The sequence below is a fragment of the Suncus etruscus genome, chromosome 3, assembly GCF_024139225.1.
Source record: "Suncus etruscus isolate mSunEtr1 chromosome 3, mSunEtr1.pri.cur, whole genome shotgun sequence".
In the NCBI taxonomy this organism is placed as follows: Eukaryota; Metazoa; Chordata; class Mammalia; order Eulipotyphla; family Soricidae; genus Suncus; species Suncus etruscus.
In genome coordinates this window covers 65,903,079-65,974,376 of record NC_064850.1, presented here as the reverse complement: position 1 = coordinate 65,974,376, position 71,298 = coordinate 65,903,079, and the positions used below count along the sequence as shown (strand labels likewise).

At 42.7% G+C, this 71,298-nt stretch overlaps 2 protein-coding genes and 2 non-coding genes across 4 annotated transcripts; all 4 read left to right on the top strand.

The window, feature by feature from the left end:
• Positions 1-13,045: 13,045 nt before the first annotated feature.
• ZC3H11A (zinc finger CCCH-type containing 11A) lies at positions 13,046-45,580 on the top strand. The gene is given in 18 exon segments (XM_049770791.1): positions 13,046-13,322; positions 18,801-18,987; positions 20,693-20,812; positions 25,501-25,624; positions 26,269-26,472; positions 26,595-26,711; positions 27,295-27,378; positions 29,276-29,358; positions 29,360-29,384; positions 34,169-34,180; positions 34,183-34,266; positions 36,128-36,193; positions 38,577-39,029; positions 39,421-39,500; positions 42,579-42,906; positions 44,279-44,439; positions 44,959-45,026; positions 45,315-45,580. Coding segments are annotated over 17 exon segments (2,328 nt in total). The 5' UTR covers positions 13,046-13,322; positions 18,801-18,933; the 3' UTR covers position 45,580.
• On the top strand, positions 34,904-35,010 carry LOC126005617 (U6 spliceosomal RNA). Its single transcript, XR_007494662.1, has one exon. It is a non-coding gene; the product is annotated as a U6 spliceosomal RNA (small nuclear RNA).
• Positions 36,583-36,690, top strand: LOC126004887 (U6 spliceosomal RNA). The gene has a single exon (XR_007494112.1). It is a non-coding gene; the product is annotated as a U6 spliceosomal RNA (small nuclear RNA).
• An 8,434-nt stretch (positions 45,581-54,014) lies between the features above and the next one.
• Positions 54,015-64,546, top strand: SNRPE (small nuclear ribonucleoprotein polypeptide E). The gene is made up of 5 exons (XM_049770697.1): positions 54,015-54,121; positions 55,320-55,346; positions 56,840-56,902; positions 59,291-59,369; positions 64,347-64,546. The coding sequence occupies exons 1-5, from the start codon at positions 54,068-54,070 to the stop codon at positions 64,400-64,402; spliced, it is 279 nt and encodes a 92-aa protein (XP_049626654.1). The 5' UTR covers positions 54,015-54,067; the 3' UTR covers positions 64,403-64,546.
• The last annotated feature ends 6,752 nt before the right edge of the window (positions 64,547-71,298 follow it).

The following is a 71,298-nucleotide window of genomic DNA, read 5'->3' as shown; positions in this document are numbered from 1 at the left end:
GTGCGTTTTCTACCCACCGCTATCACCTCAGAACTGCCGTCTGAATGGGGTGGCAGGTGCATGGTCTGAGCTGGAAGAGAAAGACCTCATCCTCCATCCCACCATCATCTAGCCCCATCAAGGGCTGATTTGCAACACCCAAGTTTTATGGTATAGTAGACCAGTGATAAATTAATAAAATATGTATTTTAGAAAAAATGTCAGGACCAAGGAGATATCTCAAAGAGTACATGCTTTACATTTGAGAGGTATGGATTCAATTCTTGGTAACTCATGATCTTATAAGCAACGCTAGGCATATCCGCCCCCTGCCCTACAAAAGCAAAAAAGAAGATTGATATATCTTTTTTATTGTCTTTATAAAAAGATCACAAAATTACTATGTGAAAAGGCAATAGAAGATAATACAGGCAAATATGAAGAATGTGTTTATAAAGTGGTTTTCACCTTTTAATGCCAGTACTAGCCCATTGATGAGTAGTTGAAACCACTGTTATAAAGGTTAATATAGCTGTGTCAATTTATTGGCAAACAATATTATGACTTTAAAATATATTTTTCAGGGATCAGAGAGATAGCACAGTGGTAGGGCATTTGCCTTGCATGCAGCCGATTCAGGACTGACAGCAGTTCAAATCCCAGCATCCCATATGGTCCCCCGTGCCCGCCAGGAGCAAGTTCTGAGCACAGAGCCAGGAGTAACCCCTAAGATCCGCTGGGTGTAACCCAAACCCCACCCCCAATTTTTTTTTCAGGGAAGGAGAGGTTACAATGGGTAGGATGCTTACTTTGCATGCAACTAACTCTGGCTCTCTCTCTCTCTGCCATCCCCTATGGTCCCCCCAAGTAACCCCAAGAATAATTCTTCAGTGCAGAGCCAGGAGTAAACCCTGAAAGCTTCTGGGTGTGGTCCATAAAACATAAAAAAATGCTTCTAAAGGGGAGATGGAGCTATAGAACAGTGCGTGTAGTACTGTTACAGTACAAGCTTATATGGTACAAGTATGTTTACCTTGTTAATGTTTTCCAAGATGACATTGGCAAGTCAAATTTGCATTCAATAGTTATGTATTGACTATTCACAGTTTATAGTAGTATTTTTTGACTCTGAAATATAGAAGCACAAAATTTAGGTGGGGGCAGTGGAGAGAGAGCATGGAGGTAGGGTATTTGCCTTGCATGCAGAAGGACGGTGGTTCGAATTCTGGCATCACATATGGTTCCCTGAACCTACCAGGATCGGTTTCTGAGCCTTGAGCCAGGAGTAACTCTTGACTGCTGCCGGGTGTGACCCAAAAACAAAAACAAAACAAAACAAAAATTTAGGTAGGGTGCTTGCTTACCAGCATGTGGCTGTTCCCATCACCATATATGGCCCCGAGTCCCACCAGGAATGATCTAAGTACAGAGCCAGAAGTCCTGAGCACTTCCAAGAGTGGCCCACTCTCCCAAAAAGAGTGGTAAGTGTGGGGAAAGGGAACTCAAATTGAATAATAATATTTATAATTTTAGTCTGTTATCTTGAAAATATTGTATTTCAATCATTCTAAATACATCCAGAATTTTGAATTTTCTTACCCATCTTGATGTTCTCTAGAATTAGATGCACCTGACAATACCTTAAATTTGATACATATAACTATATGAATATAATTTTATACAGCATCAGATTAAAGACGTGGTTTGGAAAACCCAAGACTAGAAATCCTACAGCTCTTCAGGCACAAGCATGAAGCACAAGTGGGTACCAGAAAAATATACCCTAGGAGCTCCAAAATACATACAGAAATACAGAAAAAGCATTTGCACTCCTCTATTCACTGTACTATTTACAATAAACAAAATCTAGAAATAACCCAAGATGAGTGGATATAGAAATCATGGTCTATCTACACAATGAATACTACATAGCTATTAGGAAAAATGAATTAATGAGGGGCCGGCAAGGTGACGCTAGAGGTAAGATGTCTGCCTTGCAAGTGCTAGCCAAGGAAAGATTGTGACCGCAGTTCGATCCCCCGGCGTCCCATATGGTCCCCCCAAGCCAGGGGCAATTTCTGAGCATTTAGCCAGGAGTAACCCCTGAGCATCAAATGGGTGTGGCTTGAAAAACCAAAAAAAATTTTTTTTTTTTTTTTTTTTTTTTTTTGGTTTTTGGGTCACACCCGGCGGTGCTCAAGGGTTACTCCTGGCTGTGTGCTCAGAAATAGCTCCTGGCAGGCACGGGGGACCATATGGGACACCGGGATTCGAACCAACCACATTTGGTCCTGGATCAGCTGCTTGCAAGGCAAACACCACTGTGCTATCTCTCCGGGCCCACCAAAAAAAATTTTAATAAAATTTACTTAAATGTGGATGATGTGGAGTCTTACGCTGAGTAAAATGAGTCAGAGGGTGAGGGACAGACATAGAGTGATCACACTAATTTGTGGGATATATTTTTAAAAAGTATGGTAAAATATAGGCCAGAGTGGTGGCACAAGCTGTAGGGCGCCTGCCTTGCACACACTAACCTAGGACGGACCAAGGTTCAATCCCCTGGTATTCCATATGGTCCCTTAAGCCAGGAGATTTCTGAGTGTATAGTCAGGAGTAATCCCTGAGTGTCACTGGGTGTGCCCCCCCCCAAAAAAAAGTATAGTAAAATATCCAAAGACAATGGTCATGAGGGCCAGGAGGACTGGTCTATGGAAGGAAGCTTGAAATAAAGAGCCAGGGAGTGCAGTTAGGGAAGAGAGGTACCACTATGACTATGATAGTTGGAAATGATCAATCTGGACAAGAACTGGGTGCTGAAAGGAGGCAAAATGATATGCATGATACCCCAACAGTAACAATATTGCAAACTATAGTGCCTAAAATGAAAAGAGAAAAGAGAGAAGAAAAATATCTACCATAGAGACAGTAATGAGGGGCAGGGCAGGTGGGAAAGAAACGAGGATATGAGTGACAGGAAACGTGCACTGGTGGTTACGGTTGTTGGACATTATATGACTGAAATTCAAACATGAACAATTTTGTAATTGTGTATTTCATGGTGATTCAACTAAAAAGTTTGGGGCCGGAGGGGTGGCACAGGGTTAAGGCAAAAAGCCTTGCCCGTGCTAGCCTAGGACGGACCGCGGTTCAATCCCCTGGCGTCCCATATGGTTCCCCAAGTCAGGAGCGATTTCTGAGCACATAGCCAGGAGTAACCCCTGAGTGTCACCGGGTGTGGCCCAAAAACCAAAAACAAACAAAAAATGTTTATATAGGGGCCGGAACTGGTGCAACCAACCCAGATTTGATCCAGGCATCCCATGTGGTCTCCTGACCACTGTCATGAGTAATTCCTGAGCACAAGCCAAGAGTAACCACTGAGCAACACCAGGTGTGGCCCACTCACAAAAATGAAAGTTTATATGTACACTCACATATATACATGTATGTATACATATATGTATATATAGTGTTAACAGGAAGCTGCTGGGGCTGTTTGGTTGACATAGAAACTAGATTATTTATTGTGATGTCACGGAAGGGACTGAGCCAGAGCTGAATGGCCACAGCACTAGAAAGGAGCCGAAAGCTCAGGTAGGTACTTACCTTGTCCTGATACAGACCCAATCCTGATTTGGAGGGGCCTCCTTCACCAAGAGTAGCTGTTGGACTGTGTCCAAGTAGAAATACAAGGTAACTGGAGCTTCATTTTCTTTAATATCACGTGTAACCTTGACCTAAATTTAGTAACATGCCTCCTAAGTGTGTTCAGTTGAGACTCCACTCAAAGGATCTTGGGCTCCTTTTGTATGTAGATAATTACTTAAGTATTAAGTTAGAATCTATGCCATATTTATGCTCTTATTTCTCAGGTATGAGATAAATGGGTATTTAAATGCTACATATTTTTGTATATACATTTTAAAAGCCAGTTTTATATATCTTAAAATGGGGGAAAGAATGGTAAAACAGAGGCCCAAGTGATAACACAGCGGTAGGTAGGACGTTGCCTTGCATGTGGCTGACCCAGGATGGATCTGGATCGATTCCCGGCATCCCAAATGGTCCCCCTAAGCCAGGAGCAATTTCTGAGCGCATAGCCAGGAGTAACCCCTGAGCATCACCAGATGTGCCCTAAAATAACAACAAAATAAAAAGGAAGGAAGGAAGGAAGAAGGAAGGAAGGAAGGAAGGAAGGAAGGAAGGAAGGAAGGAAGGAAGGAAGGAAGGAAGGAAGGAAGGAAGGAAGGAAGGAAGGAAGGGAAGGAAAGGGAGGGAGGGGGGAGGGGAGGAAGGAAGGGAGGAAGGAAAAGAAAAGAAAGAAAGAAAAAGAAAGAAAGAAAGAAAGAAAAGAAAGAAAGAAAGAAAGAAAAAAGAAAGAAAGAGAAAGAAAGAAAGAAAGAAAGAAAAGAAAGAAAGAAAGAAAAAGAAGAAAAAGAAAGAAAGAAAGAAAGAAAGAAGAAAGAAAGAGAAACAGAAAGAAAGAAAGAAAGAAGGAAAGAAAGAAGAATGGTAAAACATCCACATGAGAGGGGCCGGGCGGTGGCGCTGGAGGTAAGGTGTCTGCCTTGCCTGCACTAGCCTAGGACAGACCGCGGTTCGATCCCCCGGCGTCCCATATGGTCCCCCAAGAAGCCAGGAGCAACTTCTGAGTGCATAGCCAGGAGTAACCCCTGAGCGTCATAGGGTGTGGCCCAAAAACCAAAAAAAAAAAAAAAAAAAAAAAAAATCCACATGAGAAAAAGAGAAGACAATGATAATAATGAAATGGGGCAACGACAGGTGATGTATTCCCCTCATCAATTCTTTGTTTTTGCCACAACCAACTGAGCTTATGGATCATTCCTGGTGGTGCCCTGGAGACTATTGGGTGTCGGGGTTGACATGAGCAAGACAAGTGCTCTGCCCGCTGCACTAGAAGAGTTCCCGTTCATCTAATCAACTTTCTAATGAACATAAATTATTTTACCAACACACATGCACACACAAAACGTTAAACGAACCCTCAGCTTAACCTCGCATGCTTAAATAAACGTACACTGCATTTGAGAAAAATAATTTACTTTGACATTAAACCCATACACAGTATGAATAGCCTTTTCACTCTTTTTTTTTTTTTGGTTTTTTTTTTTTGGGGGGGGGGGAGGGTCACACCCGGCGTTGCTCAGGGGTTACTCCTGGCTGTCTGCTCAGAAATAGCTCCTGGCAGGCACGGGGGACCATATGGGACACCGGGATTCGAACCAACCACCTTTGGTCCTGCATTGGCTGCTTGCAAGGCAAACGCCGCTGTGCTATCTCTCCGGGCCCCCTTTTCACTCTTTCTATAAACAACTTGAAAAAAATGGTTAGGCGCCATGATTTATATAATACTGTTATATATTAACAGTATTAATAATGCTGTTATATAATAGAACATGGTTTCATCCACACGGTGTTTGTTCCAACACCCTTGGACTGCTTTATTCATGAAGCAAACCTTTTGGGGAAGAATAAACTCGGTAGAACTAGTTCTCACGACTTTCTCTCTTCCTCCCTCCTTCGAATCAAAGCTTTGGTTTTATTTATTTTGAAAAATTTACTTACTAATATATTTTTCTTCCATTTTTAATTTTATTTAAAGAAAATGCATTTATAGTTGACATAACTGATCTTAATACATCTGTTTTAGGAAGGCCAAAAGCAAAATGATTTAAAAAAAAATAATAACTTTAAAAAAAAAATTCGGGCCCGGAGAGATAGCACAGCGGCATTTGCCTTGCAAGCAGCCGATCCAGGACCAAAGGTGGTTGGTTCAAATCCCGGTGTCCCATATGGTCCCCCGTGCCTGCCAGGAGCTATTTCTGAGCAGACAGCCAGGAGTAATCCCTGAGCACTGCCGGGTGTGACCCAAAAACAAAAAAAAATTCAAGACCGTTTCCAGTAACCCGTTATGGATGGAAATCACACTCGGTGGAGAGAAGCTGGGGGAAAAGACGTCACTTTAGTCCCGCCACGCCACGCCCACATGACCCATGACATCACTATGCCGCGTTCGCCTCATAGAAGAGGAAAACTACATTTCCCAGAGGCCCTTGCGGTGTCCCAGCGTCGCGCTGGCACGCGTACCGGCCGGCTGGTGGAGCGGAGCCTGGATGTAGCCCGGCGCCATCTTTGACGCTGGCAGTGTTGGATTTTTTTTTGAGGGGGGGTGAGGGAACTGGTTGTTGCTGCTTTGGAGGACGGCGGCGGCAGCGGGGTTGTCTCAGCCAGAAGAAAGACGGTGGGAATCGGGGAGAGTGGTAAAGTTTCTGTTCTCTGGTAACTAGACCCATTTTTTTAGATTCCCTGGTGGCTGGGGCCGGGGAGGGAAAGGGGGGGAAGAGAGGGCGAGGGGAGAGTGGCTGCGGCCTCCCCTCGCCCCTTGGTCGCGGCCTAAGCCCGGGGAAGGAAGTCAGCGGGGGGGAGCTGCGCCCCAGTCTGGAAGTCTGGGCCCCCTCTAGCCTGGCCCCAGCCCCCAGCTGGGGCGCCTGCTCCCCTCCCCCACTTCCGGTGCTAGGGAGTCTGGGGGCTCCCAGCCCACCTCCACTGCCCTAGGCCGCAGGATCCCTAGGGAGCGGGTCCCCCCTGTCTACTCGAGTGCCAGGAGCTCAATTTACCTACTCTCGTTCCTCTCCAGGGTCCCCACTACTACTGGGGTGAATTTTCTCAGACTCCACCTTGACCTGAAAAACCACCGACCATAGATTCTGGTATTCACAACACCCACTTTTCTCCTCCCCACTCCCACCCACCCACCCCAACCCACCCCAGCCCGCGCGCGGCCTTGGAGTTGAGACAGCCACAGGGACATCTCCGTTCTCCAATGAAGAGCACCCCACCTTAAACACCCATACCCCGGTGCGGAGTCCTTTGGGGGGAAGGAAGGAAGGCCCTGTGTTGTTGACATCTGAGGTGGTGGAGCTAATCCTAGCGATGGTTTTTTAGGGTCATGGTGTGGAGGGATTGGGGAAGGGATCCGCCGAGGAGGAATGGAAGTGGATTTTAAAGGTCTTGATTCAGTGTTGTTGTTTTTTGTTTTGTTTTTAATTTTTTGTTTTATGGCTCAGAAAATTCAATTTATGAGTTGGTTATTTCTGGGCTTTATTTAAAGGTGTGCCTAGTCTAAAAAATTGGTTTAATATTTGATACAAACAGTAGTTTGAAAATGTAGCTTGCAACTTTGTGTTTTCATTTTACGCTCATTACATTTCTTTTTTTCTTTTTAATTGTATTGCTTATTAGACCTGAAATTGCTTAACTTGCTATTGTTAATAACGACCAGTATATGGAGTCTAAGGTAGCTTCCCAGAATTGACATTTTTGTTGTTTTTGCGTTGGCTAATCACAGGCCTAGATAGTGAATGGTGAATGATGCACTATGTTTTTGTTGACATGAAATTTCCTGAAAATGACTAATTTCAGAGTTAAGGGAAATCAAACTTGCTATCATGAGGCTTCCTAAAAATATTATAAAAGCTGAAGGCACTGCAAGCAGATAAAGATTTTTGATGAAGCAGAAAGAACGTGGGTCTGGAATTTGGAAAGCTTGGCTTCTGGCTGCTGATGACCCTGGGGAAATGGACCTTAGTTCTGTTTTTTTATAACATGAGGCGATTTGACTCTTTGAATTCAGAACTCAGAAAGTTGGAGGGGATAGGACAGTCCTCTGAGAAAGGGTTTTGGAATGGTCTTCATTGCTATCACTTTTCCTCCAACAATATCCTGCTGTGGAAGTCATTGGTCCAAAACGAATTTGACTCTGTATAGAAGTTGCAGGAAAGTTAATGTAAGAGAGAAACAGCTGCATTTCTGCTTGAGACATCAACATAGGAAGAGATTCTGCTATAAGTTTTGGAGACAAAAAGAGAATGAGTATATGTACCTTAAGTGTACCCGTTTCTTCACTTTCTCCTGGCAGAAGATGCAGCAGTTTTAGTGGTGCTGGGGTTTTGGGCTGTGTTTCTATTAATTCTAATACAGACGAAGATGATGTGGTAGAAGGAAAGATGGTGGCAGAAGGAACAGATAAAGAGGCAAAATTGGCTGCTAAAAAGAAAAGAAAGAAGGGCTTGCGAATTAAAGGGAAAAGGCGACGAAAAAAATTGATCCTTGCAAAAAAGTTTAGTAAGGATATAGGATCTGGGAAGCCTGTTACAGATGCTCCTGCTTTGTTAACTTCCAACACCTCTGAGCATGATGAAGAAAGTCTTTTTGAGAGCAATATAGAAAAACAAATTTATCTTCCTAGTACCAGGGCTAAGACCTCCATCGTGTGGCACTTCTTTCACGTTGACCCCCAGTATACCTGGCGAGCTATTTGTAATCTCTGCGAAAAAAGTGTTAGCAGGGGTAAGCCAGGCAGCCATCTTGGGACATCTACTCTTCAACGGCATCTACAGGCAAGGCATTCCCCTCATTGGACCCGGGCCAACAGATTTGGAGTCACAAGTGGGGAGGATGATTTTACTTTGGATATGCCTTTGTCTCCCTCTTCTGCTGGAAGTAATGGAAGCTTTGAATATATCCCTACTGATCCAGTGGATGAGAGTAGACTAGGCAAGAAATGTAATAAACCAGTATCTGATGCATTGAGGGCAGAAAGAGGGAGATTTCTCATCAAAAGTAATATTGTCAAGCATGCCTTAATTCCTGGAACTAGAGCCAAGACATCTGCAGTTTGGAATTTTTTTTATACTGATCCTCAGCACATATCAAGAGCTGTGTGCAATATATGTAAAAGAAGTGTGAGCCGTGGTAGGCCAGGTTCTCACCTAGGAACTTCAACACTTCAACGACACCTGCAGGCCACACATCCCATCCATTGGGCTGTTGCCAACAAAGATAGTGGTGCTGTTGGAAATGGGCTAGATGAGGTAGAGTCTGAGAGAAATGATCTCTTGAGTGATACTTTGCATAGAGAGAAGTCTACAGGTAGCCAGGGTTTAACAGTAGAGGACCTTAGTGAGACTGATTCAGAAGAACCTCCTTTGTTAGAGGTTGAAAATGGAAGATCTGAGAGTCCTATTCATGCTGCAGAGGAAGATGTGATGCATGCTCAGGAGAGAGAAACAACATATTGTGAAAATACTGTCTCAAGTCAAATAAGTCAGTCAATTATTCAAATGATTGTGGAAGATATGCATCCATATAACTACTTTTCAACACCAGCTTTTCAGAGATTTATGCAGATTGTGGCTCCTGACTATAAGTTACCATCTGAGACTTACTTTTTCACTAAAGCTGTACCTCAGTTATATGATTATGTCAGAGAAAAAATTTTCTTAACTTTGGAGAATATTCAAAGCCAAAAGATCCACTTGACTGTGGACATATGGACCCACGATCCATCCACTGACTATTTTATTGTAACTGTACACTGGGTCTCCTTGGAAACTACATTGTCTTCCAGTGATGGTGGGGTCCCTAATTTTAGAAAGTGGGCAGTGCTTTGTGTAATAGGTTTGGCTAAAGACTGTTTGATAACCAATATTTTACAAGAATTAAACAACCAGATTGGTTTGTGGCTTTCTCCTAATTTCCTCATCCCTAGCTTCATTGTTTCTGACAATTCCTCGAATGTGGTACATGCAATCAAAGATGGTGGTTTTACCCATGTGCCATGCCTCCTGCATTGCTTAAATATAATCATTCAGGACTTTTTCTGTGAACACAAAAGCATTGAGAATATGTTAGTGGCTGCCAGGAAAACTTGTCATCACTTTAGTCATTCAATTAAGGCTCGTCAGATATTGCAAGAGTTCCAAAATGATCACCAACTTCCATGGAAAAATTTGAAACACGATGAAACTGGTCACTGGATTTCTACCTTTTATATGTTAAAATGGCTCTTGGACCATTGCTACACAGTTCATCATAGCCTTGGTAGGGCCAGTGGAGTTGTTCTTACTTCTCTTCAGTGGACTTTAATGACTTATGTTTGTGATATTCTTAAGCCATTTGAGGAAGCCATACAGAAAGTGAGTGTAAATACCACAGGACTGAATCAGGTGCTACCCCTAATCCATCATCTACTTCTTTCCCTGCAAAAACTCAGAGATGATTTTCAAGTCCAAGGTATTACTCAGGCACTCAACCTGGTGGACAGTTTATCTCTGAAACTTAAAACTGATACCCTACTATGTGCTTTGCTCAAATCCAAGCCTTGTATCTTGGCTGCTTTGTTAGATCCTTGTTTTAAAAATGGTTTGGAGGACTTTTTTCCACAAGGTGCTGACTTAAAAACTTATAAGCATATTCTGGCAGAAGAAGTTTGTAATTACATGGAGTCTTCACCAGAGGTCTGCCATATTGCAACTTTAGAATCTTCTGGTCCCTCAGCTAACTCATTTACCTCTTCCTCAAGAGAAGGTGCCTCTAGTTCAGGGTCTATTGATAGCTCAACTGCAAATAATTTTGCTCTGGGAAGCAAACGCTTCATGTTTCCTTCAGCTGTAGCAGTAGTGGATGAGTATTTCAAAGAGAAGTATTCAGAGATCTCAGGCAGTGATGACCCTTTGATTTACTGGCAGAAGAAGGTGAGCATATGGCCTGCTTTGACCCAAGTTGCAATTCAGTATCTAAGCTGTCCTATGTGTAGTTGGCAATCTGAATGTATCTTCACTTCAAATAGTCTCTTTCATCCAAAGCAAACCATGAGCCTGGACTTTGACAATATAGAACAGCTGATGTTTCTCAAAATGAACGTGAAAAATGTCAGCTATGATTATTCTACATTGGTCCTTAGATAGGAACCGGAGAATGTAGTTCAAAACAATGAAAAAGAAATAGGATCTTAATATGTTCCCTTTCTATTTAAAATTAGTAGTTTATTGCTTTTATTGGTCCCAATTGCAATAGTTGTTAAGCATAGTTATACTAATTATTAATAAAAAAAAATCTGGGGAATCCCAAAACACAAAAAGGGCTATGAATTCCTCAGAGGTAATATAATGTTGATAAAATGAGCATTAAATTTAAAGATTTCATAGTAGTAATGAAAATAGCTTTCACTTGAAGTTTGGTTTATACCAAATGAGAGAAAAGCTACTTTTTAATTTAAAAATATAGTGCAGCATTGAAAGGCCTCAAATTATTGCTGGCTGGTAGATTGAAGTAGTACTTGGTTTTAAGTGAAAATTTATCCCAGCATGGGAATTTTTATTGCTGTAAAGCCAATAAGAGAGAAAAATGTATACCAAACTGGTATTCTTCCTCTATTTTCTATTTTTTTAAAAGCGAAAACCAAAAATGCTGGTTTGTATTTGTTTGGCAAAAGCTCACAGAATTATTTTATATTTTGAACTTGCCTCCTCATACTGGTCAGCTTTATAATTTCAATTTCCTGAATGTAATAGAGTTACTGTTTACATTTGATACTGAATCTATATTTAAAAGTTAGGAAACTCGTGGAAAAATTAGTTTTGAACTGCCTTTTTAAAGCCATTATAAAAGTTTAAACAGTGTAAGGTACTTTTATTTACATGATTAATGAGTAAATGACTTACTAAAAAGTTTACAAAAACTGAGTAAATGAAAATTGGAATGAGCATAACCCCATGAGCATGCCTTGACAGACCCAATATCTATTTCCCAAAGAATGCCTCTATCATTGTGTGATTATTAGGTCTCTTTTAAAAGATATGCATAGTGGCCCATAATACTACATATTGAATTATGAGATCGTTTTAGCCTTTGAACTGAAAATAAACAGCCAATATTTTCATGTGTTAGGAATTATTGCCTCATTGGTAAAATGAGAAAATTATTTCTGATTTTTCAGGTTTCTTTCCACTCTGAAAGTGTTCTAGTGATTGGTGAGAACCAGAATAATGATGACTTTTTAGTAAAAGTCTATTAAAAATTTCAGACTGAATAACTAATGTAAGATCCCAATTTTTCCTTTTTTTTTTTTTCATTTTAGATTTGGGAATATTCCCTGTTCAAATATTTCCTGGAAAATTGACTAGTATTAAGTGTGAGTAAAAGGTGTCCACTCTTTTAAATTCTGATTTTAGTTTTGTCTTGGAGTAGTATTTGGCAAGATTTAGCCTAGAAAATATATAGTATTTATTAAATAAGAATCAAAATTGCTTGTTACAGTAGGGCTGGTTTAAAAATTTAGAGTTTGTTTTATGTATCAAAATAGATATTTTCTTTTGCAATTTTTAAATGGTAAATGTCCCATTGTAAAATGAAATTTCAATTCCAAAAGTTTACCCTTTTACTTATGGATAAATGAATAACTTCAAAGTCTTTAGTTGTGACCAACACTTGTAAAGATTTTGGAACTAGGCTGCATACGCAAGCCTTTGCAGGGCTAATACTGAATGTCATACCAGTGATGCTGGTATTTCTATAAAAGAAGAGAAAAAAATCTTTAGTAGATCTCTGTGTTTTGATAGTGCCGGTATAGGATGGCAATAATGCTGCTCTGCCTTCTCTTGCTACACCACACTGTAGTTATTCTAGGACAAGACATTTCTTTTTTGGTTAAACACTCCCTGAGGATTAGATTAAGATGATGTTGATAAACATATATCCGTATTTTATACACATTGATAGATGTGTAAGGCTTTCCCTTCATCTTTATTTTGTGGTCCGGGCAAAATTTACTGTAACATTAATAAAACTATTTTTGGTATGAGTAAGCTCACTATTTTTATAATGAACCAAAATCTAAAGACTTTTATAGTGTATTTTTAAAGGGAAAACTTAAATGTTTTATGTCTACACATTTGTATATATGTGTGCGTATAAACCAGTTAGTATGTATGTATATGTGTATTTTATACATAAACACTATATTTTTACATGTATGTGTGCTTTTATTTATACAGATATTAAAGATGGGGGAAGGTTTCTGTTTTTTTCTTAATAGGTGAAGAAATCTGGAAGACCAGACATTGGATCTTATTTTTATGTTGTTTTTTTTTTTTAACTGTATTGTTCGACTATGGAAGATGGATTTTCTTTGAGTAATCCTTTGAATCTCAAGTTCATCTTTAATGAATATTTAAAAATTTTTTTCTTGTGAGTGAATTTTTTTTCTTTTTTTTCTTTTTTTTCTTTTTTTGAGGAGATAAGTAACCTGACAAAGGTTATTGGAATGGACTTTATCTCCCAATAGTTGGGAGTTTTTATAAAAAACCACATCTTGTGTTTGAATTGTGGCTGAGAGATTTCCTTGGAAGTGTGAGGAGGAAAATTCTTTTTGTCTCATTATTATTAATTCATGGATTGAGTGTTGATTCGACCTACAGGCGTAATAGATTGGAACTCATTGAAGACACAGACCTTCCTATTCAGAGCTTCCATCTAATGTAAGTGTGATTTTTTTTTTTCATTTAAAGTAGATGTCTTTGAATTTTATGGTATAGTATTACTGGATCAGTAAGAAGTTAAATAAGTTGTCAAGATAGTTTTTAGTTTTTTCTTATAATTGTTTATAAACTTTTGGCTTAGAAATGGGAGTGTGGTCACCGAGGTGGCGCTAGAGGTAAGGTGTCTGCCTTGCAAGCGCCCAGTGTCCCATATGGTCCCCCCCAAACCAGGGGCAATTTCTGAGCGTTTAGCCAGGAATAACCTCTGAGCATCAAATGGGTGTGGCCCGAAAAACCAAAAAAAAAGGTGGGGTGAGTGTGTTGGGGCCGGAGAGATAGCATGGAGGTAGAGCATTTGCCTTTCAAGCAGAGGGTCATTGGTTTGATTCCTGGCATCCCATATAGTCCCCTGAGCCTGGCAGAAGCGATTTCTGAGCCTGGAGCCAGGAGTAACCTCTGACCACTGCCGGGTGTGACCCAAAAACAAACAAACAAAGAAACAAAGAAATGGGAGTGTGTATATGTGAAAGAGAGAGAGAGGAGTTTGATGGTTTTATTTTTTTCTTTTTGGATAATACATATAGATTGTTAAAAATGTAAAATTATTTATTGGTGGTGATGTCTTTCTGTAATTTCAGCTCCTCAAATTAATGCTTTATCAATATGTAGTTCTTTGTCCAAACACACAACTCTCCCTCCACACACAAATACCTTTTATTATGTTTAAAGCTTTTGGGTGGCACCCTGAACAGTCTCAGAGGTTACTTCTGGCGCTATGCTTAGGGATTACTCCTGGCAGTATTCAAGGAACCATATGGATCAAACTTGGGTTCACCCTGTGTCAGGCAAGTGCCCTACTTCTCACCTCAGTCTCAGAGATCATTCCTAATTGAGTTCAGAGGGGGGGCTAGAGCAACAGCACAGAGGGTAGGGTATTTGCATTGCACATGGCTGGCCCACCAGGGTCAATCCCCGGCATCACATATGGTCTACAGAGCGAGAAAGTAATCCCTGAGCACTGCTGGGTGTGGCCCCCCCCCAAAGACAGACCATATATTAGCTATTATTTATCCCTCATGGGTAGACAATTTGAATTTTATCATTAAAAGCCAAGGAGCTGGAAATACAATACAGTGGGTAGGACATTTGCCTTGCATGAGACCAATCCTGGTAATTCCTGAGTGAAGAGCCAGAAATAACCCCTGGACATCACCAGATTTGGCCAAAAAAAAAAAAAAAACAACCCAAAAATAAAACAAAAAAAGAAGCACACATGTTGCCTGGGTATATGGTGCCCGTGTACTTGTCGCCCACATCTCCCCACTTGCGATGTGGACTTCTATACTTTGGTATTCATGCTGGTTGTATACTAGGGTGCTCTGCACCTTTGCAGAAGCGCACATTCTCTTGAGTCGTTATTCTCTTTCTTTCTTAGCCTCTTCCTCCCCTTCTTCAGTACCTCCAAATAAAACCTGATTTTTATGTTAAAAAAGAGGAGGAGGAGGAGGAGGAGGAGGAGGAGGAGGAGGAGGAGGAAGTGGAAGAGGAAAAAGGTGGGGCTAGAGAGATAGTGAGTGGGTGGGGCACCCGCCTTGACTGTAGCTGGATTTGAGCCCGGTACCTTGTATAGTCTCTGAAGGTAAACCTGCTAGGAGTGAGCCCTGAGCACCACTGGGTGTGTCCTCTAAACAAATTTAAAAAGCTCTTCTCTGTCTTCGTTTGAATGAAGATTTCTTCGCCATGCCTATGGATTTTGTTGTTGTTTTGTTTTTTGTTTTTGGGCTGCATCTGGCGGTATTCAGGGCTTGCTCCTGGATCTGCAATCAGGAATCATTTCAGGGGTGCTCAGGGAACCAGCAGGGGTACTAAGGATCAAACCTAGGCTGGCTGTGTCAAGGCAAGTGCCCTACCTGCTGTGCTATCTTTCTTTCCTGCTTTTATTTTAAATTTAATGTGGATCTTGTATACTTTTATTTATAACTACTCAGTTTTCAGGGATCACTCCTGGTGGTTTTGGGGACCATATGGGTACTGGGGATCTAACCAGATTGGCCACATATGTACAAAACAACTGTCCTATATGCCGTGCTATCACTGTGGTCCTATACTTTTATATTTCACATTTTTATTATGAATGCCAGGCACAAAAGAACTCATATTGCTTGTTAGAACTGAATGGCTAATGTAATTATCAAAAAATACTTAGTAAAAGAAAATTTATGAAAATCGTTTTATTTTATGGATCATTGTGTGAGGGGTTTAGCTATATTTTTTGCTAGTTAAGCATTTTGTATAGTTGGCTTTGTTTATAGAGCTAAGTTGGCTGTTATGCTGCTTTTCCATCTAGTTTGCTTTGCTCCTACTCTCATGTTGGTTCTTGTTTGTTTATTTGTTTTTTGTTTGGGGGCTATACCTGACAGTGCTCAGAAGTTACTTCTGGCTCTCTTCTCAGAAATCACTTCTGAGGCCAGAGTGGTGGCACAGCAGTAGGACGTTTGCCATGTACATGGCTGACCTAGATGGACTGCAGTTCGATCCCCCAGCGTCCCATATGGTCCCCCAAGCCAGGAGCAATTTCTGAGTATATAGCCAGGAGTAACCCCTGAGCGTCACAGGGTGTGCCTCCAAAACCAAACAAACAAACAATAAAGATCAGAAATCAGGCTGGGGACCATATGGGATGCTAGGATCAAACCCTGGTTGGCTGCATACAAGGCAAGCGCCCTCTTCGCTGTACTATTGCTCTTGGTCCCCTCTGGCTTTAGTATTGAGAAATTTGGAGGTGTTGTGCAACTGTATATGCAACTTCAGGAATCTATAGAAACTTCAGGAACTTCAGAATCTATAGAACTAGACTGATGAGCTTACATATGGAGGTTGTGAATGTAGGTGTAGCTGCTGGAGCTTCCAGAGGTACAGGGTTGGGAAGAGACTCCCACCTCTTCCCTGAGAAAACTCTAGAGTTTTTAGCCCCAAATGGTATACTTGGATTTTTTTTTTTCTTTTTTTGGTTTTTGGGCCACACCCAGCTCAGGTGTTACTCCTGGCTTTATGCTCAGAAATTGCTCCTGGCAACTTGGGGGGACCATATGGGATGCCGGGATTCGAACCACTGTCCTTCTGCATGCAAGGCAGAATTCCGGCCCCTATACTTGGAATTTTCATTGGTTTTGGTGTCTGCAGAGATTAGTCATGAAGCAGTTAAGTTAGGCTGTTGGCATGGCAGCAGTACAGCTGCTAGCACTTCGACAAGGTGGGGTCTCAGCTTGTCCCCTCTCAGGTCAAACCCAACACTTTATCGAATTATTTTTCCAGATTCTTATTCTCAAGTTACATACTAAAATAAAAAAAAAATTTTAGGGGCCAGAGAGATAGCATGGAGGTAAGGCATTTGCCTTGCATGCAGAAGGTTGGTGGTTCAAATCCTGGCATCCCAAATGGTCCCCTGAACCTGCCAGGAGTGATTTCTGAGCATAGAGCCATGAGTAACCCCTGAGCGCTGCTGGGTGTGACCCAAAAATAAAAAAAGATTTTTTTTTTAAAGTAACAGAGTTACTTAGATGTTCTAGTTTTGTTTTCTTTTTCTTTTTTTGTTTGTTTGTTTTTGGGCCACACCTGGTGACACTCAGGGTTTACTCCTGGCTATGCTCAGAAATTGCTCCTGGGTTGGGGGACCCTATGGGACACCAGAGGATCGAACCACAGTTCGTCAGCTGCATGCAAGGGCAAATGCCCTACTGCTGCACCACCACTCCAACCCCTAAATGTTCTAGTTTTTGAGACTTCAAGTTTAACTTCTTGAGATCTAGAAATGTAGTGTAAAAATCTAAGGTCAAAGACCGGAGGGACAGCAGGTACAGTGAATAAGGTACAAGACAAGTGTCCTACTTGCTGTGTTTTTTGCTCCCCCCCCTATAGTTTTTCTTTGTATTTTATATTTTAATCTTGAATGGAAATTAGCATCTTATCACTGAGCTAAGAGCCAAGAATATGCCCTGAGCATTGCCAAGTGTGGCCCCAAAACAGGGGAGAAAAATAGAAACCTGATATTTGGGTGTATGTAAATTTGTAGAAATCCGAGGCCGGAGAGATAGCATGGAGGTAAGGCATTTGCCTTTCATCCAGGAGGTCATCGGTTCGAATCCCAGCGTCCCATATGGTCCCCCGTGCCTGCCAGGAGCAATTTCTGAGCCTGGAGCCAGAAATAACCCCTGAGCACTGCTGGGTGTGACCCAAAAAGCCACACACACACACACACACACAAAATTGTAGAAATCCCTTCCCAATATTTACTTCTACTCTTTTTTTGTTTTGTTTTGTTTTTGCGTCACATCCGACAATGCTCGGGTTACTCCTAGCTTACTCCTGGCTTTAAGCTCAAGAATCGCTCCTGGCAGGCTCGGGGGACCATTTGGGATGCCAGGATTTGAACCACTGTCCTTCTGCATGCAAGGCAAACACACTACCTCTATGTTATCTCTCTGACCCCTACTTCTACTCTTGCTTTGTGTTTTTACTTTGTACTTGTGTTGAAGTTTTCTTGAACACTTTGATATGAGGACAAGGGAGTGAGTGGGAGAAATTAGTTTTGTTTAATAGTTTCATTCTTCTAGGAAGAGCCTTGAGGACAACTTTTACTCCCTTTTGTGACTTCTCAGTAACTTTGTCCATCTTTGTATAAAACTAGTCCTACAGATGTTTTTAGAATCAGTTTTTAGTGTAACAGTTTCCCCCATCTGTTTTATATAGTGTTTCGGAGATTTATATTGTTGTTTTTAGGCCACACAGCAACAATGCTTAGGGACTACATAAGGGATGCCTGGTTACCCTCTGTACTATCTATTTTTTGCACTGAATTTTATGCTATTTTATTTTATGCTATAGCAAAGGATCAACATAGAAAACATGAAAGAAGAGCCTTCATATTCCTATAACAAGTTTTACATTTAGATGAAAGTACATATCTGCCTAAAAATAAAGTATGAAACCTGAGTGATAGATAGTGCAGCATGTGGCCAAACTGGGTTCCATCCCTAGCACAACATAGGGTCTCCAGAGCCCCACCAGGAATGATCCCTGAGCATAGAGCTAGGAGCAAACCCTAAGCACAGCCAAGTATGACCCCCCCCCAATGCCATCTATATATAATATATATGTAGAACATGTATATATATTATATATGATATGTAAAGGCCTAGGGAGATGACTCAGACATCTGGATTGTATTTATTGCTGTTGGAACCCTAAGTTTAGTCCCCACCTGTATGGTCCATCCACCAAGCAGGCTTAACACTATATAGACAGACACATACACAGGTATATGAGTAAGAATGTTCACATGGCTCTGGTAGAAATTAGTACCTATTGAGACAATTAAAATTTCGTTTTAAAATTTGCTATCTCATTAGTCAAGCTGATTTGAGGCAAAAAGTTGGAAGAATTTGTCTGAAATACTTTAATTCATTGTTTTCTTTTTAGGATTACATTTTAAAGACGATTTCTGTGATTGAGTTGACTTTTGGAAGATTAAACCCATTTCAAGAGGGCCTTGCCTTGAGGAAACAGTGGCTTATTCTTAAGAAGCCACTTGTAATCAAAGGATCGGCCCAGCATGCCTAATCAAGGAGAAGACTGCTATTTTTTTTTCTATTCCACGTGTACCAAAGTAAGAAGTAGTATCTCTGTATACTTTTTACTATATTCTTAATGAAACTGGTTGATTTTTCCAAGATATTGAATTGTTTTTGTGTTTTGTTCAGTTGTTATTTGCTGGGTTTTAAGAATATCTTTAGGGGTTCAGGGTTGTGGCCTCAGAGTGGTCAAGCATATGCCCTGTTGTTGAGAGGCCCTGGGTTCCTTCCTCTCCTCTGGGAGTGAGACTGCTGAGGCAAGAACCATGCCAGTCAGGGACTAGCATTGCAAGGTCACCAGATGAGAGTGGCCTGGACTCACTGTCCCTGCCAGTACCCTGCCAATAGGATTGGGGTCCCTGTTGGGGCTAGAAAGATGCAGTTCAAGGGGTAAGGCAGTTGCCTTCCATGCTGCTGGGCCCAGGTCAATCCTGACATGCATTTGTATTCCAAGCACCATCTGGAATGACCCCTAAGCACAGAAGCAGGAGTAAGTCCTGAACACAATTGGGTGTGACTACTAGAGCAACAAACTCTTTAGTGAATTCTATTTTACCCTCTTTATTTTTTGAAATGTTTTATGAAAGTGAAAGAACATAGCACATAGTCATTGTTCAGTAGCTCTCTAGATATACTTAATCTATATAATGTACCTTTGCAATTAGGAATACTTGTCCACTTGCTTTCTAACTGATATTTACTTTGTGTTAAATGAGTCAATGGGAGTATTTTACTTATCACTGGATTGACTTTAAACTACTTCAGGTTTCTTGATTAAGCCATCTTTTGAAATATTTTTAGAGATTTTTTTGCTTTGTCAAAAGTGGCTTTTGGGGGGCCAGGGTGATAGCGCAGGAGTAGGGTGTTTACCTTGCAGGCTGCTGACCCAGGATGGACCCAGGTTCGATCCCCAGTATTCTGGTATGGTACCCTGAGCCTGCCAGGGGCGATTTTTGAGCAAAGAGCCAGGAATAACCTCTGAGCACCACCAGAACCGAAAAATAAAGTGGATACTTTTATGCTGCTTAGTGATGTTCTTTGTTAGTTTTTTTCTGAGTAATGTTATTTTCTGAGTATATGTAATTTCAAAAATTCTTATATGTTTTAAGTGATTATATCCAAAATAAACTCTAATTTTGGATTCTTCAAACAAAATCAATCATATTGGGATGTTTAAAACAGTTTTTAGGATGAAGTAAAAGACATTTTAAAGGAATGTCTCATACTTCCCCATGTCACTTTTTAATCTTGTATTGCTCTCCTAGTCAAGTTGAAAGGTAGTACCAAGTAATAGTGGGAAATTATATATTTGTTAGCCGGGTTATTATTCATATAACCCATCCTTCTACCTTCCCTATTTTTTTTTATTTCTTTTTGTCTACCTATATGCGAAATGCTTATAATGGACATATAAAGAAATCCTTGGGCCCGGAGAGCTAGCACAGCGGCGTTTGCCTTGCAAGCAGCCGATCCAGGACCAAAGGTGGTTGCTTCGAATCCCGGTGTCCCATATGGTCCCCCGTGCCTGCCAGGAGCTATTTCTGAGCAGACAGCTAGGAGTAACCCCTGAGCACTGCCGGGTGTGACCCAAAAACCAAAAGAAAGAAAGAAAGGAAGGAAGGAAGGAAGGAAGGGAGGGAGGGAGGGAGGGGGGAGTGGGGAGGGAAGGAATGCTGATAATCGACATTTACTTTGGATCTATCTTGGTATGGCATAGTGTTTTTATTTCTTTGTTTACAGGGTGACAGCTGTCCTTTCCGTCACTGTGAAGCTGCACTAGGAAATGAAACAGTTTGCACATTATGGCAGGAAGGCCGCTGTTTTCGACAGGTGTGCAGGTTTCGGCACATGGAAATTGATGTAAGTGTTCCATTTGTATTACTGTAAGTAGCTAGGCAAATAAGTAATTAATTCCAAAATATTTTAACATTGGTGATAGGAATGGCCCTTATTCGATGTCACTACATGCCTGAAATACAGTTATGAAGTACGTGTAATTCACAGGGGTCTCAAAAAAAAGAGTTAGGGCTGGAGAAATAGCACAGTGGTAGGGCGCTTGCCTTGCACATGGGTGATCCCAGACAGACAGTGGTTCAAATCCTGGCAACCCTTATGGTCTCTCATGCCTGGCAGGAGTGATTTCTGAGCACAGAGCCAGAAGTAACCCTTGAGTTCCACTAGGTGTGACCCAAAATAACCCCCCAAAAAAACATTGGAGGTAAAAAGGAGAAACTTTAACTCAAATCCAGTACTTTTTATTTGTAACCCTCAAAATTAAAACATTTGCTAACGTGAAAAATTAATGGTCATAGAAAAAGGTAAGATGCTTGTTTTTCACTTGGCTGACCTAAGTAGCACATACTGTTCATAGTACACGTAGATCACGTCTTAGCCAGAGCACAATTGGGTGTGGCCCAAAACCTCCCCCCAAATATATAATAAATAAATAAAGTAAAAATTTAAGAGCTGCTGACAACTATTTATAGTTACTGCTGTACAATTACAGATACTAGAGTTACATTTGAGATCAAGCAAGTTATGTCCAAATTTGTGGTTAGTTGTGGAAAAAAGGGTAGGCATGAGAGTGAGACCTAGTACCTCCCAGGTGAAAAACAAGCTCTTTATAATTTTTGGCAGAGGAATAATTTTTTATTGTTTAAACTGACCCTTGTGTGTAGTTCTGAGGTTTTTTCCTAGTGTTCCTAAGCACAAGAAAGTTTTTAATGTTCCTTGGCAAGAAAATTTATGTTAAGCTTTATTCAGGTGTGAATTACAGTGCAATTGGCCATAGTTGAATGTTAATGGATCAACAGTATACATAAAGAGAAGCACTTCTAAAACAGGTTATTTATTGATCATTTGATGGAAATATGATTGGGAGCTCTTAAGAACCTGTCTCTCATTTGCTAAATTACTGTCCTGGTGACTTTGTACAACACAGCAGATAATGGAGATAATAAAAATCACTGGGACCGGAGAGATAGCATGGAGGTAAGGCATTTACCTTTCATGCAGAAGGTCATCCATTCGAATCCCGGTGTTCCATATGTCCCCCGTGCCTGCCAAGAGCAATTTCTGAGCACAGAGCCAGGAAAAACCCCTGAGCACTGCTGGGTGTGACCCAAAAACCACAAAAAAAAAAAAAAAAAAAAATTACTATAGCTTTTGACTATTGCATTAATTTTTAAAAACCTAAAATTTTTAAAAACCTAAAATAAGGGGCCGGGCGGTGGCGCTGGAGGTAAGGTGCCTGCCTTACCTGCGCTAGCCTAGGAGACGGACCGAGGTTCGATCCCCCGGCGTCCCATATGGTCCCCCAAGCCAGGAGCGACTTCTGAGCGCATAGCCAGGAGTAACCCCTGAGCGTCACCGGGTGTGGCCCAAAAACCAAAAAAAAAAAAAAAAAAAAAACCTAAAATAATTACATTGGAATTATTATTACTGTGGAGGATATATTAAATGGAACATACATTGAGGCTGGAGAGATAGCATGGAGGTAAGGCATTTGCCTTTCATGCAGAAGGTCGGTGGTTCTAATCCCGGCATTCCATATGGTCCCCTGAGCCTGCCAGGAGCGATTTCTGATCACAGAGCCAGGAGGAACCCCTGAGCACTGCCGGGTGTGACCCAAAAACAAACAAAAAATTAAATGGAACATCCAGAATTATACAAGTTTTGAGGGTGGGGGGTTGGGTCACACCCAGTAGTCGCTCAGGAGTTACTCCTAGCTCTGTGCTCAGAAATCGCTCCTGGCAGATATGGGGAACCATATGGGATGCCAGGATTCGAACCATGTCCTGGATCGGCTGGTTGCAAGGCAAATGCCCTACCGCTTTGCTTTATCTCCGGCCCCAGGATTATATAGTTTATAAAATATGCATATACTTTTTTTTGGTGGAGATTCACACTGGCAGCGCTCAGAGTTAGGCTCTGTGGTCAGAAATTGCTTCTGGCAGGCTTGGGACCATATGGGATGCTGGGATTTGAACCACTGTTGGTCCTGGATTGGCCGATTGCAAGGTGTTATAATGCCCTACTGCTGTGCTATCTCTCCGGCCCAAAGTATATGTATACTTTAAGTGTGCATACATAATTTCTTTAGACTTAGGGACTGGAGAGCTAGTACAGTGATTTAGGTGCATGCCTTTTATTTTGCCAACCGATGGTTTAAATCACTTCTACTACATATGTTTTCCTGAGCACAGAGTTAGGAATAACCTCTGATAACTTTTGGGTGTGGCCCAGCCATTGGTTCTCTCTCACCCCACAAAGAAAAGAACTTGAGTAAGAAAATTAAGGCTTTTGTCTTGTACACAACTGACTCAGCTGATCCCTGACATCTCATATGATCATCCAAACTATGCTAGAAGTAAGTCCTGAATCTCCTGCGTATGTTGCCCCCTCCCCCAACAAGTAATAATAATAATACTTCAGTTGAACCAGAGAGAGTACAGCAGGTAAGGTACTTACCTTCATGTTGTTGATCTTAAGACTGAAGGGAGTGATACTGAATTTAGAGTCAGGAGTAAGGTCGTTGTGTTTGCTTGTGCTTTTTTATTTTATTTTATTTTATTTTTTTGTTTTTGGGCCACACCCGGTGATGCTCAGGGGTTTACTCCTGGCTGTGCACTCAGAATTTGCTCTTGACTTGGGGGACCATATGGGATGCTGGGGATTGAACCAAGATTCACCCTAGATCAGTCACTTGCAAGGCAAACGCCCTATCACTGTGCTGTTGCTCTGGCCCCTTGTATATTGCTTTTTGAGAGAAAGCTCAGTGGACTCAGCATTCAGTTCAAACCATGCTACTGCATGGTCCTTCGAATGCTGCCAGGAATAGCTTCTGACCACCACTGGGTTGACCCCAAAACAAACAATAGAAACAAGATATAAAAAAAAGAAAACTTGGGGCTGGAGAGATAGCATGGAGGTAAGGCGTTTGCCTTTCATGCAAGAGGTCATCGGTTCAAATCCCAGCGTCCCATATGGTCCCCCGTGCCTGCCAGGAGCAATTTCTGAGCATGGAGCCAGGAGTAACCCCTGAGCACTGCCGGGTGTGACCCAAAAACCACAAAAAAAAAAAAAAAAAAAAAAAAAAAAAAACTTAGAAGATGTAGAAACAAGAAGGATTCTCATCATTTTTATCTTGAGGATGAAATACTCTTCCTTCTTCCTAAAATAAAGTAACTATTACTACCTTTTGAATAAGACAGGAGACTCATACTTTCTGTCCAGTGGGCTAGAGTGATGGTGCAGGGATTAGGGCACTTGCTTTGCATGCTGCTGACCTGGGTTCAGCCCCAGTATCCCATATAAGGTCTACCTGAGCATTCCAGGTATGGCCCCAAAACAAAAACAAAAAACTCTGTCAAATATAATCATTTATGAGACAATAAACTTGACATCATTTTTGCATTTTGCAAAATTGCCTTTCAGAGACCTTTTAATAATTTACCATTTTTATTAATTTATGGGACTGCCTGCTCTTTTCTGTATTTTTGCAACACTGTAACCAAGTCAGTCTCCCAAATAACTAGATTTTGGTCTCTCTCCTTTTTGATACACCAAGGATCTTTTTGTAATGCTCATTGTTTTTGTTTTCAAACTTTAGATATGCTGTGACTTCTGACTTTTTATTTTGTTTTGTTTTGTTTTAGTTTGGTGCTGAAACCTAAGATCCAATACATTTTTTTTAAACACACCCAGAGATACTCAGGGCTTATCCCCTGGCTTTGCTTGGGGATGGCTGCTGGCATTACTGGGGAACCATGTGTGAATGCCATATGCAAAGCAAGTGCCTTACCTCCTCTACTATTTCTCCAGCCCAATTTCCTGAAATTTTAAACTTTAGGCATCTCATTATGATGAAATATCCACCATAATGCAGGTTTGTAGTTCAGAAGTTACTTTGTTTTTACAAGTCTTGGTCAGACCAGAGGTCATAGAGATAGTACAGCGGGTACAGCACTTACCTTGTATGTAGCTGACCAAGGCTCAATACCACTTTAACCAACCCCTCTTTCTCCTTCATAAAATCATTTTACATGTCTCAAATTTTTTAGATTTTTTTTGTTTTTTTTTTTGGGGGGGTGGGGGGAAGGGGTCACACCCAGCAGCGCTCAGGGGTTATTCCTGGCTCTATGCTCAGAAATCGCCCCTGGCAGACTCGGGGAACCATATGGGTTGCCAGGATTTGAAAGACTATCCTTCTGCACGCAAGGCAAACGCCTTACCTCCATGCTATCTCTCCAGCCCCAAATTTATGAGAATTTTAAATTGTTTTTTGGGGGAGTCACACCTATCGGTGCTCAGGGGTTACTCCCGTCTCTATGCTCAGAAATTGCCCCTGCCAGGCTGGGGATTCCATATGGGTATTGAACCAACCACCTTCCGTCCTGGATTGTCAGCTTGCAAGGCAAATGCCAGACCACTGTGATATCTCTCAGGCCCCACATGTCTCAAATTTATGAACCATCCATGAACGTGTTTAGAAAAGAAATGACCAGAGGAATACAAGTTGCATTTTCATTTTATTTTCCCTGTTACAGAAAAAACGCAGTGAAATTCCATGTTACTGGGAAAACCATCCAATGGGATGTCAAAAACTAAATTGCGCTTTCCATCACAACAGAGGGCGCTATGTTGATGGACTGTTTCTACCTCCAAGCAAAAGTAAGATTCACTTTCGAGTTAAAAATAATAATTATGGGGACCGGAAAGATGCTAGAAGGGGAAATGCATTTGACCTTGCAAACACCTATGGTTCAAACCCTGGTACCATACATGGCCCCTGTACACTGCCAGCTATGAACCCAAAACCCAAAATAAAAGCCACATCAGGGGAGGTGGCTGAGTGATTCAAGAACATGCATCACTTGGGGGAGACCCTGGCTCAATGCCCAGTCACACATGGCTCCCAAGTATTCAGGTGTGTGCCCTCCCCCCCCAATAAAACATCTGCTGTATTATCAGAATGTGAAGGCTACATGTATTCACCTTAAAGGTGCTTTTTGCTTGATTCAGGGGATAGCTATTGTCTCCAAGTGGAAAAATGCTAAAAAAATACTGTCTACTACTTTGCTGAGCAAAAAAATGTAGAATATTAAGTGCCTAGCATTTGCAGTCACTGTGCATCCAACTTCCCTCCTAAGTGTTAATGGGACCACATTCTAGTTGATTTACTTACAGTGAAGAGTTATTATCTAAAAATCATGTTTTCTCATCATGAGACTAGAACTTTTTGGAGAAAGTAAGGTAGCACCAAATCTTTCATTAAATTGAAACTAATGCATTCTCTTCCTTTGTGGTTTACATAGCTGTGTTGCCCTCTATGAATGAGTCAGCAGAGGAGGAAGTGAAGACAAGCCAACTCCCAGTTCAGCAGAACAAACTGTCTGTCCAGTCTAATCCCTCCCCTCAGCTGCGAAGTGTTATGAAAGTGGAAAGTTCCGAAAATGTCCCGAGCCCAACACATCCTCCAGTTGTGATCAATGCTGCAGATGATGATGAAGATGATGATGGTAAGATTTGACCCTTATTTTATTTTTTAAAGGGAAAAAAGTGATCAGAATCAATGAATTGAAAAAATTGGGATTAAAATTGTGTTTTTAATTGTAAATTTGCCTTAAATGTTGATAAATAGATCAGTTTTCGGAGGAAGGTGATGAAGCCAAAGCACCTCTCTTACAACCAACTCCAGAAACTCATAATGGATTACGTGTGGCTTCTGTCCGGAATCCTGGAATCAATTTAAAGCAAGGTAAAAAGAGATGCTTATTGATGCCAGTTTCTGTGCATAAATCTTTAACTATCAAACACTAAAATGTGTCCTAATTATCTTACATACTTTTGAAAAAAAATTGGGGGGGGCATGTTTTGTTTTTTGGGTCACATGTGGCAGTGGTCAGGCATTATTACTTCTGACTCTGTGCTCATGATTTGGACTATATGTGATGGGGAAGGGGGGTCTCAAATATGGGTCACCACATGCAAAGCAAATTCCCTACCTGATGTGCTATCACTTCGGCTCAAAAGATTTGACTTTTTTGTGTGTGTTTGTTTTGGGCCCCAGTGCTTTAGGGGACTCCTGGCTTTGCACACACAAATCAATCCTGGTGGCCTCATGGAATTTATGGGATGCTAGGGATTGAGCCTAGGGTGGCCGTGAGCAAGGCAAGCTCCCTAGTCACTATAGTATTTGTCAGACACTGAAATTTCTTCTCTCCCTCCTCTTCCCTCCCTTCCCATGCTTTGTCATGTCAAATTCTACATGAGTATGTTCATTGGCTATAGTCAATTTAAAACTGGTTTCACATATTAATTTTCCACTTTGGGTTTATCAGGTGAATGTTTGAATTTTGGAATAAAAACTCTTGAAGAAATTAAGTCCAAGAAAATGAAAGAAAAATTTAAGAAGCCAGGTGGCGGTAAGTCATTAGAAATTTGGGGGAGTGAGGCCTGAGTGGTGGCTCAGCGGTAGGGCGTTTGCCTTGCACACGCTAACCTAGGATAGACTGCAGATCGATCCCCTGGCGTTCCATATGGTCCCCCAAGCCAGGAATGATTTCTGAATCTATAGCCAGGAGTAACCCCTGAGCATTACCAGGTGTGGCCCAAAAAACAAAAAAGAAAGAAATTTGGAGAAGGGAGAAATCGGGCCAAATTCACCACCCAGTGGTGTTCGGGCCTTATTGGCTGTGTGTTCAGGGGGACCATATCCTTATCCAGGAATCTACCTTGGATCAACCATATGCAGGGCAAGTACCTTATGACTATTGGGGCTTATCTACCCCTAGTCAATAGGAATTTAGACACAAATGTGAAACTAGATTAACAGTGACATTTTTTGGTCATAAAGGTACTTGATGAATCTAAAATGAGCACATAGATATTTCCTCAATTTACTTGAATTAAAACACTTTAAATGAAAGTTGCTTTTTAAAATTCAGTAGTTGTGATTTTGTTTTTTTGTTTTTTTGCTTTGTTTTTGTTTTTGTTTTTTTTCGACCACACCCATTTGATGCTCAAGGGTTACTCCTGGCTAAGCGCTCAGAAATTGCCCCTGGCTTGGGGAGACCATATGGGGATCGAACCGTGGTCCTTTCTTTTTTTTTTTTTTTTTTTGTGTGTGTGTGTGTGTGTGTGTGTGTGTGTGTGTGTGTGTGTGTTTGGGTCACACCCAGCAGTGCTCAGAGATTATTCCTGGCTCCAGGCTCAGAAATTGTTCCTGGCAGGCACGGGGGACCATATGGGACGCCGGGATTCGAACCGATGACCTCCTGCATGAAAGGCAAACGCCTTACCTCCATGCTATCTCTCCGGCCCCGAACTGTGGTCCTTTCTTGGCTAGTGCTTGCAAGGCAGACACCTTACCTCTAGCACCATCTCACCGGCCTTGTGATTTTGTTCTTAATAATTAAGAGATAAACAGTAGGGCCCGGAGAGATAGCACAGCGGTGTTTGCCTTGCAAGCAGCCTATCCAGGACCAAAGGTGGTTGGTTCGAATCCCAGTGTCCCATATGGTCCCCCGTGCCTGCCAGGAGCTATTTCTGAGTAGACAGCCAGGAGTAACCCCTGAGCACCGCTGGGTGTGGCCCAAAAACAAAAACAAAAACAAGAGATAAACAGTATATGGGGCCAGAGAGATAGTGCACCAGTAGGGCATTTGCCATGCAAGTGTCCGACCCAGGACCATCAGTGGTTCATATCCCAGCATCCCATATGGTCCCCTGTGCCTGCCAGGAGTGATTTTTGAGCAGAGAGCCAGGAGTAACCCTTGAGCACCACTGGGTGTGACCCAAAAACCAAAAAAAAAAGAGAGATAAGCAGTGAAAGAACCTAAAAAAACATACTTTCTTGTGGAAGGTAGCACACCTAGTGATACTCCTGGCTCCAGGGACCATACGGAATGCTTGGAATTGAACCTGAGTTGGCCGGGTGTAACCCCAAAACAAAAGAAAACAAGAAAAGTGTTTGTGAGTGATTGAATATAGATAAAAAAAAAATGCTTTGTTAACTTTAGACTTTTACTTGTAAGTAGATTGAATGCCTAAAACACTCAGAACTAATTTATATTCAGCGATATGATGTAATATTAAAGCACACATGCCTTGTGTGTAAGGACCTGGCTGGGCTCATTTCCTGGCACTTCAAAAATTATTTTTTATTATCTTTCTTTTTTCTTTCTCCTACCACCCAGGAACAAAAGCTGATAATTGGCTTATAGAGATTTGATTGTATGTAGTAGACTTAACTGGTCACAGGAAGAAAGTTGGCTTGCATTAGCTTTATTTTCCATAAATCATTCACTGATCTTTGTTTAGAAGGTTCTTCAGGAGGATCCAGTCTTCTACAACCTCAGCCCATCCCAGGTCCTGAAAAAGAGAATGTTCGGACTGTGGTGAGGGACAGTAACACTGTCCCACAAACAAGGTGAGGTGTATTTCTTTACCGTTGTCATTGGGAGGGAATGAGAGGAATAGGATTGGGGTACAGAGGGACACTGGGACAGCAGTGGAGAGCAGCGGACAGTCTGAAAGGTGTGGTGCTGTAATGATATATGCAGGAACTGACAACAGCATTCTAATTCACAGGTCCTAACATAAAATGTTTAAAAAAGAATTTTCAGTGTGGCGCAAGTGGTAAGGCATCTGCCTCACGTGTGCTAGCCTAGGACAGACCACAGTTCTATCCTCCAAAGTCCCATATTGTCCCCCAAGCCAGCAGCGATTTCTGATCACATAGCCAGAAATCACACCCTGTGTGGCCCCAAAACAAAACAAAACAAAAATTGTCACTACTTTTATGCCTGTGGTGCTCAGGGTTTACTCCTGGCTCTGTGCTCAGAAAGTATTTCCTTTCAGGCTTGGGGAACCATATGGCAGATCGAACCCAGGTTGGCACATAAAAGGCAAATGCCCAACTGATGTGCTATTGCTTCAGCCCAGATTTACCAGTTTAAAATAGTTAAAAATTGAGCAAAATTCTTGGACATATTTTACTTTGGATTTACAGGAAGACTTTTGTGTTTTAATTGGACAAGAGGATTCTGTGCTATTTGGAAGATCATAGGAGAAGAAATTAACATTTTTTTAAGTAAAAAAGTTTTTATTCTAAGGTACTGAGGAAGGAGGGAGAAGATAAGAAAGGGAGAGAGTAACATTCTCCAGAGAGAGCCATAGTATACATCCCAATGTGAAGATTTGAATGCATGAAAGTCCACATCTCAGGAGGGAGATGGGGGCAGCGTGCTCAGGCATCACGTGCGAGGCTAGCAGCACCAACACATGGGGGTCCAGAGTGCTCATGTTCTGAATCACTTCTTGGTTAAGTAGTGGTGTTGGAGCAAAATGGGCTTCTCTGTGGCAAACCAAAGTGCATAAGCCAGAGCATTAATAGGGTTTAAAACCAGTGGTTAGAAACACTGATTATTGACAGTTATGATACTGATTACAGGTAATCCAGGACTATGACTTCTCTTTGGTTTGGAAAATTATTCACATAGGGTAAATTTTTTTAATTGTCTTCTCAGGATTGAACTATCTTACTCAGATCTGCTGAGTGGACTCATCTAACAATAAAGTATATTTTGTATATACTTTAGGGGTTGTCAAACTTTTTAAATGGAGCCAGTTCAGTGTTTCTCAGACAGTTGGAGGGCTGGGCTATTAAAACAAACAAACAAACAAACAAAAAAACAACTGAACAAATTCCTATGCTCAAAGTTAAAATAAATGGAAACAATACAATATTTAAAATGAAGAACAAGTAAAGTTAAATCAACAAAATTTACTGATGTTTCAGTGGGAACGATGGGACTTTTTTTCGGCTAGCTTAGTTTGAGGACCCCTGCCTAAGACTGAGAGGAGTTGAGAAACAGATAGGAGGGGCATTGGAGAGAGTGGCACACATCCCACTCATGTGCACTATGGGCCCTGGGACGAGTCAGCAGCTAAGCAGAACATAAGGCAGCAACAGCAAATGGCAAAAACACCCCCGAGCAGGCTGGGTAAAATGTCCTCAAGTGGGCCGCCAGTCTTGAGTGTCTCTGCCTTACTGAATACAGAAAGTTGACTGATAATAATTTTTTTTTTTTTTTGCTATTTCAGAGGAACCGTTTGTGAAAATTGAGTCTCACTCGAGAGACTAGGGAAACGAAAATTTTTCTCTAGGTGAGTAGTTTGTTTGTATAGATTTAGCTTACTTGCATGTACCTCCTCCAACACTATACAAGTGCTCTGATTTGTTATACTACTTGGCTTGGTAGTCTTTCTCTATTCTTGGCTGAAAGAACCTAAAGAATTTCTAGGGGCTGGAGCAATGGCCGCAAACGATAAGCCATCTGCTTTGCCCCACGCTAGCCTAGGATTGGACACAGTTGGATCCCCTAACGTCCCAGTTGGTCCCCCAAACAGGGGTGATTTCGAGCACATAGCCAGGAGTAACCCCTGAGTGTCACCGGGTGTGGCCCAAAGACCAAAAAAAAAAAAAAAGAATTTCTAAATGTTATTTATTACTTGTATCTTCTTCGTTGAAGTTGTAAAAGTTTAGTGTTACATTTTTGGATTTGGGGTTTTTTTTGTCGTCTTATTTTTATCTAGAAAAGACTTGATTAAAGGACTAGAAAAGGAAGGCAGGGAAACTCCAGACTGGTTTTATTCTGTGCTCAGGAATAATCACCCTGGTGTCAGTGGACAAACTAAAATTGGGGCTTGCGATGCTAGGCTGTGCCCAATGGTGCTTTAGGAACCATGTGATGTGGGATTTGCCACATTCAACTAAACCTGTACTATCTCTCTGACCTTGAAATGAAAATCTTTAGTACTATTTTATATTTAGCAAAATATTTTATTACTGATATATTACTATATTATATATTTTATTACAGATATATCTGTCTCTAAAGAATCATTTTGAAAAATCTTCAGAGCGTTTCCTTTTGCTTTTGTTTTTGAGCCACATCCACCAGTGCTCAGAAGTTACTCCTAGCTCTGAAATCAGAAATCATTCCTGGCATTGCTCAGCAGACCATGTCAGGGATTAAATCTGGGTCCACCGTGTAAAAGGCTGCTGTACTATCTCTCCAGCAACGCTTTTTTTTTTCTTCTTCTTTTTTTTTGGTTTTTGGGTTACACCCCGGCAGCACTCAGGGGTTAGTCCTGGCTCTATGCTCAGAAATCGCTCCTGGCGGGCTCGGAATGATATGGGACGCCGGGATTTGAACCACTAACCTTCTACATACAAGGCAAATGCCTTACCTCCATGCTATCTTTCCCGCTCCTCCAGCAACTCTTCTTACTCTTTAAAATGTATTTGCAAATGCATTTATCTGATAGACAGCCCAACTAGAGTGAGTGCTCCACATACTTGCAGCCTAGGTTCAACCCCTGGCACCACAAGATCTCCCGAATCATTTAGGAAGCCACCAACAGGTGTGGCCCAAAACAAAGGGGAAGAAAGTACTTATAGATATGAAAGTTAGTTTAGATTGCATTTTCTTTGAAGCTATATACTGAATTTTTTAAAAATGATAAAAACAGAAATACAGTTTGGTTTGGTTTATACTTATGTGCTGCCCAATAATCTCCTAGCCCCCTTTTCTCTTCAAAAATAAGATATTTTGAATATCAGCACACCTGGGGCTTCTCAGGATTGTTCTTGCCTCCAGATTCAGACCACATGAGATGCTGAGGGCTCAAGCCTGGGTCAGCTGCATGCAAAGCTGCTGCAGTACACACTACCAGCTATACTGCTATTGCTTATACTTAAACTTTGTTGTTGTTGTTGTTGTTTTTTTGATTTTTGGGCCACACCCGGTGTGCTCAGGGGGTTACTCCTGGCTGTCTGCTCAGAAATAGCTCCTGGCAGGCACAGGGGACCATATAGGACACAGGGATTCGAACCAACCACCTTTGGTCCTGGATAGGCTGCTTGCAAGGCAAACGCTGCTGTGCTATCTCTCCGGGCCCTCATACTTAAATTTTAAATGTAAGAAAGTCATGGTGTGACTGAGGTCTATCAAGTTTTTTAGTGAGATTGCAAATATTAGAACTTTGGCCCAGCAAATGTGAAAACAAGTTTTTTTGTTTTGTTTTGTTTTTGGGTCACACCCTGGCAGTGCTCAGGGTTACTCCTGACTAGGCTCAGAAATCACCCCTGGCAGGCACAGGGGACCTTATGGGATGCCGGAATTGAACCACCGTCCTTCTCTGCATGAAGGGCAAACGCCTTACCTCCATGCTATTTCTCTGGCCTGTGAAAAACAAGTTTTAAACAAGCGTGGGCACTGGTGTTACAGAGTATTAATGTAAGAAGCCACAAGTCAGGAAACTTGGTTCGGATTTTCACTGATAAGTTCCTCCATTAAAAGAGTCATCTTTCGGGGCCGGGAAGGTGGCGCTAGAGATAAGGTGTCTGCCTTGTAAGCGCTACCAAGGAACGGGACCGCGGTTCGATCCCCCGGCGTCCCATATGGTCCCCCCCAAGCCGAGGGCGATTTCTGAGCACATAGCCAGGAGTAACCCCTGAGCGTCAAACGGGTGTGGCCCAAAAACCAAAAAAAAAAAAAAAAAAAAGAGTCATCTTTCAGGGCCGGCAAGGTGGCGCTAGAAGTAAGGTGTCTGCCTTGCAAGCGCTAGCCAAGGAAAGATCGCAAATGCGGCTTCGATCCCCCTACGTCCCCATATGGTCCCCCTAAATCGGGCAATTTTCTGAGCACTTAGCCAGGAGTTAACCCCTGAGCATCAAACGGGTGTGGCCCAAAAACCAAACAAACAAAAAAAAAAAGGCATCTTTCTTGACTTTAGATTTCCTTACTTGGAGTTGATGGCACAAAAAATGTTTTAAATGTTGTTACTCTGTTCTCCTATTCTTCCATGTGCATTAAACCTCAAACTTAGTATTTAACACTTGGCAGATAAGATTTATTTTGTATTTGAAAGTTGTTTTTCACTTTCTTTTAATACTGAATTTCAGCCTCAGTTCAGACATATAATCCTTTATCATTTTATTCAGTTACTTGGTAAATATTAATATACGATCTAACATTTTGCCCCTTTTCCTATCTTTTTTGAGGGGGAATTTGATTTCTTCTCTAAAATTGAGTTTTAAGGATACTCCAGACTGAACCAATTATGTAAATACAGAAAATTAAGAGAATTTTTTCACATGATCTCCTTTCACTTTGAACTTGAACTTCTTATTTGCTCTGTTTGTAGGTGGTGACTGTGATCTCCCTTGAAACGCAGCCTGGCCCAGAGGCTAGGGAAGAGAATTGAAACTTCAGAAACAAACACTGACAAAATACCAAAGAGAGGTACTTATGTCTTATCATGACATTTCTCTCATAATACTGTTTGGCTTGGAATTTTTTTTGTTTTGTTTTGTTTTTTTGTTTTTGGGCCACACCTGGCGATGCTCAGGGGTTACTCCTGGCGTCTGCTCAGAAATAGCTCCTGGCAGGCACAGGGGACCATATGGGACACCGGGATTTGAACCAACCACCTTTGGTCTGGATCGGCTGCTTGCAAGGCAAACACCGCTGTGCTATCTCTCTGGGCCCAGGCTTGTAATTTTCTTACAGTTTTTGTTTTTATTTTGTTTGGGAGATACACCTAGGGGTGCTCAGGGCTTACTCTTGGAGCTGTGTGCTTCAGGATCACTCCTGGTGGGCTCAGGAGACAATAATGAGATGCCAGGAAAGAACCCAGATCTGCCACTTGCAAGCCAAATGTGTTTGTTACGTGCTGCACTAAGTAGCAGTCTCTGATCCCAAGAGAATTTAATGTGTATAGACTTTCTCATTTGAAGACTTATGTTTTCAAAGCAAGTAGATTTAACTTTCTTTGTCTGTAAATAATATTGAAGACTGATGTGTACATATTTCACTAGGTTTTTTTATGGGGAGTGTTTTAATGCTAATCAGATTTTTGTTGTAACAAAATTATTTTCCTGTGCTTGCTTCGGCAACACATATACTAAAATTGGAACCATACAGAGAAGATTAGCATGGCCCCTGCACAAGGATGACACGCAAATTCGTGAAGCGTTCCATATTTTAAAAAAAATTATCTTTTTGAGATGTAGAGTATTTAGGGATATCCTAAGAAATCAGTGGTTCTAGACAGAATTGACTTTTCAAGGGCCAAGAATGTGGCTCAGTGGTAGAGCACTGGCCTTGCATGTTAATGGCCTTGGTTCAACTCCTGAAACATTGTTGTCCTCCAAACACTGCTGGGTGGACATGGTAAGGTATTAAAAAATATTTTTAAAATTATATATATATTTTAATTTTTGTTTTGTTTGTTTTTTTTGTTTTTGGGTCACACCCGTCAGCGCTCAGAGGTTGCCTCCTGGCAGGCTCAGGGGAACATATGGGATGCCAGGATTTGAACCATCGTCCTTCTGCATGCAAGACAAATGCCTTACCTCCATACTATCCGGCCCCCCAAAATTATATTTTTATTATAATTTATAAATATAAAAAATAATAAACATGGTTTGTTATTAAAAATAAGTTATTTTTAATGTGTTTACACTAGAAGATGGTTATAAGTTATAAGGGTATTGAAAGGGGCCAGAGCAATAGCACAGCAGGGAAGGCATTTTTCCTTGCATGCGGATGACCCAGATTTGATCCTGGCATCTTAAATGGTCACCCAAGCCTGCCAGGAGTGATTTCTGAGCCAGAACCAGGAGTAACTACGGAGTGTCACCAGTTGTGGTCCAAAATCTCCTCCCCCAAAGTATTTGAGGGACCAGAGAGACAGCATAGTGGGTAGGATACTTACCTTGTAAATAGCTGACCCAGATTCAGTCTCTGGCCTCCCATTTGGTGTACAGATAGCCAGGAATGATGCCTGAACTAAAAGTCAGAAGTAAGCAGTCCCTGTGTACTTCCAGGTGTGACCAAAAGTATAAACAGTGTTAACAGTGGGCCAAAGCGATAACACGGTGGTAAGGCATTTGCCTTGTACGCGGCCAACCTAGGATAGACCCAGATTTGATCCTTGACATCCCATGTGGTTCCCTCAAGTCTGCCAGGAATGATTTCTGAGTGCAGAGTTAGGACTGGTGGGTATGGCTCAAAAACCCAAAAAAAAAAAAGGTATGTATAAACAGTATTTGACATTTTTTAAAATTGTTCTCTGATTAAAAACACACTTTTTTTTTAATAGTTCAAGTCTCCAAATCTTTAAAGGAGCGACTAGACTTGTCAGTTTGTCCAGACAGTGAAGCAGCAGGTGGGTAAAAGGAAGTTTTTATTTTTTCTTAAATTTAACTATTATCAAAACCTAAAAAACGTACCCATTGAAGTTGGTTTTATTTTTAATGTTTTGTAGTTAAAAATGGTAAGATGTATGTTTATGACATTGTTAGGAAATTAAAAACTAAAATAACCAACAAAAAATTCTGGCTAAATTTAATTAAAGTCATTATGTTCTTTAATAGCTGTTAGCTTTAAAAATCATATTCTGAACATTGATGGGGAGAATTTCTCCTATGAATGAAAAATCATAATTTGATTTAGGATAATCTAAGAATACTACTTAGGAATGAACTTTTTATTATAGAAACTGTGTGACTCTAGTTTTGTAAAGATGACTACATGTTTGTAAAGATGATACAATCTTTGCTCGCTTTGGCAGCACATATAACTAAAATTGAAATGATAGAAGATTAGCATAGCCCCTCCCTGCACAAGGAAGATATGCAAATTAATGAAGCGTTCCATATTTTAAAAAAAGTAGATGATGATATATTCTAAGAAAATACCATTGCTGGCCCGGAGAGATAGCACAGCGGCGTTTGCCTTGCAAGCAGCCGATCCAGGACCAAAGGTGGTTGGTTCGAATCCCAGTGTCCCATATGGTCCCCCCTGTCTGCTTGAGCAGACAGCCAGGAGGAACCCCTGAGCACCGCCGGGTGTGACCCAAAAAAAAAAAAAAAAAAAAAGAAAGAAAGAAAATACCATTGCCTTGAGGCTAGAAAGATATTACAGCGGGTAGGGTGCTTGTCTTATAATGATTGGCCCAAGTTTGGTCCCTGATATTCCATATGGTCCCCTCAAGAATCACCAGTAGTAAATTTTGAGCTCAGAGCCAGGAGCATTTGTGTGGCCACAGAACGAAGGGGAAAAAAAGTTGACCCCAAAAATTTAATTTGTGTTTTGTGGGGTTGTTTTGTTTTATTTTTTGAACCACATCCAACAGTGCTCAGGGCTTACTCCTGGCTCTGTGTTCAGGAGTCACTCCTGGCACTATTTGGAGAATCATGTGTGGTGCAATGGGGTCACCACTGAGCCATCGGAAAAATAGTTCTACAGGGGGCTAGAACGATAGCACAGTGGGAAGGGTGTTTTGCCATGCACACTTGGTAGCTGGGTTCAATCCTCAGCATACCATGTGGTCCCCAACCCTGCCAGGAGTAATTTCTAAGCTGGTTGGGGCATATGGTTTGCATTTAAAGAGACCCAAATTTGATCCCTGAAGTAAACCCCCCTGAGCACTCCTCGTGTGACCCTAGTGGTCCCAAGACCACAGTGACTGGACAACATTTCATCATCTTTTTTTTTTGGGGGGGGGGCCCACACCTGGTGACACTCAGGGGTTACTCCTGGCTATGCGCTCAGAAGTTGCTCCTGGCTTGGGGAACCATATGGGACACCGGGGGATCGAACTACGGTCCATCCAAGGCTAGCATAGGCAAGGCAGGCACCTTACCTCTAGCGCCACCGCCCGGCCCCTGCATCACTTATTTAGTTTAGTCACTGAACTATCTGACCAGATGGATGCTATATTTCTGTGTCTTCTGAGCACAGCTTGGGAGACCCCACTGCTCCCCTACCCCTGATCTCCTCCCAAAGTAGCTCTGTTCCCTGGTACTGCAAGATAAATAGTAAATAATTCACATTGTAAAATTCACTTTTGAAAAGTTTATACCAGGACTGGAGAGATTGTACGGTGGTTAAGGCATTTTCTTTGCATGGGACTAGCCTGTTGAATCCCTGTCACAATTATGCCTCCCTGGGCATCTCCCAGTGTTAGGCAGAAAACCATGCTGTGCTGAGGAACAAATCTGGACTTGCTCTATGCAAAGCATACACTCTAGTTTTTCGAAATCTCTTCCAGCAAAGCTATCTTATTAATATGATTTATAATGACAAAATTCCCAAACTTATTAAAAGCTTTCAGGTTCTTTAAAAATAAGCTCTGAACAGAAGCCATATTAGTAATTCTTGCTGTTTTCCCTGAGACCTACTGCCTGAAGTACACAGTATTCTAAAATTGAGATCTAAACTAATAAACTTTTGTTTTGTTTTTGAATCACACCCTAGCCCTAACCTTTAGAGCTGTGGGCACACTTAGCGTGCAGGCGGCCAGTTTAATCTCCAACACTTGCATAGGGCTTACTCCTGGCAGGGCTCAGGAGACCACCTGGGGTGCAAGAAACTTAACTTGGGTCAGCTGTGTGCAAGGCAAGTGCCTTACCTGCTATATTATTGTTCCAATCCCAGAAAAATACTATTTTAATTGCTTTCCTAAATGATGCTACTCATTGGGACTGTTTTCATTCAGGAATAGAGCTCCAAGTACAGTAACTTTATTTTTTTTCTTCATGAAACAGCAAGAGCTACTAAGATTACTGAAATCCATGTGAAGACATTAGAAGAAATACTTCTTGAAAGGGCCATTCAAAAGCGTGGAGAATTGCAAACTAAACTCAAAACAGAAGGACCTTCAAAAGCCGATGAATCGGCTTCAGGAACAAGAAGTTCCTCCACTGTCCGCATCAAAACCTTCTCTGAGGTTCTGGCTGAAAAGAAACATCGGCAACAGGAGGCAGATAGACTAAAAAGCAAAAAGGATGTGACATTATCTAAGGTCAACAAAGGACAATTAGAGGAGTTTTCAGGCAGGACCAAGTCTATAGAGGAGGTACATATCAAGACTTTGGAGGAAATTAAACTGGAGAAGGCACTAAGGATCCAACAGGGTTCTGAAAGCTGCACCACCTCCCCATCTCAGCCTGAGGCTGCTCATGGGACAAGGAGGCTTCTCCGAGTCACAAAAAAACCAGGTAACAAAAGAACTTGTGCTAAAGGGCTGTGCTCACATGATAGTGCACTTGTTTGTGGTGCAGGGAAATCTAATTCAGGGCAAATTTGTCTATTAAGTACTTATGTCTTAGTTTTGAATTGCATCCTAGTCCATTAGTCCATTTTGTATGCATTTGCCTTTAGAGTTTTTCCTATTTTATTCGTACATTTAGTAAGGAAAGTTTGGGTGTGTGCCAGAGATGGAATGGTCTAAGTGCATACTTCAGAGTAGCTTGCCATGCTGCCATGTCTAAGCACTTCTGGGAACAAGCCTTTAGTGCTAGTTGTGGACCCAAAACTAACAAGCGCATTTCATCTGTCATGAAATTTTAGATTTTTAATGAAATAATTGATGTGTTTAATGTGAATTAGGTGTAAAAGAAGAAAGGAAACTGCAGGAAGAAAACGAAGTTGCTTCTCAGAACGCTATACCTAGAACAGAGGCTAAAGAGGTGAGTTTGTTTAAAAAGTGCTTAATGTTTTTGTTAAATGAATGATAAAATGTGCTTTATAGTTTAAGCTTATAATATATTTTGACATTTTACTGATAAGGTAAAAGTATTGTACTATACTTGAAACTTTATTATACGTTTTTTTCCGGCCACACCCATTTGATGCTCAGGGGTTACTCCTGGCTAAGCGCTCAGAAGTTGCCCCTCACTTGGGGGAACCATATGGAACGCCGGGGGATTGAACCGCAGTCCTTTCTTGGCTAGCGCTTGCAAGGCAGACACCTTACCTCTAGCGCCACCTCGCCGGCCCCTATTATACGTTTTCTTTTATTTTCATTTTGGGCCACCTGGTGGCACTCGGGGATCTATTCCAGGTTTTGTGCTTAGAAATTATTCATGGCAGGTTCTTGAGATCAAATGGGATACAGGAAGCAAACCTAAGTGAGCTGCATGTAGGCAAGCACCCTACCTTCTGTGCTATTGCTCCTGCCCCCAATATTTTATTATACTTTGTGTGAGTTTTATAGTATTCTCTTTGTAAAATAGTGGGTTTCCGGCCACACCCAGTGGTGCTCAGATCTTACTATTTTTGTGATAGCTCTGTGCATAAGGATCACTCCTAATGGATTTGGGGGACCATATAGGATGTTGAGGGATCAAACATTGGTCAGTTGCACACAAGCAAGCACCCAAGCATCATTAAACTTAAGGTTTTTCTTGGGGCAGGAGAGATAGCATAGTGGTAGAGCGTTTTCCTTGCATGCTCAAGGACAGTGGTCCTTTTTTAAAAAAAAAAAGGGGGGGGGTTTCTCCCCCTTTGAGAGCAATGCCATTTTTTGAACAAGTTTGTTTGGTTTTTTGGGGGGAGGGGTTTTGGGTCACATCCAACAGCGCTCAGGGGTTCCTCCTGATTTTATGCTCAGAAATTGCTCCTGGCAGGCTCGGGGGACCATATGGGATGCCGGGATTCGAACCACCATCCTGTGTCTAAGGCAAACGCCTTACCGCTGTGCTATCTCTCTGGCCTTGAAATTATTTTTTTAAAGTATGAGGTATTCTATAATTCTATTAGTTTTCTTTCATTTATGTACACATGTATGAAAACCTAATGTTTAACTCCTACTCAAAATATTTGAAGCCTCCATCCACAATGTATTGAGACCTGCTTTAACTTTATAGTGCTACTCTTTAGATCTTATTTTATTTTATTTTATTTTATTTTATTTTATTTTATTTTATTTGGTTTTTGGGCCACACCCGGCAATGCTCAGGGGTTACTCCTGGCTGTCTGCTCAGAAATAGCTCCTGGCAGGCACGGGGGACCATATGAGACACCGGGATTCCAACCACCTTAGGTCCTGGATCAGAAGCTTGCAAGGCAAACACCGCTGTGCTATTACACAAATTTAGTCCCCTATTCCCCTTGTTTTGGTTTTTGGGTCACACCCAGTGGTGCACAAATGCTACTCTTATCTCTGCACTCAGAAATCACTCCTGGCAGGTTTAAGGGACCATTGGGATGTGGGGGATCAAACCTGGGTCGGCCATGTTCAAGGCAAATCCACTACCCGCTCTACTATAACTCTGGCCCCCAAATTTAGTCTTTTTGAACATTTAGGATTGGTGTTAAACAATTAAGGTAACATTTTGGGGGATTGGAGAGCAAGTACAGCGGGTAGGGAGCTTGCTTTGCATGCCACTCACTGGACTTGATCCCTAGCATCTCATCTCACTACCATCAGGATTGATTGCTGAGCACAGTCCTAAGCATTGCCAGATATGGCCCTTAAACAAGCCCCTCACCCCCTTTGGGGAATTTTTTTTTTTTTTTAGTTTTTCCTGGCTCTACTCTCAGAAATCACTCATGGCAGGCTCTGGTTACCATATGGGATGCCAGGGATGGAACCTGGCTCGGCCACATGCAAGGCAAATTTCCTACCTGCTGTGCTACCACTTCAACCCTGGAATCCAATAAATCTTTGTGCATGTTCCTGATTATTTTGGGTTTTGGCCACTGTTTTTTTTGTTTGTTTGTTTGTTTGTTTGTTTTGGTTTTTGGTTTTTGGGTCACACCCAGCGGTGCTCAGGGGTTACTCCTGGCTGTCTGCTCAGAAATAGCTCCTGGCAGGCACGGGGACCATATGGGACACCAGGATTTGAACCAATCACCTTTGGTCCTGGATCGGCTGCTTGCAAGGCAAACACCGCTGTGCTATCTCTCCGGGCCCATGGCCACTGGTTTTTTTACTGGAGGTTTTTGCATATATGCTTATTCCTGCTTTTGTGTTTTGTTTGCTTATTTCTGGTTTTGCTTTTGTGTGTGTGTGTGTGTGTGTGTGTGTGTGTGTGTGTGTGTGTGTGTGTGTGTGTGTGTGGTTTTCGGTTCACACCCGGCAGTGCTTAGGGGTTTTTCCTGGCTCCGTGCTCAGAAATTGCTCCTGATAGGCACGGGGGACCATATGGGACGCCGGGATTTGAACCGATGACCTTCTACATGAAAGGTAAACACCTTACCTCCATGCTATCTCTCCGGCCCCTGGTTTTGCATATTTGATGCTGGGTATCTAACCCAGATCATCTGTGCACAAAGCAAGTTCCTTATCTGCTGTACTTTTTTACAGCCCCATTTGAATTTTTAGAAATAATGTATTAGTTTTGGGGACATAATTATATAGTTCAGAATTTGGAGTGATGTTCTGTGCATTTCTTTTGTTTTGTTTTGTTTTGTTTTGTTTTTGGGTCATACCCAGCAGTGCTCAGGGGTTACTCTATGCTCTATGCTCAGAAATCGCTCTTGGCAGGCTCAGAGGATTATATGGGATACCGGGATTTGAACCACCGTCCTTCTGCATCTAAGGCAAATGCCTTACCGCTGTGCTATCTCTCCGGCCCCTTTCTGTGCACTTCTGATCTTAATCTTTAGCTTGGTATTTTCTGGTTAACATCAAATAAAAATCAGAAGCTTGCGTGTTCTGGATCATCCAGAAGTCTACCTGATTCATATGTTAATCTGGTAGCAATAATCTTATAAATTGTTAAATATGCTAGATTTTAATTTTCATTTAAATTTTTCCTTAGACTTCAGATGATACCACAGAGATTGGTATTGCTAAAATTCAAGTCAAGAGATGTGAGACCACAGAAGATAAACATATGCTAAACCAGCCAGAGAAGGGAGTATCACAGGAGGAAATGGAGGTTCTGACTCCCCTTCAGGGAGACATAGGCTCTTGCAATACCCAAGTAGCTGAGGACCCTGTTGTCCCTCCTGTGGCGGGCTCTTCGAGGCACCTGCCAAAGCGACCAGCCATGAAATCCCAGAAGATGGAGGTAGAAACCTCACAGACTGGGGACTCCATATTGAATGTAAAGATTACAGGACAGGCCTTGGAAAAAAAGGGTAAAGGTAAGAGTTTTTGTTAATGTATCTTGTTTTAGAATTTCATGGTTAGCAGGTTTTGGTAGCACTCTAGCATAAATCCATTGGGTAAGATTTAATTTGTCTGGGGCCAGAGCGATAGCACAGTGGTAAGGCATTTTTGCCTTGCACGCAAACAGACCCCAGTTTGAATCCTGGCATACCATATGGTTCCTTGAGCCTGCCAAGAGTGACTTCTGAGTGCCGAGCCAGGAATAACCTCTGAGGGCCGCCGGGTGTTACCCGAAAATAAAAACAAAGATTGTGTTTGTCTAATATGTTGACAAAATATGTGAATAATGTTGGTGGTTCTATTTTTAAAAACAAAAGTAGGGAACTGGAGATACAGGAAGTAGGGCATTTGCCTTGTACATGCCTGACTCAGTTTGATTCTTTGCACTCTATATTGCCTCCTTTCACCCCCAGACTACTAGGAGGAGTAAGCTTTGAGCACAGCTGGGTATGGCTCAAAAACTAGATTAAAAAAAATAACAAAACTAGATGAGTTTCTTAGAATTTGAAATTGCCTTTTTTGGTGGTGGTAGGGTGTTTGGTTAGACTTGGCGATGGCGCTTAAGAGTTTCTCCTAGCTCTGTGCTCAGAAATCGTTCCTGGCAGGCACAGGGAACCATATGGGATGCTGGGATTTGAACCACTGTCCATCCTGGATCAGCTGCATGCCAGGCAAACACCCTACCGCTGTCTCTCCGGCCCCAGAAATTGCTTTTTAAAATTTTTTTGTTTAAAGAACTATGTACTACATCTTTGGGTATGAAGAAGAAAGAGACCAGGGGGTTCAGAAAGAGCCAGAAAGATAGTACCTAGGTAAGGTGTTTTGCACACTGCCTACCTGGGTTTGTTTGTTTTTTTTTTTTTTTTTTTTTTTTTTGGTTTTTGGTCCACACCCGGCGGTGCTCAGGGGTTACTCCTGGCTGTCTGCTCAGAAATAGCTCCTGGCAGGCACGGGGGGCCATATGGGACACTGGGATTCCAACCAACCATCTTTGGTCCTGGATCGGCTGCTTGCAAGGCAAACGCCGCTGTGCTATCTCTCCGGGCCCACCTACCCGGTTTTAATCCCAGATACCTCATATGGTTCCCAAATTCCTTCAGGAGTGGTCCAAAAGCGCCCCCCCCCCCCAAAAAAAATCAGAGACTAGAAAAAACATGGAATTCAACACCTTTGACAGGAGTCAGTTAACATACTGTTGCTTTATGCCATTGTTTGGTGCAGATTCCTTATAGGTCATATTGTGTATTATTTTTAATCTGTGGTATTGATGGAACTGTGAAGAAATGTTAACTTTATAAAAACTGAACTTGCTTCAACTGTTAACCCCATGTCTCCTGTGGATCATAGCTAAACCCAAAGTGAATGTGAAACCATCTGTGGTCAAGGTTGTTTCCAAAGTGGCTCCCAAACGAAAGGCATCAGAGATCCACCCTGCTGCTATCGCGGCTGTGAAGCCACTTAGCTCTAGTTGCACCACGGAAGAGATTCCAGCCAAAAAAGCAGCTTTGGTAAGTCAGTTTAACTCAGTGGCATCTTTTTCTGTGATAGGAAAGAGCAGATAAAATTTCTGTTAGCTCTATCTTTATATATGATACTACCTGCAGTTTTAAATGTTTTACTTGTCAGCCTTTTCATTGTCTTTAACTTTTTCTGTTAGACATTTGTAGAGTGACAGGATGGGATTTTTTTTTTTTTTGGTTTTTCGGGCCACACCCGTTTGATGCTCAGGGGTTACTCCTGGCTAAGCACACCGGGGGATCGAACCGCGGTCGCGATCTTTCCTTGGCTAGCGCTTGCAAGGCAGACACCTTACCTCTAGCGCCACCTCGCCAGCCAGGATGGGATTTTTAATAAGATTTTTAGTAAGATATTTTGCATATTTTTATACTCAGACTTTGTACTTATTCTTACATTCCTGGGTTTACAGAATGATATGTCCATTATTCTGAGAAGGTAGCAGAAGAAAGTAAATATGTTCAAATTAAAATTTTGGCCTGACTAGAAGTGAATTACCTATTCTTTTGTAGGCTGTTGTCCCAATTCTTTCTGAGGATAAACCAGTCATTGTGCACGAGACTGAAACTTCCAGAGACAGGTAATACTTTACAGTTCTTTTTAACCATCCTTATGTTCACTATTATTGTTTATACTCTCCAGAGACTAGCTTTGTAAATATTACTTATACAATTTAGGAGCATCCAAATCTGCAGATTAATTTCAAACATGATACATAGGGTTCTCCTTGATGCCACTATTCATATTTTGCCATTGTTTATATTTTAATACCTGTCTGAAGAATTCTGCTTTAAATGAAGGAAACGCTTTTTTCTGAATCAGTTTTATGTCTAGTCCTAAGAAACATTTTTTTTTTACTTCTGAACAGTCCTGCTGTACTGCCGCCAACCCAGTCCTCTTCGGTTCCTTCCCCACCGGAGGAAGAATCTGGCCCTTCCTCTTCCCAAATGGCCACCAAAACTCGCCGACTCAGCTCCACCTCAGTAGGAAAGCCTCCACTCTCCGTAGAAGATGATTTTGAGAAATTAATATGGGAGATTTCAGGAGGCAAATTAGAAGCAGAGATCGACTTAGATCCTGGGAAGGATGAAGATGACCTTCTACTTGAGCTATCAGAAATGATTGATAGCTGAAGATGGCAGTAGAACATTTAAAAAAAAATACAAAAAAAAAACAAAAAGAAAAAAGAAAAAAACCCTGAAAAACTTGCCAAAAAAACTGGACCTAGTTTTAACGTTTACCCAAGTTGATCATTTTAGTCTAGAATTTGCCCCAAACCAGAATTATACCTCTTGAATTATTTTGTATGTGTCCTGGATTCCTTGGGGTCAGATTTTTAAATCCCTTGACAACCATTTTGTGCATTTAATGACATTGTTTAGCATCTATGAGGGGGGAATGTAATTGTCTTTACCCTTTTGCCACAGAAGAGGGTGGCAGAGGAGGGAGCTTCAAGGTGCAAGAGAATTTAGTGACTCCTTGAGGTGTTTCAATTTTAGCTTTTTCCCTTATGTAAGATTATTTCTTTTCTGTATTGTCTTATTGTTGGCTGAGTTTCAGAAGGATGAAGAGAGCTGCTACCATTAAGGACCAAATTTCTCGTTACCACTAAACACCACCCAAAAAATTCACTCAGTCATTTGGACAGCCAAGCTCGGCTTTCGAATGGGCCGAGCAGTGCAGGAAGCCTGTAATTGGACTTAACTTTTGGATCTGGTTTTCATGCTTCCAGCTGCTCTGTATGTATCTGAAGAGCAATAGCTAATTTATTACTGTAATTTTTTTAAGGCTTTAAAGTGCCTCGGGGGTCCTTTGAATCTCATTTTCTAGTTCTGGGATTCCCTGGATTCTTTAAGAGAAGGTGACATATGATAGAGGAATTCTCATCAATATGAAAGTTGTCCCTTCTCTTTTTACTTGTCACTTCTTCACATTGAATTATCACAGGAATCAAAGGGGGTTAATCTTTTATTTCTAACTCTCCCAGCAAATTGTTTTAACTCAGTATTTATTTATTTGATGCCCTTATCATCTGAGGGGGTAAAGTTAAGTCATTTAAGCTGCCAGTATTTGTGGACTGTAGCAGTATACTGACTTGTACAATTAGTAGGAATTACGGAAATGCTCTGGGGTGTATTGTATACCTTTCAGTGCGCTTCATTTCTGAATTGAAATTTTTCTTAAAGTTGGTCTTCATATCACCTCAAGGTTTAGACTTCTGAAGGAACACGTATGGTGGGATTAATAGTCCCGAAAGAGCTATATTGTACATAATTAAAAGGAAAGAGAGAGAAGGACTTGTCCATTTTGATACTTTGCTCTAGGTGGCCAGCTTTGTTTCTCATAGGGAAATCTGACCCACCTGTTGTGTTGGCTCCTAAGGAACTGCTGTTATAAGCGGCTCATCAAGAGTTGAACTTCATTCATTTAGCCTTGTCAGGAATACAAAAAAGGAAGAAAGCCACAGGACTGCCAGTCAGTCGTGAGAGGATCTGGACGATTCTGCACAAGCAAAAATGACTTGAAGTTAATGTATAGACACTTCTACCAATTCATCTTCAGCTGACTGAATGTTGTATGATAACCCTTCTCCAAAGCAGGGTGGAATGATCTGGTTTCGCCACCGATTTTCTACTCATTTCATTTTTGGAACTGACTTAAGATTCCAAATCCCTTTTGTATATAATCTTATAATTTTGCTTTTATAAAAGTAATTTTGTTTCATATTTAAAACCCTTGTATTAGTCTGATTATGTTCAACATTATTTGAACCATTTGCCATTTCAAAAAGATACTTATTTGTGTTTTAAATAAAAATGGTATAGGAAAATCTTGATGTTATGAGTTTAGTTGTACACCTCTTCAGCCTGAGGTTTACTCTAATAGGAGCCCTGTTTATAATGTCCTTTTCAGTAAGTCTTCCAGTTTCAAACACTTGACTTTAGAAACCTTTCACAAGATGATAAATGCTAGAGACTGGAGAGAGTATACCAGGTAGTACACAGCTGACCAAGGTTGAATCCCTAGAACTCCATGTTGTCCCCTAAGTTCACCAGGAATGATCCATGAGTGGAAAGCCAGCTCTGAGCATTGCTGAATGACTCCAAAACAAAAAAATTTTTTAAATTTACCAAGTATGCCATCTAATCCACCTTTGCTTTAGTTAAGAATGAGGATTATAACTTTTTTGGGGGGGCCCATACCTGGTATTACTCAAGATCATGCCCTCAGGTAGGGATGGCAGTACCCAGTGAACTACGCAGAGCCAGGTATTAAACTTACAGCTCCTGCATGCAAAGCAGGTAGCTCCAGCCCTTTAATCATATAGTTTATTTTATTTTATTTTTGGTTTTTGAATCACACCTGGTGGGGCTCAGGGGTTACTCCTGGCTCTCTGCTCAGAAATTACTCCTGGCAGCAGGGGGGGGGGGCCGCGGGATATGGGATGCCAGGATTCGAACTACTGTTGGTCCTGGGTTGACTGCTTGCAAGGCAAACACCCTACTCTGGTGCTGTCTCTCCAGCCCCTAAAGTTTTTTTCTTGTTCTTTTTTTTTTTTTTTTTTTTTTTTTGGTTTGGTTTTTGGGTCACACCTGGCAGCGCTCAGGGCTTACTCCTAGCCCTACACTCAAAAATTGCTCCTGGCAGGCTCAGGGAACCATATGGGATGCCGGAATTTGAATCGCTGTCCTGCATGCAAAGCAAAGTCTTACCTCCATGGTATCTCTCTGGCCCTAAAGTTTTTTCTTAATTTTTGTTTTTAAAGCCACCCCGATAGTTCTCAGAGCTTGCTCCTGGCTCTGTGCAGGGATCTTGCCTGATGCACAGAGGACTGTGATTCCAGGGCTTGAACCACAGTCAGCTGCATGCAAAGCAAGGGCCTACTCTCTGTCTTTTACCCTTTAACTATTTTTACTTCTGAACTCTCAATATCCATTTTGATAGTCTATACTGTGTTGGAAGGTCATGGGTGGTGGTTTTTGTTTTTGTGGTACCAGGAATCAGCCCAGAAGGGGTCAATCCTGCAAGGTCATACACTAGACTAACAAGGCATGTCCCCAGTCCCAGGGGGTTTTCAGTCCTCCTGTAATGTCAAATGTGCTAAAAAAAAAAAAAAAAAAAAAAAAAATTGGGCCCGGAGAGATAGCACAGCGGCGTTTGCCTTGCAAGCAGCCGATCCAGGACCAAAGGTGGTTAATTCGAATCCCGGTGTCCCATATGGTCCCCGTGCCTGCCAGGAGCTATTTCTGAGCAGACAGCCAGGAGTAACCCCTGAGCACCACTGGGTGTGACCCAAAAAAAAAAAATTAAGAATGTACATTCTTAGGTGCAGCTGGACTTCATTAGTCTAAAATATTTTCTAACTGGACTTCATTAGTCTAAAATATTTTCTAAATACATTTCATACAATGGCTCTGCTCAGTGAGTTAATTAACCTTATCCTAATTCTTGGTGTTGGTTGGTGTCATTATATGTGGGAGTCCAGGATTCCATTCTTAGTACCATATGATCTCCAGCAACACTGGAAGCAACCCCTGAGCACGTGCTTGGTGTGGCCTAAAAATGAAAAAGTAAAATAAAATGTGGTATTGCTTGTTCTGAGTTTTGTGTTTCAAGACTTCATGACAGTGGAAGAGAGGACAACACTTGCCTTACATGCAACCAACCTGGATACAATCCCTGGGACCTCATATGATCCTCTGAGCACTGCCAGAAGTGATCACATATTTTGCTTATCTCTGCTTGCTCATTTCCACTCTGGAGAAGTCAGTGTTCTCTCTTGAATATGTACTTCTCTCTCTTCCATCACATCTTTCTAAATTCTTGCTTCACACACAAAAGAAAAGGTTGCATAAGGATGTTAAAGCATGCTTTGGAGGCAGAGTGCCTGGATCAATACCTCGCTGCCATCACCCTTTCTAAATCCTTTAAGTTTCACATCCAGTGCCAATTTTTATTCTGGATCTTTGTGTCAGGTGTAAAAGCATTGAAATAGTACAGAGGGTATTTTGCCTTGCACACAACGGACCAGGGTGCAATCCCCAGCATCACATATAGTCCCCCAAGCCTATCAGGAGTGATTAACCCCTGAGCAAGGCCAGCTATGACCAAGGGGAAAAAAAGATTGAATATTCTTTAAAACAGCATTCACGGGCCCGGAGAGATAGCACAGCGGCATTTGCCTTGCAAGCAGCCGATCCAGGACCAAAGGTGGTTGGTTCGAATCCCGGTGTCCCATATGGTCCCTCGTGCCTGCCAGGAGCTATTTCTGAGCAGACAGCCAGAAGTCACCCCTGAGCAATGCCGGGTGTGGCCCAAAACCCCCCAATAAATAAATAAATAAATAAATAAATAAATAAATAAATAAATAAATAAATAAATAAATAAATAAATAAATAAAACAGCATTCACCCAAACATGGTTTTTACTTTCAGACTGGAAAAATATGTATTACCAGAGATCAAACCTGAGCCAACAATGCAAAACTTAATTTTAGGTCCTAAAGTGATAGTACAGCAGGTACGGTGCCTTGCATGTGGCTAACTCAGGTTTGATTCCTAGCATCCCTTATGGCAGGGGTCTCAAACTTGCGGCCCTCCATACAACATTTTGTGGCCCTGCCCTAGAGGAATCTTAAGGTCTCTCGTGTCCTACCAGGAGTGATTCCTGAGCTCCGAGCCAGTTCTGAGTTACTGCTGGGTATGGTCCAGCAAACAAAACTTAACTTTAGATTGAGAACTTAATGATTACATCGTGATTATTTTGGGTTTTGGCCACTGGTTTTTTTGTTTGTTTGTTTTTTGGTTTTTGGTTTTTGGGTCACACTCAGTGGTATTAAGGGGTAAGGTGCCTGCCTTGCCTGCGCTAGCCTAGGACGGACCGAGGTTCGATCCCCCGGCGTCCCATATGGTCCCCCAAGCCAGGAGTGACTTCTGAGTGCATAGCCAGGAGTAACCCCTGAGCGTCACCGGGTGTGGCCCAAAAACCAAAAAAGCAAAAACAAAAACAATTACATCATAAAATACCAAAAGAAAAATTGGGGCCGAAGAGATAGCATGGAGGTAAAGCATTTGCCTTTCATGCAGGTCGGTAGTTTGAATCCCGGAATCCCTATGGTCCCCCGAACCTTCCAGGAGCGATTTTTGAGCCTACACAGAGCCAGGAGTAACCCCTGAGCGCTGCCAGGTGTGACCCCGGCATACCAAGCTGGGTCATACCAAGCTGTACAACACCTGTACTACCTTTCTGGCCTCAGGGAAAAAAACTTCAATGGCATCCCATGTGGTCCCCCAAGCCTACCAGAAGTGATTTCTGTGCAGCAGTGCTCAGGAGCCTGGGACACTGCTTGTGGTTGTGTGGCCTAATGACTGGTGTAGCATGGACCATCTTGGCTATAGCTGGCACAGGGAATGTCAGGATCAAATCAGTGCCTACTCCCCCAATACACACAAGGCATGTGCTCTAGTTCTCTTGAGTCCTCTGGAGCACCCACATCAATTCTTTTAAAGCTCAATATAAGTATTTTTGGCTTTTTTAGCCACACCAGTAGTGCTCAGGATTTAATCCTCACTCAAGGTAGGGCTTAGAGACCTAAGATAGGGTGCTGGGGGCCAAACCTGGGTCAGCTGCATGCAAGGCAAGAATACTAAGCACTGCATTATGGCTCCAGCCCCTAAAATGTTGCATTTTATTTATTTTGGGGTTTGGGGGCTACACCTGGTGGCGCTCAGGAGTTATTACTGGCTATGCTTTCAGAATCACTCCTGGTAGGCTCCGGGACCAAAAGGGATGCGAACCCGGGCTGGTCCTAAGTTGACTGTGTGCAAGGCAAATACCCTATTGCTATGCTATCGCTCTGGCCCCAAAATGTTGCATTTTAAATCAAATGGAAAATGGGATTATTTTTTTGATAACGTGATTAAAAAAAAAACTGATGGGGCCAGAGCAATAGCACAATGGTAGGGTGTTTGCCTTGCACGTGGTTGCCCAGGACGGACCTCAGTTCAATCCCCAGCATTCCATATGGTCCCCCAAGCCAGGAGCAATTTCTGAGTGCATAGCCAGGAGTAACCCCTGAGCGTCACCAGGTGTGTCCCCAAAACAAAACATAAAACAAACCCCAAACAAGCAAAAAACTGAGCAGCCATCTGGAAATTAGAAAGTTAACAGTTCTAGCATATAGTAGGATCGAGTCAAGGATAAAAGCTTTAAGTGTAGGGATTGGAGCATTATTATAGTGGATTGGGCGTTTACCTTGCACAAAGCAGAACCAGGTTCTATCCTGGCCATCCCATGTGTTCCTCTGAGCCCACCAGGAGTTAAATCCTGAGTGTAGTCAGAAGTAACCCCCATGAGTGCTACTGGATGTGGCTCAAAAGGAAGAAGAAAAAAAAAGCTTTAGATGTATAAAGGGAAAAATGTTTTTGAAGCACTTCTGAATACTGTAGTCGACTATATTCAATCAGTGGGTGCTCAGTCCCCCCGATCCTACTTTAGAAACAAACATGAAAAAAACAGCTTAAAAAGACTCAGCACTGGAATTGGGAAAAGATACCCACCCACAGTTTTCCACCTCTGCAATTGGTCTTTGAATATGGTGACAATCATCTCTCAAATTTACTCTGTGCCCAAAGGGCCACATTTGGGGCAGAGCAAAAAACTCAAGTAAATATAAAGCTCTGTAGGCTAATGCACCTTACAAGGCACTGCTGGATGCTCGTGGATCTGGGAGTGATCTGGGAGAGACTTGCCAGCTCAGTTCTGAGGGAGCCTCAGGTCAAAAGGATGTCAGGCCACACAGAGTCTATGACCCTCTATAAAACAATAGATGCAAAATAAAATAAAATAATATAGGGGCCGGAGAAATAGCATGGAGGTAGGGCGTTTGCCTTGCATACAGAAGGACCGTGGTTCGAATCCTGGCATGGCATCCCACATGTCCCCCGAGCCTGTCAGGAGCGATTTCTGAGCGTAGAGCTAGGAGAAACCCCTGAGCGCCACTGGGTATGACCCCAAAACCAACCCCCCAAATAATAATAATAATATAATATAATAAAAAATGACAGATGCAAGAGCCCGAGCGATAGATAGTACAGGGTGTTTGCTGGGTCTCCTTGGCCCAAAACCCGAACAAATAAAGGTGAGATGCAGGTACCACTGTTAGACTTCCAGTCAAGGATGCTCTGTAGCAGCAAAACTCAAGAGGGCAACCCCACCCTAGTGTACACGCGCGTGAGCCCTGCAACCAAAGAATGCAAGCTGGTTGCATGTGTGTGTACGTGGTGTGTATGGGAACTCGCACGTTTGCAAGTTCTTTTTGTTGTCGCTTTGTTTGGGGGCCACGACCGGCGATGCTCAGGGGTACTCCTTGCTCAGCACTCAGTAGTAATCACTCCAGGTAGTGCTGGGGAACCAGAAGAGATGGCAGAGATCAAACCCAGGTCAATCATGTGCATGGCAAATGCCCACCCGCAGTGCAATTGCCCCAGTCTAAACCACCCCCCCGTGTTTGCAAGTTCTTTATTATTATTATTATTATTATTATTATTATTATTATTATTATTATTATTATTATTGTTTTTGGGTCACACCCAGCAGCACTCGGGGTTACTCCTGGCTCTACACTCAGAAATCGCGCCTGGGCAGGCTCGGGGGACTATATGGGATGCAAGGATTCGAACCACCGTCCTTCTGCATGCAAGGCGGTTGCATCTCTCCGGCCCCTTCTTTATAGTTTAAAAGATCATTTTCCCTTCCATGCCTTTGCTGGCACCAGCTCCCTTAAAGAGAACTCAATTAAGTCTCAGGAGCCTGGGGCCGGAGCAGTGGTGCAAGTGGTAAGGCGTCTGCCTTGCGCATGATAGCTAGCCTAGGACTAAGTTCGTTCCCCAGGCATCCCATATGGTTCCCCCAAGCCAGGAGCGATTTCTGAGAGCATAGCCAGTAGTAACTAATCCCTGAGCGTCACCTGGTGTGCCCCCCAAAAAAGAAGATACAAAGTAATAGTATTTATACTTAAAAAATACGAAGTTGCACCCAGGGATATGAGCCTAGCAATAAAGCGAATCAGATCAAGAATAACAATAGATTTGAACCAGAGCGGTGACACAAGCGGTAGGGCGTTTGCCTTGCATGTGCTAACCTAGGAAGGACTTTGGTTCGATCCCCTATGTCCCATATGGTCCCCTAAGCCAGGAGCAAGTTCTGAGCGCATAGCCAGGAGTAACTCCTGAGCGTCACCGGGTGTGGCCCAAAAAGAAAAAAAAAGTCTCATGAGCCTGCCGGTGCCCTTAAAGTATGAGCTGAAATATCTCCTGCGGGGGCCTTGGTTGGAGCCCAACCACCCACATGAGACTCAGCAAATGCAAAGGCGAAGGCGCCCGTTCCCCCTCCGCCCTCCAGGTGGCGCTGAAGAACCAATGCGCCGAGCAAAAAACGCAAGGCATCGGTCTATCTCGCTTAGGCCTCCCCCGGATGCCTAGGATAGAGAAGCCGCCCTCCGACGACGGCTAGAGCGGCATTTCTCGGGCCCGGTCTCAACTTCCGCTTCCGGCTACTTCCTCCGGAAGTGGCTTCTGCGCTAAGCGTGCGGTCCTGTACGGCCTTTGTTGAGCTTTCACCATGGCGTACCGCGGCCAGGGCCAAAAGGTGCAGAAGGTGATGGTGCAGCCGATCGTATCCTACTCTTGAGTATCTGGGCTGGAAGGGTCGGTGGAGGAAACGGGGATTTGAGGGGGCGGAGAGCGAAAGGACAGGCCGGAGGGAGCGGAGAGCGGGCCCACGGTGACACTCCCATGAGCCCTCGCGAGGGTGGCGGTCCTGCTGCAAGAAAGCGCGCGGAGTTGGTTGCAGTCGGGCCTGGATGGGGCCGGCGAGATAGCATGGAGGGAAGGCGTTTGTTTATCTTGCATGCAGAAGGACGGTGGTTCGAATCCCGGCATCCCATATGGTCTCCCGCACCTGCCAGGAGCGATTTCCGAGCGTAGAGCCAGGAGGAACCCCTAACTGAGCGCTGCCTGGGGTGACCCAAAAACCAAAAAAAGAAAGACTACAGACAAGCTGATGCTCGATTTTTTTTCTTTGATGTTCGATTTTTCTACATGTTCACATTAGATTATTTTCTGATCCAATATTTGTCAACAATTTTAAGACTATTTCATAAAGATGAAAGTTTCTTTGGGGGTACTTTACAAGCCAATATAACAGATGTATATTTTGATTTCAGTTAGATTTGTTTGATGAGTGAATATTGTCATTGGGATAAGCTTAATTCTAAATGTCAGGCTTCAGCTTTGAAGGTTTTATATTTAATAAAATTCCAAGTCATAGTTCTTTCACAAATATTCCTTACGCTTTGGTAAAATAAAAACGATTCCTTTTACTCTAAAAAGTGATGCCCAACTTTATTTTTTTAGGGAAAAATAGTAAAAAATGAAAAGAATGAGTTCCAACAGTCAGACTTTTAAAGTGAACTTCAAAAAATGTGAAAAACAGGGGCTGGAGAGAGAGCATGGAGGGAGGGCGTTTGCCTTGCATGCAGAAGGACGGTGGTTCGAATCCTGGCATGGCATCCCATATCCCCCCCCCCCCCCAGCCTGCCAAGAGATTTCTGAGCATAGAGCCAGGAGGAACCCCTGAGCACTACCGGGTGTCACCTAAAAACCAAAATAAAGAGTCGGGGCTGGTTGCTCTGGGGGGGCGGTGTCAGGGAAATGGCAGGATGGTCTTTGGGTGCGGTAGGTGGTCCTGGGGTCGGCCCCCTGCCCCTTGCATGCAGAATTCAGCTCCCACCGCAGCGGAAATGAGTAGGATTGACTGTTCTCAAGGCAGAGTATTTGTGCGTGTCCTATTTTTCCTTCACCGCTGGCGCCAGAACCTCATCTTCAGATATTTGCAAAATGTACGTAAGTGTGTTCGTTGCTTGCTGTCTCTATAATTGCTTTTGAAGTAAACGGTGTGTCCTTTTGTCTGACCTCTCACACTCAGTTCTTGGGTTAAGAGATGAACTGGAAGATTTGGGGCGGGGGCTTTGTAGGGAAGAGATACAGAGAAAGGACAACTGATTAAATGGTACATCACGATGCCTATTCAAGTTTGCGAGTAACTGCTACTTTGGGGGGAGTTGGGTCACTCAGTAGCTACTCCTGGCTCTGCACTCAGAAATTCTGGCAGTCTCGAGGGACCTTAGGATGCCGGGAATTGAACCGGGGGTTGGCCACATGCAAGGCAAACTCCCTATCGCTGTGCTATCACTCCAGCCCCAAATGTACCACTCTTTTTATTTTTTTTTCAAGATTAAAGTTTTCCGTTTCAGAAAATAACAGTTGTGGGGCCGAAGGGATAGCATGGAGATAAGGCGTTTGTCTTGCATGCAGAAGGACGGTAGTTCGAAACCCGGCAACCCATATGGTCCCCCATGCCTGCCAGGAGCGATTTCTGAGCAGAGAGTCAGGAGTAACCCCTGAGCGCTGCCGGGTGTGACCCAAAAACAAAAACAAAAAGAAAAGAAAATAACAGTTGTGGGGCTGAAGAGAGGACTACTGGTAGGGCCTTTGCTTTGCGCATAGGCAGCCTGGGTTCGATCTTCAGCACTCCATTGTTTCCAGGAGTAATTCCTGTGTGCAGAGCCAGGAGCCTTAGCATTGTCTGTGTATCGTAACACTCTGTCCCCCGACCCTCCTCCCCCAAGAAATTTGGCATGACAGTGATATTTGGCCATTGGCACATTATATAATAGTGGGTATGGTTAGAACATTGGTGGACACCTCTGCCTCCACTGAAGCAAGCTCAGCAAACCCCTGTCAACCCTTTCTTCAGTGGCATGGACGGTCGGTTTAAATTCAGAAAGAAGAAAGGGGTTTAGCAACAGTTTGCTTTCTCCTGGAATTTTGTTTAACAGCTTTGATTTTGAATTGAATTGGCTGGGAAGTTCAAATTACTCAGAAAAATGTATCTCTCGTTCTTATAAATTGACTGAGGACACAATTAGGAAACATTAAATTGTAGCCATTGAATTTTTAGTCACTAGAATTGAGGGATTTTTCCTTGACTGATAGGTATGAAACCTGGAAGCTGGGAATTGAAAGTAAGGTGCTTTGGAGCTGAGTTTTTTTCAGTAACATATAGGGCAAAAAAACTTTGCTCATTAGAAATTACTTCTATGTTTTACTGTCATCAGATTTCACTCTAAATGTATTAAGATTAGAAACAGCAAGAAATATAATTAAGATTCAAGATGACAAGGGAAAAGGATTAACTCTGGAAGTCTCTGTATAAAATGAAAGTGACAAATAACTAGCTTTATTTTCTGAGGAAAAAAACTGGCTTTTAGTAACAATTTTTGTAGCTACTATATTTATTGCTTAAAAATTTTGTTTGTATATTTTTCTCCAGAGATCTCGGATTCAGGTGTGGCTTTATGAACAAGTGAACATGAGGATAGAGGGCTGTATCATTGTGAGTACCCAATATATTTTTATCTTAGAACAATTTGTTTATTCAAAAAGATTTTTTCCGAGAATGACCACAGTTCAGAGAGAGATTACAGGGGGTAAGTACCAAAATTATATTTAGTAGATTTGGGTTTGCTTCTTGACTTTGCATAATGTGCCCTGAGCATAATTAGAGGATGGACAGGGACAGACAGACAGACACACACACACTTTCACTCTCCTCTCTCACTCACTTATTCTTACTTGCTGAAAACCCTGATTTAATCCACAACATTACATTATAGTCCCTTGAGAGCTGCCAAGTGTGGCCTAAAAATCAATAAAAAAATAAATGACCAATGTCCTGCAAGAACACTATATATCAAAGACCTGGATGGCTCCCCAAGTGCCATCAGAACCAAACCCTCCCAGAATCAAGAGTAAGCCCCAACACTTACTCTTATACTCTTATACTTTGAGTCTGTGCACATCTCCTTTCTGCCCCTCCAATATAACCTAGGTCCAGCTCGAGGGAAGTTTCAAGGTCCACTTTCTCTTTTTGAGAGGTAATAAGGAGAAGTTGGGTGTACCCTTTGGTGCTCAAGGACTACTCTTTTTTTTTTGTTCTGTTTTGGGACCATACTTAGTGGTGGTAAGGTATTACTCATGGCTCTGCTCAGAAATCACTCCTGGAAGGCTCAGGGGATGCCTAGGGTTGAACCTGGTCGGCTGGGTGTATACCCACTGTACTCTCGTTCCATCCTTCACAGGAACTATTCTTGCCTCTCTTTCTTGGGGGTCATTCAGTATTGCTTAGGAAATTGAGTCAGTCACTCACAAGTTCTTTTTTAATTGGGAGTGGGGGTTGGGCTATATCCTGCCATGTTTAGGGGTTACTTCTGTGTCTGAGCTCAGGGATCACTCTTAGTGGGTCAATTGTGTACAAGTCAAATGCCCTTCTCACTGTACAATTGTTTCAGCCCCACTCAAGGTCTTTCATGACAAGTTACTTAATGCCCTGACACTGCACTGCAATTTGTGGTAATTAAGCCACATCCAAGTGGGAACAGGTATTGGTATCAACATGTTAATTTACCTCTCTAGGCCTTGGGACTAGATAATTCAAGAGTGTCTTCAGCAGGTGATTCCAAAAGTGTAGAAGGATTGCAAGCCAGATACCAGAAAAATCACACAGGTTCATGACATTGGCATGAAGCTGACTATAGTTTGAATTCCCGGCACCAGGGGACATTCCAGGAATAGTTACTGAGTACTGTTGTCCGTGTCTCAGAATCCAAAACAAAAATACTTAAGAAAGAAGGAAAGAGGGTAGCTCATCGGTAGGATGTTTCCTTGCAGGCGGCTGACCCAGGACGGACCACGGTTCGATCCCCGGCATCCCATATGGTCCCCCAAGCCAGGAGCAATTTCTGAGTGCAGAGCTAGGAGTAACCCCAGAGCATCAGTGGGTGTGGCTCAAAAAAAAAAAGGAAGAAAGAAGGAAAGAATGAAAGGAGGGGAGGGAGCCCAGTGGTATACTTAAGTATTCCATGGGCTGGTATGCAGAAGATATTGGTCTGCATGTGTTAAAAGGTTGAAGAATGTTCTTTTAAACAACAAAAAGAGGTGACAAAAAAGCTTAATGCTGCATCAGAGTAGGGTGGGGTTAAATAAAACTTTCAGGATAGCAGAATACCCTGATACTTCTGTTTTTTGGGAAGGAGGTTAGTTTTTTATTAAAATACCAAGGTTTCATCAGATGTTCCTAAATACTAGTTTGTTTTTTTTTTTTTTTTTTTGGTTTTTGGGCCACACCCGCAAGTGCTCAGGGGTTACTCCTGGCTGTCTGCTCAGAAATAGCTCCTGGCAGGCACGGGGGACCATATGGGACACTGGGATTCGAACAAACCACCTTTGGTCCTGGATCAGCTGCTTGCAAGGCAAACGCTGCTGTGCTATCTCTCCGGGCCCTAAATACTAGTTTTTATGTGTGTTGGGGGAAGGGTTCCCCATTCACTGATAAACAAAACACATGGTGCTCTAGATCAGGCAATGCAAGTGCTCTAGCCCAATGTGATGGTATTAGTCCCCTCTGGTGTTCCATCCAGACATTATATTAGGTCAGTAATTGCTTGCTTAGAGTCAGAAAACAGGAGGTTAGCAGTGATGGTGTTTATGTGAAACATGGGAAGGGTGGGAAGGGTGTTGTCTGTGGGCAGGTAAAGAAGATAAGGAAAAAGGGCTCTTGGCAGAGCTGATGAACCTTAAGCCTGAGGTCTCAGGCATAATTAAGAATAGTGTTTTGTTACTTGAAAAGGGCAACATGTTTTGCCTGGGAGAATAGTGGGTGGGAAATTTCAGAATTGAGTTGGCATTTCTATATTTGAAGGTAACTATCAATTTTTTTTTTTAGGGTTTTGATGAGTATATGAACCTCGTATTAGATGATGCAGAAGAGATTCACTCAAAGACAAAGTCAAGGAAACAGCTGGGTAAGATTGAAGGGCCTCAGAAACGTAGTTACTGGTTCACTTGAAGAATCAAATGATTTACAGCTTAATTTTCCTTTGAAAAGTTATTTGAGGGGGCCGGAGAGATAGCATGGAGGTAAGGCGTTTGCCCTTCATGCAGGAGGTCATCGGTTCGAATCCCGGCGCCCCATATGGTCCCCTGTGCCTGCCAGGAGCAATTTCTGAGCATGGAGCCAGGAATAACTCCTGAGCACTGCCGGGTGTGACCCAAAAACCACAAAAAAAAAAAAAAGAAAAAAAAAAAGAAAAGTTATTTGGGGCGAATAACTTTAAACACTTCCTTTGTTTATGCTCCTGACTGTACTCAAAAATTACTCATGAGATTAGGGACTATATGGGGTGCTGGGGATAAAACCTGGAGGCCCTAACCATACCTTACTGCTTGCGCCACCACTCTAGCACCCAACTTTTAAAGTGATGATAATTTAAAAACTAGCATTTTTTTCCTCTGCTATTTCTTTTTTTGCTCCATTTCTCTTTTTCTATCCTCTCAAATAACCTCACATCAGGCTCTCCAAAGATTAGTGAGACTGAATTTGATGTTAATATTAGTCCTCAATTGTTTGAAGTCTAAACAGCAATTCGTACTAAGGCTCCTTAAAATGCTCTTCGCTTGGCTGTCTGATACACATTTTCAGTTTTGGTCTCTGGTTATTCCTTTCCAGACTTTTGTGTTTATTCTTTGAACAGGCATTGAATGTTGGTTTTCTCAAGACTTACTTCTAGACTCTCCTGTCATTTGATATATTTTCCTAGTGATTGAGGAACATACCTTTTCCTCAGAGAATAATTATGTCTCTGAATTGGCCCCCACCTTTATGTCTTTAGCCTCTCACCCTCTCCCACGCTCCTGTTTGAATACCCACCAGGCACCTCCATTCAGAGGTCATAGTCAGATCCCACTCACAAAATGAGCTGGAGCTATTGTAATGTTTCCTACCTTACTGAATGACACTAGTCATCTACTAAATCTGGGACTGAAGATGGGTGAAGGGGTGAACCAGGTTTCACATGTTGAAGACCTATTTCTGGCTTCAAACCATTGTCTTTGAGCACCAAACTGGGTGTAGGGACTGGAGAGATAGCACAGGGGTCGGGCATTTGCCTTGCATGCAGCCTATCCAGGACAGATGGTGGTTCGAATCCCAGCATATCATATGGTCCCCTGTGCCTACCAGGAGCAATTTCTGAGCGCAGAGCCAGCAGCAGTAACCCCTGAGTGCCACTGGGAGTAATCCCACAGATAAGGTCAGTCTGATATTGTCACTCCTGCTTAAAACCCATCAGTGGCTTCCTATTGGTTGTCAGATAAGAAAATTGCACTCAGCAAGGTCCTTAATCCTGGTCTTCTCTAGCTCTACTCATTTTGTATCGGTTTTATTTTCTGAACACTTAAAGTTTCAGTTCTAGGGATGGCAATGTGTGAAGGGGGAGGGGGTCAGGAAGAGAATGACACACTACCAAACTCAGCAGGTTTCAGGGCTTACTCCTGGCTTCTTGTGCTTAGGGATTACTCCTGGTGGTGCGTTGGGTGATCATATGGGAGGGATGATACTGGGTGAACTCAGGTTGGCCACATGCAAGGCAAATGCTCTCCCCACTGTGTTATCACTCCACCCCTCTCTACAGTCTTTTGTGGTGGAGCCACAGCAGTGCAAGGGGGTGGGGTGGGTGCTGTTTCCAGCATATGTTAAGATGTCATTCCAGGTGTTGCTAAGGGACCATGTGGTGCCAGGGAGTAAAGCCAGGGTTCCCAAATACAAATCATAAGCTCCAACAGCCCTTCAGCCATCTTTCTTGACCTCTTAATTTGGGCCACCAGAAATCTTGTGTATGCTAGTCCCACTATCTTTAAAACCCATCAAAAGCTCTTTGTTGCAGGATTTCTTTTGCTTTTAGTCAAGGTTAAGAGAGCTGTTGTCTGAGTTTGTAGAAAAACATTCATTAGCAGTACTGGGTTTTTTCCCCCCATATCTTTTTCAGAGCCAAGGATATAACTCAAGTGGTAGAGCATATCATGTATAAGGCTGAAGTTGCAACAGAGGTTGCAACAGTGACCCATAGACCTCTGAGCCCTGCTAAGAGACAGCCAGAGAAATGGTACAACAATAGACCACTTTCTTTTGGATGCAGCTGGCCCAGCTTAATTTAGCCCCACCAGGAGTGATCCCTGAGTATAGAGCCAAGGGTTAAACCCTGAGCACTGGTGGATGTGGCCCAAAACCCAAACCCACAGATGCAATGGGGAAATAATTGGAAGAATTAGAGTGTGTAGTGGCATATAGAGGCCCTAAGTTTGGCTGGCCTGGTGTCCCCAAACACTGATAAGTCAGAGGTCTCCCTGGGGGCCCCTGAGCACTGCTTGGAGATTCCCTAAAAATAAGATAATATGAGGCCAGAGCGAGATAACACAGTGGTAGGGCGCTTGCCTTGCATGCCATTGACCCAGGACAGACCTGGGCTCAATCCCCAGCTTCCCATATGGTCCCCCAAGCCAGGAGTGATTTCTGAGTGTATAGCCTGGAGTAACCCCTGAGTGTCACCAGGTGTGGCCAAAAATTAAAGATAATACAAAAATTGGCACTTGTATTAATGTTTTTCTTGTTGGGGCTTACATGAGTACTGTTTTTCAGCTCCCCAATATGCTCAGTTACTAGCACAAGCCTGTCTTTTGAGTAAAAACTAATAATGTTCAAAATAAACCTGGGAGGACTGGAGTGATAGCACAGCGATAGGGCACGATTGACCCAGGAAGGACCTGGGTTTGATTCCCAGTGTCCCATTTGGTCCCCTGAGCCAGGAGTGATTTCTGAGTCACAGCCAGGCCTAACCCCTGAGCGTCACCAGGTGTGGGCCCAAAAAAAAAAAAAATAAATAAAACTAAACCTGGGATATCATTTGGGAAGCAGGTTTTGGCTATCCATTTGTGTGCTCAGACTATTCCTGGTCCTGTGCAGGAGTGGATCTTTGGTGGAACTGTACGTGGTGCTGGGAATTGGAATGAGGGTTGATTAAATCTCTTCATCCCAGAAGAATAGAATTTTTTTAAGTCTCTATGTTTGATACTGAAGCACAGTGTGTAGGTACCCCCGAGTACCAGTGGGTGTGGCCCCAAAACCAAAAGATTAAAAAGTAAAGAGATTAAGTTGCAGCACTTTGTAAATTTAAGTGTTCCTTGAGGTGTAGTTGGCTAGACTGTTTACAGATACAATTTCACACTTTTCTAATATCCTGTTATGTTTACTTTGGACACTAATGCATATCTCACTCTTAGGATTATAAAACTTAAAACTTTTTTATTATTATTATGAGGGCCACCCACATTTGAGGAACTGTGCAGTGCTGGGAAGGGACCCAGACAAGGCATATTCCACATGTGAGCCACCTCCTGATTTTCTATTTTTGAAACAAGGTTTCAAGGCAGGTTTACCTCCATATCCAGGATTCCCTCGAGCCTCCACTGGATTTATGGGAAGTAGATTCTGAGGAGTGATAAGTTTTACTATGCTTTTTCTTGCTTGGACTTTTCCCCCTCCCCAAATTTAGACATGCATTGCCAGGAAACTCCCAGCTAATCTGTTGTAGAAGTCTAGTAAAGTGAGACAATTTCATCACATTTGGGAATGATTAGCCTTCCTCAAACTTGGTTGAACACCAGTATTTTTGCCAGATACATTTCAGAGGAAAAAGTGTTGAATTCTAAAATGTGGGGTAAAACAACGTCCATTGCAGGATTCCATAATTAGGTGTGTTTATTGCAGGGTAAGATTTTCAGTATGCGCAGATTCCTAAGATTGGGGTTATCTTAGGCTATTTCTGAAATATAACATGCAAATTCAGCAATGCTGAGCACTAGGAAATGTTGGGATTTCTAAGATAACCTATCCAATTGTCTTAGTTTACAGATACTTTTTCACAAAATAACATATCTTTTCCTTCCTGATGTACCTGTGCTTTAATGTGTAAAGTTTTTCAGGATTTGTGATATTTAAAATTGTTCACATACGGGGCCGGGCGGTGGCGCTAAAGGTAAGGTGCCTGCCTTACCTGCGCTAGCCTAGGACGGACCGCGGTTCGATCCCCCGGCATCCCATATGGTCCCCCAAGCCAGGAGCGACTTCTGAGCGCATAGCCAGGAGTAACCCCTGAGCGTCACCGGGTGTGGCCCAAAAACCAAAAAAAAAAAAAAAAAATTGTTCACATACCTTCATAAGAGAAAAGGCTATTTTGGGGCCAGCGCAGTGGCACTAAAGGTAAGGTGTCTGCTTTGTCAGCGCTAGCCTAGGACGGACTGCTGTTCTGTTCGATCCCCCGGTGTCCCATATGGTCCCCCAAGCCAGGAGCTACTTCTGAGCGCGTAGCCAGAAGTAACCCCTGAGCGTCACTGGGTGTGGCCCAAAAAAAAACAAAAAAAATTTTTTTTAAAGAAAATGGCTATTGGGGGGCACACCCAACAGCGCTCAGGGGTTACTTCTGGCTCTGTGCTTAGAAATTGATCCATGTAGGCCCAGGGGACCATATGGGATATATGGGATGCTGGAATTCAAACCACCATAGATCCTGGGTCGGCCGCTTGCAAGACAATGCTCTACCACTGTGCTATCTCTTTAGCCCTGAAAAAAGCATTTCTTTTTGTGTGTGTGTTTGTTTTGGGGTCACACCCAGTGGCGCTCAGGGGTTACTCCTGGCTCTGCGCTCAGAAATTGCTCCTGGCAGGCACGGGGGACCATATTGGGTACCGGATTCGAACCACTGACCTTCCGCATGCAAGGCAAATGCCCTACCTCCATGCTATCTCTTCACCGCCTCCCCCCCCCCCCCCCGAAAAGGCATTTCTAATGTGGCGCTCAGAAATTACTCACACTTCTAAGGCTGAACAGTGATTACATATGTCTGAGTGGCTATTAATGGTGTTTTGTTTTTAATTTTGTGTTGCAGGTCGGATCATGCTAAAAGGAGATAATATTACTCTGCTCCAAAGTGTCTCGAATTAGAAATGATGGCTGAAGTGAGAAATTGTGAGAAGGCGCTGCAGTGTTTTGGGAAAGGAGATTTAAAACATTTGTTCATATTGTTTTCATTTATGTTATTACCAGATGACAATAAATGTTGGGGAATTGTTTGTATTTAAAACTTCACATTGTTTCTCTCTGACAAGATGGTTCTTTCACATATGTTCAGTGGTAGAAACCTGTATGCATGGGCGCAGCATCTGTTGGTGTTTATGAAAGTTTTCTGAAGGCTGGCAGTTGTCCTTGTTACTGGATTTTACAGAGTTTAATCATAAATTTACCCTCCCACCCTCCGTCCAGGGACTTTCTCCTATTTCGGCACTTAGGGATGGCACAGCTTAGGAAACCATCTGTGCTGGGGTCAAATCTGGTCAGCTGTATGTAAGGCGGGCAGCTTGCTCACTCTTGTTCTTGCCCCAATCTATCGATCTTAAATACTTAAGGAGTATTTTATTTGACAGGAAAGCTTCTCTTAGTGTGTGGAGAGGGGTCATAAAAATCTAAATTAATGCACCAGTGAAGTCTTCAGTTCTTGTTCTCGATGCTTTCTGACCACTGGAAGTTGGAAACATTTTAGTAACCTGACTGTTCAGCACCTTCATAGAGTCACTTTGAGGTCTGTAGTATTTGTTTTTTCAGATTGGAATACCTTACTTGAAGAATAAAGTGTGTTAAGGGACACTGCAGAGACTGGAGAGAGAACACAGGGTTCTGTTGCACATGACCCACCTTGGTTTGGTCCCCAACACCATCATGAAGACACATGAGCACAGCAGCTATCAACAGCCTAGTATGCCCCAAACTCCACCTCCAGCACCAAAAAAACCAAATCCTACCCTTTTAAAAAAGCTCCGTTGAGAGTTAACACTAGGAGCAAGTCATTGAGCATAGATGGTTGTGACTCCCAAGAAGCAAAAACAAGTTGATGGGATAATGGGAGGGTCTGAGTGATTAACACAAAAATGATAAGAGCTGATGAATTAGGGAAGATTAGGTTCTTGTCTTTTTTTTATCTTGGGTTATGAATCCCCCTCCCTTTTTTTTGGCTTGTGTTGTGTTTTTGTGTGCCTGGGATCAAACTTAGGACCTCACAGGAGGCATATTTTTGTTTTTGGTGGGTTTTTTTTTGGCCACACCTGGTGGCACTCTGGTTACTCCTGGTTTTGCTCTTAGAAATCCTGGCAGGGGGCTGGAGAGATAGCATGGAGGTAAGGCATTTGTTTGCCTTGCATGAAGAAGGTTGGAGGTTTGAATCCCGGTGTCCCATATGGTACCCTGAGCCTGCCAGGAGCAATTTCTGAGCATAGAGCCAGAAGTAACCCCTGAGTGCTGCTGGGTGTGACCCAAAAAACAAAAAAGCCTGGCAGACTTCGAACATATGGGATATCAGGGATTGAACCAGGGTCTGGCCATGTGCAAGGCAATAGCTGCTGTGTTATTACTCCAGCCCTGGCATGTTGTTACTTAATTCTATGGCCAAATATCCCCTCAAATCAACCATTTATGGGTTAAGAATTTTTGGAATTCAATAGTACAATGGGTAGGGCACTTTACTTTCATACCGTCCACCTGTGTTTGATCCCTGGCACCTCAAATGGTCACCCACGCACCCCCAGTAGTGATCCCTGAGTGCAGAGCTAGGAGTAAGCTCTTCCTGGTGTAGCCCTAAAACAAAGTTAGGAATTCTCTTAAATGGTTTTCGAAACCCTGCTGTTGGTTTGGATAAATAATGCTTAAGTAGATTTGCAAACAGCTTCAACACTATGTACTAAGGGGTTATTTAAATTGAATCTTGACATAGGAGTAAGACTTACCTAAAATTGTGATAAAACACAGTATTGAGGATAGAAAAGCCCATACTGTTTAAAGTGCCAGTGAGGGAAAAATAGAACCATCCTTAACTGAGAAGAAGACATTGAGGCAGAAATTTGAAGACTAGTTATTGATCAAGTTTGAATGTGGCTTTCTAGCTGTCCTTTTATTTGAACTTTTGCCTTGTCCTGTCTGTCTTAAAGGGGTTTCTAGTTTCTTTGAGTTTTGTTTTTGTTTAATTTACTCCCTCCAGGGGGCCGGGCGGTGGCGCTGGAGGTAAGGTGCCTGCCTTGCCTGCGCTAACCTAGGACGGACCGCGGTTCGATCCCCCGGCGTCCCATATGGTCCCCCAAGAAGCCAGGAGCAACTTCTGAGCGCATAGCCAGGAGTAACCCCTGAGCCTCACAGGGTGTGGCCCAAAAACCAAAAAAAAAAAAAAAAAAAAATTTACTCCCTCCCTACCTTAGTTAGTTAAACATGTTTTAAGTTTGAAATTTATCCCCTCTCAGGCATGTAAAGAAAGCTTTGGGCAGCAGAGGGAGTTGCAGCCCCAAGACGGCTCAGTCTTTCCGAGGAAAAGATTTGAATGTTTTCAGAGCCAAGCAAAGACCTCCTTGCAGCTTTCTTGGCACCAAAATAGCTGAGAAGAAGGATAAAAGCTGGGGCAGTCTAATCCCTGAGAAAACCTGCTGGCTGCTTTTTCCATTTCCCTTCTCGGCCTTTCTGACCCCACCGCCCTGTGTAAGCAAAGCTGCCTGTAGCGATGTATTCTGAATGGATCAAGACATGGAAGGTTCTATTTTTGACAGAGCAAACGGTAATAGTGAGAAATAGGTACAGGGAACTCACAATTGAGCTCTGAATTTAGAAATCGCGGCTGCTTTCTCGCTCTCCTGGACCCTGTGGTGCTTGCTTTTTGAAGTTGTACTTTTCCACAATCTAGCTCTTTTCTTCCAACCAGCATTTGTATTAGAGGAGGCGCTGCTCTCTGCTTCATTAAGGTTATTAAAACATGCTGCTGGGAAGCTGTTCTTGTTGGCAGCCCTTGGAATGTGAGCAATTATGTTTCTGGCATGGTTGTTGGTTTCAGAGGGGGTCTCACCACCCACTAACTCTTGTAACATTCTTGAAGTTGTGTGTGGTGGGGAGAGAATCAGGCTCTGAAAGAAAGGTGCACGCAGGCCTGGTATAACTAGCTGGCAAGGAGAAAGAAGGGTAAAGTTAAGATGCCAGCCCTGGGTTTTGTGTTTGTACGCCTGAGCTTGCTAGTCGGTTTCAGGAATGGAGAGTTGATCTGTCTAATTTGGGTCTAGAAGTTACCAAGCAGCAAGATCTGTGTGCGACTTCTGGGTAAGCCCTAACTTCTCGTGCTGTCTGGGAAATACAAGGAGCCTTTCCTTAGTGAACCAGTTTAGAACTAACCATACCATGGTGTGCTTTTGTGAGGAAATGCTTGGTAAACCTGTAAGAGGGTCTCAGGAGAGATGGCATAGGGGCAGAACTTATGCTTTGTGCGAGGACTTTCAACATCTGAGGCTTATGTTCTACCAGCACTGCACAGGGTCCCTGAGCACCATCCAAGTGAGTCCTAGGCTGGTTCTATACTCAGGGATCATACCTGGTGAGCTCAGGGGACCACATGGAATGTCAGGACAGAACCCGGATCAGCCATGTGGAAAGTAAGCGCTCACCCCACTGTCCTATCTGCCCCAAGGGTGCTTATTTCTATGAACTATGTATAGCTACAGTTTCATTCTCATTTTGATATTTATTTATTTATTTTTGGTTTTTGGGTCACACCCAGCAGCACTCAGGGATTACTCCTGGCTCCACGCTCAAAAATCGCTCTTGGCAGGTTCGAGGGACCATATGGGACGCTGGGATTCGAACCACTGTCCTGCATGCAAGGCAAATGCCTTACCTTCATGTTATCTCTCCTGCCCCATTCTTTTTTTGTTGTTGTTTTGTTTTTGGGACACACCCGGCATTGCTCAGGGGTTACTCCTGGCTGTCTGCTCAGAAATAGCTCCTGGCAGGCACAGGGGACCATATGGGACACCGGGATTCGAACCAACCACTTTTGGTCCTGGATCGGCTGCTTGCAAGGCAAACGCCGCTGTGCTATCTGTCCAGGCCCTCTTTTTTTTTTTTTTTAAGTTAAATTCTCCCTTGGGCTATATAGTTAAGAGCAAGTGCCTGCCATGAAGATATAAGGTATTGAGTTTGATCCTTGCCATCTCTCTCTGTCTCTCTCTGTCTCTCTGTCTCTCTCTCTCCCCCTTCCTCTCTCTCTCTCTCTCTCTCTCTCTCTCTCTCTCTCTCTCTCTCTCTCTCTCTCTCTCTCTCTCTCTCTCACACACACACACACACACACACACACAACCTTCAAAACACTGTTAAAAGCTGTCCACACATGGGGTATCTCCATCGTTGGGGTTATTTGAGGTTGGTACTTTGGAACCTGTTTTTTTTTTTTTTTTTTGGTTTTTCGGGTCACACCCGTTTGATGCTCAGGGGTTATTTCTGGCTACACGCTCAGAAATTGCCCCTGGCTTGGGCGGACCATATGGGACACCGGGGGATCGAACCGTGGTCCTTTCCTTGGCTAGCGCTTACAAGGCAGACACCTTGCCTCTAGCGCCACCTCGCCGGCCCCGGAACCTGTTTTTTGTTTGTTTTTGTTTTGGGCCACACCTGGCATTGCTCAGGGGTTACTCCTGGCTCTGCTTTTACAAATTGCTTCTGCCAGGGTCAGGGGACCTTATGGGATGCCGGAATCAAACCTGGGTCTGTCCTGGGTCAGCTGTTTACAAGGCAAACGCCCTACTGCTGTGATATCACTGACCCCCCAAAACTAGTTTTTTAATTCCTTTACTGAGGGTACACCCTCATTAGAGATCCCTAAATCTTCAGCCTCTTAGTCCCAGCAGTGGGAAGCTTATAGTTGGAAACTTGCTTACAGAGTTGTTCATCTGTATCTTTGTCAAATAGGACTAGGTTATTAAGTTTGTCTCCAACTGTGCCTTTCAACCTCTTTTTTGGCCTTGTCCCAGATTTTTTTCCTGGCTTCTTTTTTTTTCTTTTTTTTGGTCAACTTTCCAGCATCTTTTTCTTGGCCTTGAGAAGCATCCTGAAATTAGGAGGCAGCATCCTCACCAAAACTGACAAAAAAAAAAAAAAAAAGGGGGGGGGGGTGCTGGGCAGTTTTTTATTTTGTTTTGAACCTGGCATGTTCAGAACTTGGGGACCATAGGGGGTGCTGGGGATCCAACCCAGGTCAGCTGTTATCAAGGCAAATATCCTATCCACTGTGCCCACCACCCACCTAGTCTTTATTTTATTTAGTTATTTATTATGTTTTTTGAACCATACCCAGGATCCTCAAGGATTACTCCTGGCTCTGTGCTGAGAAATCAATCCTGATGGTGCTCAGGGGATCATATGCATGCCCGAGGATTGAACTGAATCAGCCATGTGTAAGGCATTGCCCTATCCTTTGTACTGTTGCTCCAACACCCCATCTTGGTTTAAAAAAAAAAAGTTCCATTGTAATCCATCAAGTGAAATTTTTGGCATCTTCCATCAAAACAAAAATTCAAAAAGAGGGAGGTGTTCTGTTTATAACTGAAACCCAAATATGAACATGCTTGTAATCATGGTGCTTAAATAAAGATCATACGTATACTTATTACAGCACTTAGTACAATAGCCAGTATATCAAAACAACCCATCTATCCAATAGCATATGACTTGATCAAGAAGTTGGGTATAGGGGCCAGGAAGGTGGCGCTAGAGGTAAGGTGTCTGCCTTGCAAGCGCTAGCGTAGGACGGACCACGGTTCGATCCCCCCCCCCCCCCCGGCGTCCCATATGGTCCCCCCAAGCCAGGGGCGATTCCTGAGCGCATAGCTAGGAGTAACCCCTGAGCGTCAAACGGGTATGGCCCCCCTCCCAAAAAAAAAAAAGAAAAAAGAAGTTGGGTATAGAATGAATGGACATGGAAACTATTACGCTGAGTGAAATAAGTCAGATGGAGAGATAGACCAGAATAGTCTCTCATCTATGGTTTTATTTATTTATTTATTTGTTGGTTTTTTTGGACCACACCCGATGTGACACTCAGGGGTTACTCCTGGCTATGCACTCAGAAATCTCAGCTGGCTTGGGGGACCATTTGGGACGCCAGGGGATCAAACTGCAATCTGTCCTAGGTCAGCACGTGCAAGGCCAAATGTTCTTTTTGCACCACAGGTCCGGCCCCTCACTTATGGGTTTTAAGAAAAATAAAAGACATTATTGTAATAATGCCCAGAGATGAGGGCCAGAAGGACTGGCTCACGATATTATGCTCACCACAAAGTGGTGAGTGCAGTTAGAGAAATAACTACACTAACAACTACCATGACAATGTTAAAGAGTGAGAGAAGTGTCCGGGAGGAGAGAGATGGGGGGCATTGGTGGTGCAAATGTTGCACTGGTGAAGGGATGTTCTTTTTATGACTGAAACCCAACTACAATCACGTTTATAATCGTGGTGTTTAAATAAAGATATTAGAAAAAAAGAATATGGGGCCAGAGAGAGAGTACAGCGGGTAGGGTGTGTTTGCCTTGCACACAGCTGATTCGAATCCCGGCATCCCTTATGGTCCCTGGAGCCTGCCAGGAGTGACTTCTGAGCACAGAGCTCAGAGTAACCTCTGAGTGCTGCTGGGTGTGACCCAGACAAACAAGAAAAAGAATACAATTACTTTTGTATTTTGATTTTGTAGCTACTTTGCTATATTGGTTTATTGTTTGTTTGGTTTTTTTTTTTTTTTTTTTTTTTTGGTTTTTGGTTTTTGGGTCACACCCAGCAGTGCTCAGGGGTTACTCCTGGATCTATGCTCAGAAATCTCTCCTGGCAGGCTCGGAGGACCATATGGGATGCCAGGATTCGAACCATCATCCTTCTGCATGCAAGGCAAATGCCTTACCTCCATGCTATCTCTCCAGCCCCATAGTTTATTGTTTCTAGGAGATTTTGGAGGGACTCCAGGATCTTCTATGTATATTATGTCATCTGAAAA

What these genes read in the sequence shown, in the direction of transcription:
- SNRPE (XM_049770697.1), top strand. Translation starts at nt 54,068, where the DNA reads ATGGCGTACCGCGGCCAGGGCCAAAAGGTGCAGAAGGTGATGGTGCAG. An exon ending in AGGTGATGGTGCAGCCGATC is followed by an intron (nt 54,122 to 55,319) that starts GTATCCTACTCT and finishes CGCTGGCGCCAG; the next exon opens with AACCTCATCTTCAGATATTT. An exon ending in AAAGTCAAGGAAACAGCTGG is followed by an intron (nt 59,370 to 64,346) that starts GTAAGATTGAAG and finishes TTTGTGTTGCAG; the next exon opens with GTCGGATCATGCTAAAAGGA.